This window comes from Abrus precatorius, unplaced genomic scaffold (assembly GCF_003935025.1).
Source record: "Abrus precatorius isolate BTA unplaced genomic scaffold, Abrus_2018 Scaffold11, whole genome shotgun sequence".
Taxonomy (NCBI): domain Eukaryota; kingdom Viridiplantae; phylum Streptophyta; class Magnoliopsida; order Fabales; family Fabaceae; genus Abrus; species Abrus precatorius.
Genome location: NW_020874303.1, coordinates 14,175,476 through 14,235,342, shown reverse-complemented (window position 1 = coordinate 14,235,342; position 59,867 = coordinate 14,175,476). Strand labels below are relative to the sequence as shown.

At 31.6% G+C, this 59,867-nt stretch overlaps 2 protein-coding genes across 14 annotated transcripts; both read right to left on the bottom strand.

The window, feature by feature from the left end:
* Nucleotides 1–969: 969 nt before the first annotated feature.
* On the bottom strand, nt 970–5,347 carry LOC113854012 (F-box protein SKIP5). The gene is made up of 5 exons (XM_027484795.1): nt 5,132–5,347; nt 3,379–3,523; nt 3,217–3,295; nt 2,120–2,178; nt 970–1,583 (listed from the first exon to the last, which is right to left on the bottom strand). Exons 1-5 carry the CDS (start codon nt 5,259–5,261, stop codon nt 1,199–1,201), a joined length of 798 nt encoding a protein of 265 aa, XP_027340596.1. The 5' UTR covers nt 5,262–5,347; the 3' UTR covers nt 970–1,198.
* Nucleotides 5,348–16,729: 11,382 nt separating this feature from the next.
* On the bottom strand, nt 16,730–44,011 carry LOC113856296 (protein LNK2). Of its 13 annotated transcripts, none has more exons than XM_027488064.1 (9): nt 43,680–43,966; nt 28,238–28,574; nt 27,927–28,056; nt 27,077–27,380; nt 24,322–25,026; nt 24,060–24,217; nt 17,686–17,860; nt 17,493–17,601; nt 16,730–16,989 (listed from the first exon to the last, which is right to left on the bottom strand). In XM_027488064.1, the coding sequence occupies exons 1-8, from the start codon at nt 43,701–43,703 to the stop codon at nt 17,518–17,520; spliced, it is 1,917 nt and encodes a 638-aa protein (XP_027343865.1). In that variant the 5' UTR covers nt 43,704–43,966; the 3' UTR covers nt 16,730–16,989; nt 17,493–17,517. The 13 variants fall into 13 exon arrangements, 10 of the variants coding, with proteins under 10 accessions (XP_027343865.1, XP_027343858.1, XP_027343859.1 ...); XR_003502883.1 differs by lacking the exon at nt 16,730–16,989 and adding exons at nt 17,002–17,393; nt 18,503–18,652 and having other exon boundaries at nt 17,493–17,860; XM_027488066.1 differs by lacking the exon at nt 16,730–16,989 and adding an exon at nt 17,002–17,393 and having other exon boundaries at nt 17,493–17,860; nt 24,322–24,380; nt 24,516–25,026; nt 28,241–28,574; nt 43,680–44,003.
* Nucleotides 44,012–59,867: the final 15,856 nt, after the last annotated feature.

Sequence of the window (59,867 nt, the reverse complement as noted above, 5' to 3'; positions counted from 1 at the left end):
GTTTAACTCCAATAAACAAATGGGAGGAAGAAAAGAAGATGAAGGTTATGGCAATGACAGGAATTGAGATGAGAAGGCAAAGTTTGTAACTAAAGAGAGTTAATAAAAAATGACTTATTTAGTTGACTTTAGAGGTTAAAGAATTAAAAAAAAAAAGACTAAACCAAAACCAAAAAAAAATGATAGAGGATTAAAAAAAAATAGAGAACAAAGTCGAATTAAAAAAAAAAAGGAAGTTAGAAGATTAAAGTACTAATTGTCCATAATATTTCAATCTTCATTGTTTAGAGATGATTTCTGTGCATATTTTCTTTCCTGGCATAAGGACATTATTTTTTTAATTGTGATAAATATAGCTTGTAAGTTTTATATCCATCAAACTAATGTTTTTAATTAGTTTTTCAATTAAAATATTTACTTAATTATATTCTTAATATTATGCATAGTGAAATAGTGGTAAATTATTATTACAATAATATTTGATTAATTAATAATATATGTAGTCAAAACTATACTTACAAGAGAATCAACAAGTAGAGTATATAAATTTTTAATAAAGATTGTGTTAAAAGATCTTTACTCACAGGTACGTAGTAGGTAGTACTTGCTACTTGAATTTGAGAATAATACTTCGTTTCTTGGCGTTGAAATCAATAACTCAACGAGTAGCTTTTACACTTGGAGCTGTATTTTGTGCAAAACCGAGTAAAAATGTTTAGGCAAAGGGTGTCATTTGTTGACGGCCACTAGATTGTCAAATCGGTAATTTGAGCGGAAATTTTTTTTTTTTCTATAATGGCAAAGTTCAAAACCTACCGAAAGGCCTTTTTTAAGTTTGTAATCTGAAGATTGCAGATATTAATGCACATAAATAACTTAATTAACAGTTAGCAATTATCGCATATGAATATATCAAAAATTAAAAAAAAATATTTATATAAGCAACTAAAAAGGAACTTACCAAAATAAACTAAAAGTTTTGTAATAATCAAATTTATTTTCACAGGTCTAAATAAGTTCAAATTATTACATTAAGTTTAGAGGCCTCGTTATAAAGATCATGATAAATTGGAATTTTAGTTACATTAGACATATCCAAATGGTACATAATAACAGAACAAAGAAAGCACAGTAAAAGAATCACAAATACCTTAATCACTCCACTAAAATAGATTACAGAGAAAAACAACAGAAGATATCAAAGTGGGTCGTCATGATCAATTTGATCACACACCTGCTCTACGTCAAACCAGAAAAGAAGTGAAGTTCGAGCATAAATCACTCTGACACGTTGCAAGGCAAGATCCCCACTTGTCAAAACAGCTTTAGCACCTCCTTCAATACGAGTTTGAGAAACAAACACACCATCGCCATTACCCTTTGTTTGAGAGGAAAGCACCTCACTGCTACTGGCTGTGCTTGTGCTCACAATGGGACATGAGAGATAATCAAGAGGATTAGATTCACATTGAAGTATGCATCCATCTATAGTTAGCCTTCCCTTTCTATGCAGCAAGCAGCAACCAAGCTCCGCCTTCACAGTTAAGTTTGCTAATTTGCAAGTAGAAAGGAACTCCAATGCACTGCTCAAACAAAACCAACAGCACATACCAAGTGTTGCAGAAGATGACATATCTAGTGATACTTCTGAGGTAGCAAACGTCTAAGCATTTGTCATTTTTTAATCCCTGACTTTACAAAATCTTCACTTTAATATTAACTTTACAAAACTTCATTTACTTTAATCCTTAATATTAATGGAAAAAGTAATGAAGAATGACTAAACTAAATGTCATTTTATACAAGTCAAATTAAAATGAAGGTTTCGTAAGGCCCGGGACTAAGGAAGCCGAGGCTTAAAATCTCAAGGATTAAAGTGAGAGTTTACTCCTTTTCCAAGAGTCCTTGTCATGCTACTGGATAATTGTTAAGATGACAACAGATGCCCTACTATGAACCTACATCTCCATTCATAGCATGAGGCTCAGAAGCATTTTATCTGATCATTTATCCTATCCTTTTAAATCAAGTAAACCCTCAGTTCAGTCCTTGAAATTGTAAGTGTTAGTCACTTTAGTTCACGACTTTACAAAATCATCAGTTCAGTCTAAATGCAAACCTGTCCGAGCCTCGAGAACAAAGGAGTGTTGTGTCATCTGGAAGTTCACCTGCACCAATCTGAACAAACAACATTGATTTTGGAAAAGAAAAAATGGAGGGATTTTCTATCATTAATACTTACTGTTTCCTCAAGAGCTAAACTAACGAGAAGGTAAAAACACTAATTATCGGCAGTGAAGAATCCATGTACAGCGCATTTGGCAGCGACATGAAACCAACAACAGTCTGTTTATTCTAGATCTTTTTAACATCCTCTAATAAAGTTTAGAAAACAATTATAGGATAATAGGAAACAAAAACACGTAAAAAAACTTGTTTGCAAACTCTAGTTCTTTTTTGGGCACCCAAGAAATGGAAGTTCAAGCATCATTTTCATGGAATGAACACTTTCAAACATGTGGCATCAGCCCCAAAATCACTTCAGGAGTGGCGACAGTCGAAAGGGAAGTAGCGCTGTTTATTCTCCATTTGCTGTTGTTCTATTGCGTTGGAGTCCGAACAGATTCTTCCAGTTAGCATTGGTGTCTGACCAGTTCTTGATGTGCTTATGCTCTGATTCCTTTTCTAATGCTTTGGCCGCTAATTTGGTCTTTTAATCATTCTCCTATTAGAGGGTCTTACCCATCATTTTGATGAAAGCAACGACTCATCTAGCATTAATTATAAAATCCAATTCACAACGTAAAATTTTTATGAAATTCATTTTTTGCAGCAGTGGGTTGAGCTGGGATAACCCTATTGTACAGAAAAACACACACTGTTCTTATCTTTTTCTTATGAAAGACAAAATTCATCAAGACAAATGGGAAAAAAATACAATGAGAATGAAGGATAAGGAATCCTCCATAGTCCTCAGCCAAACTACAAACATAAAACAACAAGGAAAATGAATGGAACAAAGCTGCCCAATCCAACAACATGAATAGGGAAACCCCATTTAAAAGGCCACATGCTTAACACCAGATAGAAGCCAGATGCCTAGTCTCATGAAGGGTTGTTGACTAAAATTTAATTAGATTCAAAAGTTTCACTGAATGCATAAATAATCTAATAACTCATTTTACACACACACACACATGCAGTCGGATAACTCACCAAGCAAATGGGTTTATTTATTTGAATGTTTGAGACACGATGACTTCCACCAGCTGCTATTAAAATGGTATCACCTGGTCTGTAAGAAAGGAAGTGAAAATTAGATTCCACAGCCTGAGGTAAAATCTAGAATCATATACAAATAGCATTAATTTTACATGCCTTGAAGCAGAAACTGCAGTTTCAATGTCTGGGAAAACACCAGGTTCCGATAAGTGTTTGACTGATCGATCTACCCGAAGCCAAAGGCGAGGATGACAGGCCAAGTAATTCCATCTGTGGCAAACGAGGGCGGTATTAAAGCGATCTGCAAACTCAATAGCAACTTTGTGACAGAAATGATTGATGCATGCATAATTTGCATAATATTCATACATAGACTAGCATCTAATTTACCTATATTCATCCATTTAGTACTCATTTTAGTATGCATTGTATTTGTTACTTGTTAGGAACATTTTATTGCTTTTTGTGTGTTTATCTTGTAGGCCAGTGAATTTCTAAAAGATATCTAGAATTTTAGAGGAAAATAAAAGCTTGAGAGAAAGAACAAATAATGAAAGACAAGGGCTAGAAGTGTTGAGGATCCAATTAGACCTTAAAGCTAGCATGGCTGTGGTTTGCACCCTAGTAACCACCATGGCTGTGGTTTGCACCCAGATTTCAAATTAACCTTTTTTACTTGTGTTTTCTCTTATGGGCCCACAGGCCCCACGGGAGTTTTAAGCCACATTTATTTAACTCTTTTAGAGTTCATTAGAAGGGAGATTAGACACATTGGCTAGAGATTCTCAAGAGAAGATCATAAAGCAAAAGCCATGATCATTGAAGATAGAACTTAAAGATTCAAGAACAAGGATTTCTAAAGGACAGAGATAGATTCTATTGTTCTTCCCTATTTCTTTATTTGTTCTTATAATACTTATGTCTAGATGGTCAACAATAGTTAGCAATTTGGATATGACTGAATAGTTTTCTATTCTAGCGATTAGGAATAACCAAACTAAGATTGATGACAATGTTTTGAATGTTTCCATGACTTTTAGCTAATTTTGACTTTCTTGATTCAATACTTAATGCTCTTAATGCTTGTGGATTGGATGGACCTCTTATTGGCAGGATACATTAAGGGAAGGACAGAAAAGAAAAGTTTGACGTTGAAAACCCTAAGGTTGAACCTGAGATTCTAGATCATAGAAGGAAGTTAAGTTTCTTGAGGAGTCATCGAATTGCCATAGATCTTAATGGGTTATATTTAACACGAAAGTAGAGATTAGTCCAATTAAAGACGTTATTGTGTTTTGAAAGGAAACGGTAATTAACTTAAGATAATTCGCCTTTAAGATAAGTCACTGTCCAAACAAGTTATTTGACTTAGGATTTGGATTTCTAAATGCGTTTGTCAAGGATTATTTAACTTACAAAGAAAGCTTCTAGGGGGCGATTATGCAAGGTATAGAGGCTATAGAGATGATAAGAAGACACTACTGGAGAAATTAATATATTGATACTTGCATGAGTTGTAGATATTGTTGGGTTGGCATGATAATGGGATCTAAACCATACCCCCAATAACTTAGTGCCAAAATGAAGGGGTAGCTATACATGACCATGGTTGTATAATCCATAAAAACCCATTCTTAGGCTCCAAAATTTGGCATAAATTTAGTTCAAGCCTCAAATTCTAAGCTTTTCATTTCACAAAACCCAACTAAATGCGAAAAAAATGCTAAGTAGTCACAACCCACACAACAGAAATTAAAAAACCTACTTCATGTACCTAAAGGCATGTGAAGGATGATCAATCCGAAAACAATCCATGAAAACAACAAAAATTGACAAAACAAAAATGTGGGTGTTGTTGAATTGAGCGAAAAGATAGAGATTTTGGAGAGAAAGAAGAAGAGGGCTATACCTGGAATAGGGGGAAGGAAGCTGAAGATGTGCATAAGACAACCATCATCGAGATTATTGATGAGAGAAGAAGAGGTTCTTTTCCTTTGTGACTTCTTCCAATTTTGTTGCTGTTGCTCTTCCTCTTCCATGAACCTCTCTGCGATGCTTCTGCCTCCTCCTCCTCACACTTTTGATTAAGGCACTGTTTGGCTCTTACGTATCAACCGCACCGGATATTTATTATTCTCGTTTTCGTTTATTTTATTTGCCTTTGGAGACCCGACACACGTGTAAAAATACCTTCACCTGCCGTGGGCGTACCACACTATTTTATGCATTAAAAAAAATGTTTTTGTTAAGAGTTGAGTCTAATTATTTATAAATAGAAATAATTTATCAAAAAAATCCATATTTATTTTATCGACATTATCTTCATCAAATTAAATTTAATCATTTTAAATATTTTTTTAATTTATAAAATAACTCAACTTTTAAAAATTTTGTGAAAATATTTACAACTTAATTTTTAAAATAACAAAAATTAATCTTTATCTTCTCAGCTACCATCAAATATTGAATTTCTATGTGTTTGAAACTTCTATCAATTTTTTTTAAATGTGTAATAGTAGACTTTGTTATAAAAAGTATTTTTTTCTTAGCTTGAGTTGCACAGCTGGTTGCTGTTATTAATTTTTATGTTTCATTCTTTTGAATAGAGTAAGTTTTTTTATTCATGACATTTCTCTAATGCATAATTAGCGTAATGTATAATTAGTATAGCGGTTTTTTAAATTTTAGATAGATGCTTTATCTTTAAAAAATATCAAAATAGAGATTTTGATTGTTTCTTGATAATAAAAATAAAAATTAACTTGTACTTAATAATACAATCTCCTTGTTCTTTATTTCTTTATTATCCTTTTAAACTCATCATATTGCACTTAAATTCTATGTGTTATTATCATGTTATGACTAAATAGTTTTTCTATTTCTAGGAATCAGGCTATAGGGTTAAAAGGATGTTTTATGTTTATAATACTTATCTCATTGCATTATACAATTGTGTGAATAGTTGCTTGAGGAAAAAAAAATCTTACCTTGTCTAAAATGTATATCATTTGTATGTTGTTTAAGCTATTTTTTCCTTCTTATCATACATTTTTCCTACTTTAAGTATTATTTTGTTGAAAAATAGCTTTGAAGTGGAAAAAAACACATGAAAAGAAGATCCTAGCATTCAGCTAACACCACCACATGGGGTGCGCACCAAGACTATGATTCATGGCATCAACACAATAATTTTCATCGAGTTTAATTTAGATTCAAGCTTATTTATTTTTTAATATTTTTATAAATAAATTTTTAAAATAATATTATTTTTAAACAATTTTTCTATTTAAAAATTATTTTGTCACATGTGAATACTATTTTTTTTCTTTCCCATGGTTGATCTCAAATTTTTATAGAATAAAATGTTGTTTATACAAAAAAAATATATAAAAACTTGGAAAATAATTTTGGTCCTAGAAATGAAAATTTTGCAATATACTGATTATATCCACCACCTATTTGTTGAAAAAGTAAAAATAAATAAGATAGAAATACTAATAAGTCGAATTATCCTTTCCTTTTTATTTTAATTTTATTTTATTAATTTAATAAATATGATTTGATTCAACGTAAGAGTTACTTTAAAACTGGAGTACAATATCCTTAGCATTGTGTTGTAGATCTGCCATTCTCGTACGTCAATCGAATCGGTCATTTCATGCTAACTCCTTTTCAATTGCACAATGGCTTTTGGATTTGTATATTAACTTTTCTGATTCGTAATTATACATTTTGCCAATTTCTTATGTGATCGTGTCCAGTGACCTTAGGTCGCTTAGTCCTTTTCCCTTTTTTTCTCTTTAGTTTTGTTATTTTAATTATTTTTACTATGTATATTATTTTCTATTTCAGTAACGTTTATAATTATAAATAAATAGAATGTCTTTTATGTTTCAATAGTTTCTTTGAATTTATTATTATTATTATTTATTTTACTTTTGCTAGCAAATTGTAATAATAATAATATTAAAAGTAGTAATAGTAATTTAAAATAAAAAGTAAATAAAATTTCTAATAATATTATTGTTATTAATAAGTAATAATGAATAAGTTAATTTATATTTTTGATGATGGTAGTGATGGAGTAAATAAAAAAGTAAAGTAAAAATATTCTCTCTCTAATAATATTCAATTTGTTATTATTATTGATATTATTGTCTTTGCTATTGTTTTATTATTACATGATATTACTATGAATCAATAGTTTTATTATTTTTTATTGATAAATTAATTTCATTCATAATAAACTTATAAACAAACACATAGAATAATTATAATAATTTATAATGCTAATGGGTAGTGACTCTAACTTTATGCATTATAAATTGTTAGAACCTATGTGTATTAATGTTACCTTAGGTTTTATACAACATAAATTTATCAAACAAATTTTTAATCTTTTTATTAAATATTTTTTCTAATCAATTCAAATATATTTATTTTTTTCATTAAATATAATTAATTTCATATTTTAAATTTTCTTACATTATATTTCTAATTTTGATAATTTAAATAATCAATCATTTCTTTATTTTATTATACAAATTTTTGTAATATTGATGTGTGATTTATATTACCTTCAATTATCCAATAAATTATAAGAGATTTATGTATAGTTTACGTTATTTAAAATTTTTTTCAACATTAATCATAATAGAAATTAAAATTCAAATACTTTATTTACGAATAAAATATTTTTAACGATTTGCAATATAGTTATGTGATCTAACATTATAATTTTATGAAAATAATTTTAATTTTAAAATAATTTTTTACTAAACTTAATTTTAATCAACTAACTTCATAATTTTTAGATAGAATTAAGTGACTTTGAGTTTCACATTGCACCTAGAGATATGTACGAGCGAGAATAGGATCCGTCAAGTCAAAATAATTTTTAAAATAATTTTTTTCTCTCTTTTAAAATACCGAGTTAACATTTCAATAAATATTTTTCTTTTTCTAGAATAAAATAATTTAAGATAACTATTTTTAGTCAGACGTTGTAGGGTGTTAATACTTTCTTTACACGTAAATGACTCCCAAACTCATTTTTGGTTTCAAAAATCATATTATTTTAAAAGTTTTTCCAAGGTTTTCTAAAAATAAATTTTGGTAACGACTCCTCTAATTTGTTAGAAAATGTTTTTATTCTTAAAAGATGTTTTTCTTAACACCTTTTTGTCGTACTGTTATGTCTGTCTAGTTGCAACAGATGGTAACTCCACTAGGGACATTTTTTAGAGAGTTAAGCCTTTGATAATTAATTGTGCAAATTTGTGTAATTTTGTTTCTATTTGCTTAATCCCTTTATCTTTTCTTATTTATTATTTGAATTAATTGTATTATGTTTCTTTTTATTCGTGTATTTATTTCGTGCATGTATTTTGTAATCTTATATATATTTTTATTAATATTGCTGTTAACCCTAGGATATATGACTATTGATAATTTTTTGTGGTATTTTTATGTTGTTTACAGCTTATATTTTTGTTGAGTTGATAAGGTTTGTATGCTCCCTCACACACCACTTACACATTCATCACACACTTTGAGCGGGGCCCTATACTCAGGTCTGAGTATGCTTAGGATTAGAGAGGTTATGTAGGGGTGTTATTTTGGATGCACATCCTATTTGACTATCATGAAAACCTTAGCTAGAGTTTGACCTTTGTTTGATGTCCCACATCTAGTAGACTCCCTACTGTTGTGGTCAACATCAGGAATTGGATCTTAACTGTAGTGACCTTTTAAGATTACAGCCACCTTTGGTGAGTTAATGAATCTATATTTTAATTAATTTTTACTTGCCTTTTTATTATCCTTTAATAGAAAAAGTAAACTTAGAAAGTATAAATAAGATGAAAATTTCATTTAGATCAAATATCATAGGTTTATTAATTTTTGGTTAATTTACATTGATTTACATAGATATAATTTATAATTTTGATCATTTGAATAATTGTGCAAGAATTTTCAGACTTATTCTAAAGATTTTTAGCCTTTGAGAAAATTTGAGGTGAAAGTGACCACTTTCAAAAGTGTAGTGGACACTACAACAAGCTAAGTCCAGAAGAAAGACTAAAGCGACCACTTTCATAAGCAATAGTGGACACTACAACAAGCTCAAGATACTGCAGACCTACGTGTAGCTACTATCAAAAGTGATAGTAGATACTACAATGAGTACATCCTGGTGCAGAGCGTGCGTAGCCACTATCACCTGCAATAGTGACAACTTCAGAGAGGAATGTAAAAGACTGGAAGTTGTGCATTATGATAGTAGCTACTATGGACGACACTCACTTCACTATAAATAGATTTTTAGAAATTAGGGTTATGATCTTTTCTTACACTTTTAGATTTTTGCTATTTTGGAAACATTGACAGAGCTTAGGTCAGTCTTGGGTGACAACCAATGATCCAACTTAGGGTTTTATTTTTACTTTCCCTTTAATTCTCTTTGATTTTTTTACATTCATGTCATTAAATTCTCTTTATTTTCATCTTGTATTTGTGAGACTCATCCTTGTGGAAGGCTAAACCTTTTGTAATCCATAGTGAGTTCACTTGGATTCTTGAATTCCTAGGTTATGAATGTTAATACAATTCCTTTTCCTTCATGAATTTCTTTTTTTCAATCCTTTGAATTGAATTAATGGTTAAATAAGGGGGACATTACGTAATTAACTCTAATTTGTTTTAATGAGATTCTAAACTTGATTTGCTTAATTTTGGGTTTATTTCTAAGGTTGCTTAATCTTGGGAAAAGGGATTGAAGTCCATTAAATTTGTTTAAATTTGTATGAAATTTTAAGGTTAATTCTCGCTTGTTGAATTAGCCTAATTCAAAGGAAGAGGAAGAGTGTTAAATGTTGAGAGGAATAATGATAGAATCATGTGAATGAAATAGGAGTTGCTCTGTGTTATTGATTGAATTTGATAATTTCGTTGACTTCTCTTTATATTGAATCTGGAAATCAACCAAATCCTCGCCCACTTAATTGCTTTCTTAGTAATGTTTACAACATGTTCAATGTGTATTTACAACCAAAGTTTGTGGAGACAACCTAGATTAACACCCTAGTATTACATTAATTTCTATTTATATTTTGATGAGGATTCGCGACAAATCTTTCGTTCATCATGAGTCTTTACACGTAAAAGAAAGTCATAGATCTTTAAGTTGGACCTTTTAGGTGACCCAAAATAGGACACAAAGGAAGTATTTTTTTTTTCCTTATCTACGCTTTTAGAAGTCATGTGAATCATTAGTACCTTAAAGTTGTTAAAGGCTAGTGATTCACATAATTCTCTAGGTTAATTTTTCTTACATCATTATCATTTCATATATCATTAGATATCATTTATTTGAGTATCACGCTTATTGTCATCCATGTAACATTAGTAATTTTAAAATTAATTTTGAAAATAAGGTTAAGGATAATAATTTGCATGGTTCTCTTGTCATTGTATTTTCAGATGAAACATTATCCTTCTAAATATCAATTTAGATTTATAGAAAATAAAGAAATCATTTTCAAAGAGATTTTAAAAGGGTAATGATTCATATTGTTCTTGCATTATCATGGTAATCACAAACTTGTCTCATTAATATAAAAGCCTAGTGGATTATTGTTGATTCTTATATGGACATTTATATGTTTAAAATCAATATTGATCCTTATCGCCACTGAGGTCCTATGTTAATGAAACAAATACAAGATTTGGAATAATTTCTCATTATTTTCTTTTTATTTATAGGTTGAGAATCACAAAGTTGTTTGAGTATTCAAGAAAATGAAAATTAATGTGGGATCGAGTAATAGTGAGGTGAGATCAGTTGAGCTAAGAAGAAAATTGTATCTGAAAGTTAAAAAGGCTAACGCTGCTAGTGTTAAGAAAGAAGCCGAAGACGGTCCAACAACTCATTTTAGTGAGGTTTGGAAATGTTATGAGGTTGATGGAAGTGAATGTGCAAGAAGATGCTATAACATATCTAACCCAGTATTATGATTCCCCATTGAGGTGCTTCACCTTTTAGGATTTTCAGTTGACTCCAACCCTAGAGGAATTTGAGCAAATTTTAGACCTACCTTTGGAGGGTCAACCGCCATATCATCCTCTATAACATTATGCATCTCTTCTAACTATAGCCAATGTCTTAAGGATTCACCCAGTAGAGTTGCATCAAGCTTATCAAGAGAGGAATCAGAATAGGGGATTCACAAGAGAATTTCTTGAGCGACACATGCATAATTTGACAGAAAAAGAAGATTGAGAGACTTTCATGAATGTACTAGCACTCACCATTTATGGCACTGTCCTCTTCCCTAAGCATGACAACTTTGTGGATTTAGTAGCAATAGATGTGTTTCTTGCATGCAAAAATCAATCAAGAATCCTGTCCCTGCAATACTAGTTGATGTTTATTGTACACTGAGCTTCTGCCATGAAAGGAAAGAAAAAAGAATTGTATGTTGTCTGCTTATGCTTTATATATGACTCACGGCTCATATCTTTAAAGGCCAAGTGAAATCAAGTGTCCGATTATTGATTTGTTGAGGTTTCAGGTTGGGCAGAAAAATGGTCAAGAGTGGGCTAATCACTTAGCTAGTTTGAATGAAAGACACATCAGTTGGCACACTCCATGGCAACAGTCAATGACCGTTGTTTATCACTGCAGCAATTATCCAAATGTTCCTCTTATGGATACTTGAGATTGTATAAATTACAATCCAATTATGGGACAATGTCAGCTCGCTTATCTTATGATGAGACCACCTACTAAGGAACTATTGACTCCTTTTATTGTATACTACGAAGATGGAAATTTCACTAAATTGATCCAAAAGGCAAGGAATGCTTGGGCAAAGGTTGTTTGAAAAGGAAAAGAGCTAGGCGTGAGAAGTTGTGCAGCGAAGGCAAGTTACCATCAATGGGTTAAAGAAAGAATCCAAGAGATTAAGTTACCATTCAAGGATCCAGGTACCTCTCAAGAAAGTAAACCATCTAATCTAGAACCCTTCGAGTATGAAGAAGTAAAAGAATTAAAGGCAAGACTAACTAAGATGATTGAGAAGAATGTGAGAGTAGAAAGGGAGCTTCGAGAGAGCCGCCAAACTTGCGCCATTTTGAAGAGAGAGAACTGTGAAAAATAACAAGCCTATAAAGAGGTTTGTAAGAAGCAGAAGTCTGTGTAAAGCCATGCAGCTTTTTATGAGAAAAGATAACTAAAAGGTGCATTATATAAGGCAAAAAAAGATCGAGAAGAAGCTTTGACTCAATCCAGTGAACTTCAAACATGAGTACAAAACATGGGAGAGAAGATAAGGAAAATTATCATGGCATGCGAGGCTAAAATTAATGCTAAAAAAGGGAAAGTATTCAGAATTATGAAAGAATATGAAGTTATTGTGAAAGGAAAAGATGGTCAGATAAAAGAAGGAGATAAGCTCATTGAGTATTGGATTAAGTACTTTATACAACTTGCATCATTAGCTAATACAACAATTGATGACGTCCCACATATATTGTCAAACGCCGAGATAGCTACATTCTTCTTCACGACACCTCAAGAAATTAAAGACTTCCTCGGCCATTACAATTAGTTGGTCTCAGAGATGAAAGGAATGATAGTTGGGGGTTAGGAAAGGGTGATGTAATGACTTAGGATATGGGTAGATCATGTCTAGGTAGGAAAAAGAAAGATGTATTTTGGATCAAACTGTGATGTACTTCAGTGTTTTGATTTAATTTGGGATTATATTTTGGTGTGTTTCATTTGATGAGCGTCTTACATTAATTTCCATCGAAGACCCGAAGACGTTCAACAACTATGATGATTTTTTAATATTTGGTTGTTATTTTTAAGTGCATTTTTTGTTTTGGTTAATTCTTTTTTGAATACAAACTCTTTCAAAAAATTAAACAAACATAACAGAGAAATGTTTTCTAAAACATCCTTATAGAACTCGCGCTCAAGTAAGGATCATGGATGAGTTAGAGGAGCACAATGAAGAACTGATGAACAATGTTAACTAGTTGAAAGAATAAATGGCACAAATCTTAGAGGCACTAAAATCTTTAGAGAGAAGAGCCAAGGGGACCCCTACTCAAGTACCTCTAGTTCAACCCACTCCTACCTATCCACCAAGTTTCACCCCTACACAAGGACCGTTTCAAAGTTTTCCTCCTCATGAAATAATGGTGCTTTTGATCCTCTATGTAGAAAGGCCTCGACAACAAGCTTTCAATCAACAAGATACTCAATATCCCCTATATGACCTTCTCCTTGGTTATACACCATCGATAGCTGAGAACCCACTAAACACTAGCAAACTATCAAATCAACCCAATTATGCACAACCTTCAGGCCCATAAATCCAACCAACTCAAACATCCATCCTGTCATATGCTTATCCTCAAAATGCCCATCCCTACGAAGCTTATATACCCCACACTATACTTACTCCAAACCAACCGATCCACCACCAACCACAAATCACTAATCCTAGCCTTGATGAAAACCCAGCCATATCACCATTCCATTCCCATAAGACCTTGAGAGAATCTCAACCAAATTATTTAGATGAACATTTATAATCTAGAGAAAAATTTCAAATATCGGAAGAAAGATGAAAGCTATTTAGGGGAGTAGATACCAAGTTAACATTTTAAAAAATAATTTTTCTTTTCCTAGGATAAAATAATTAATATTTAGGGGTTAAATAAATATTTTTTAAAATTAAAATGTATTTGCATAATTAATTTAAGGTAACCATTTTTAAATGGATGTTGTATGGTGCTAATACCTTCCTTACATATAAATGACTCTCGACCTCATTTTTTATTTTAAAGATCATATTATTTTAAAAAAAATTTCAAGGTTTTCTTAAAACAAACTTTGGTGGTGACTTCTCTGATTTGTTAGAAAATATTTTTGTTCCTAGAAAATATTTTTTTAAGAACATTTTTGCTGTACCGTTACGACATCACATTACTAATAGTTTCATACTTTAAAGGTGAGACACTAATTTTTTTAAAGAAGTTATAAACATTAGAGAGATCAATTTTTTTTCTTTTTAATTTTTTAAAAGAATTTTGTATACAAAATTTAAGAGCAAATGACACGTTTTAAAATTTTAAATAATTTTCTTTACTCACAAAACTAATTTGAAATAGTATATTCAAAACTGGGCCTAACAAATGGTGATATTGTGGGTACATTCTTGACACGCTGGTTTTAGCTTCATGAGAGAAAGCACACACTCAAAGTTGCTACACATTGATCAAATCAATGACTTATTGGTTGCACCTTCACATTTTTTTTCAAACAGTTGGTGTTCAAGGTATTACTACGCCTCTCTCTCTTTGGCTTATGAAAATGTGTGCCTTCAGATTGCTAGTTTTTCCCTCCTTCAATGCTCACTTCCTTGGTTAAGAAATAAGTGTTTATGAAATTTCACAAATCAAATGCAAAGACAAAAAGAGGTGAATGTTTAACTTTTAACTTAAGAACGATGATTTGACTTATGAAGACGTGAACCACCCTCAAAAATGTTTTTTTTTTCTTTTTCAAACTAATTTCATATATTAGGTGGACAAAACATTTCAAAATTTTGACGTGTCATGTTTTCTTGAATTTCATCATGTACAAAACTCCTTTAAAATATAAAAAAAGTTGTCTTTCTAACATACAATAATACTCTAAAAAAAAAAAAACAAAAACTTTCATCATTCTGAGGTGTGAAACTTTTAAAAAAAGTGACAACGTAACGAAAAAAGCCCAAACAAAAAAATATTTAAAAAATAATATTGTTTTAACAATAATTTTTTAAAAATATATAAAAAAAAAGCCTTGGATTCGATCACATCAAAAGTAGAGTTTGATTTTATTAAGTATTGAAAGCGAAAAGCCTTAAAAATATGAGATTTAATGAAACTAGCTCCTAGAAATGCTTTGATTCTTGATACGTACCTTGTTAGTGTCATTATTGATTACCTCTAGATTTTGTTTTATCTTTATAAATATCAAATTATTGATTTCAATTGTCTAAATAATAAAAATTGAAAGTAATTGGTATATAATAACACAATCCTATAAAACGATATTTTTACTATGTTTTTAACCGCGCACTTGCGTCTTATAAAGTTTCTGGCATTATTATCAAGGATTTTGATCCTGTTAATACCGGCGTTAATTGCAATTTAATTAGACTGGACAATCTTTTCTTTATTTTCCTTTTTTCTTTACACTTCACACTTTTATTTGATTCTATTCTCTACTTTGTCTCCGTTACTTGGTTTTTTTTATTTAAATAATATTTTTAAAAAAATAAATTCTCAAATCTGAGATAATTTTAGTCTCGTGTCACGAATTTCATTATAATTATTGACAAAATTTTTATTTTTAAATTTAAAAAAAATAAATTTTATCATTAAAAATGTAAAATTCATAATTTTTTTATTTTTTAAAATAAGTTTCATAAAAAAATAGAAACTTATAAAATTTGTATGCGTCAAACTATTATAAATTTTATAATTATAAAAAAATATTTATTTAAAAAATAACAAAAGTTTCGCCAGATGAATAGCAAAACTATTTGTAAAAGAAATTCTCCATTGCAGAGCGCTTTTACCAAAGACACCAAAGAAAAAAAATATTCACTGGACAATTTATTGGACACATGTAATGTGATTAGCGAGTCATTGGATAATCTAACAAGAACTTTGCAAGAGACTAGCAGATGAAGTTCTAGCGTAAGGGTTCAAGGGAGTACCAGATGGAGCTTCAACAAATGTAATCAATACAGCAACAAATCCGATGAATGAGAAAACTTTCTTTCATCTTCCAATCTCTGAATTTGAAAAGAGCAGACAAATCTGATGAATAAGACAGCTTTCTTTCATCTTCCAATCTCAGCTTTCTTTCACTTGGAAGGCAGACAAATCCTATGAATGAACAAGGTAGATGTAATGCTTCAACCGGTTTGAAAATTGACGAATTTTTTTTACGAAAAGTTTCGCCATCCATCTCGTGAATCTTTTTTTGTTTTTTAAATAAATATTTTTTTTATAATTATAAAATCTATAATAGTTTAACACGTCTAAAAATTTTACAAGTTTTGCATTTTTAGTAATAAAATTTATTTTTTAAAACTTAAAAATAAAAATTTCGCCCTGACATTTGACTAAAATTACTTCAAGTAGAGAAATAGTTTTAAAAAAATTATAATTTAATTTTTTTTTAAAAAAATATTATTTAAATAAAAAAGCCCCGTTACTTCTGTTTCACGCATGTAATTTCTCTTGTATTCAAAGAAATAACAGTTCTAACGATATTGAAGATCCAGATTCTGAAATTAAGCACACATTTCACATAGAACCTGAATATGATTCAAGGTCAGAGAACAGAAAAAGGGTGGGTGGTGCCAAATTCCTCCAAAATCTGAGACTATAAGGATTAAAATGTGATTTCATCAGCCTATAAAAGATAATATAGTCATCAGTCTATCAAGCACTCGGGCTCTGGGCGAGGATCAAAACACTACTGAAATAGGCAATTGAGATTCGACCAAAAAAAAAAAAAAAAAAACAGAAAAAGGTAATTGAGTTCAAGCAAATATTTACTGCATTGTCAGAAATCCATTAGCAACCATTTTTGTCTTCAAAAGCATGGCAAAAAAGGCATTGACATGAATGCCATTAATGTGAAATGAGGAGATAAACCGAGGCAACTGTCCCATCTAAGAATTGCCAGTCAACCTTAAAATTAAAATATTAAAATGAAGACAAATATTATGGCTTGTTATATCCGCACAATTTTTCGCCAAAACTGACAACACACTTAAATCGAAATTAATAATCGCAAGTTCATGTCTCAATCTCAAATAGTGACATAAAACGTAAATTATGATGAGGTAGGTATGACAAGTCATACATACAGAAATATGACATAGAATTTGACATCTGAGTGGCTTTGCTAGGCACTTTTGATTATTTATGATTAAAACTTAGCACTCACGACCTTAAGTATGGTCAGATACTGATATACATCTTGTCATGTTTTTAAACAGCAGAAACATTATTAATATTACTGATAACATGCATGCATGAACTGGTGCTCAGGATTCTACTGTGATACTTGCGCCAGATTATGATCCAAATGGCTGACAATAAAATAAAACATTTGCATTACCAGTAAATCCATATATAATTGAAAGAGGAAAGCATAACAATAAACATGGAAGTAATAAGGAAGGGTTTACCCTCAGATTTTTGGTGAACCTCTTTTCATTGTGAAGCTTCCAGCTCCTGTGTGTTGGATGCATTCTCTGATGTGTCTATGCAGGGACTGTTTTTAATTTGATCCATAGACTGGGCCTCAAACCAAGAATTCTTAAACCCAAGGCGGGAGAGTTGCTGATTACTTTTCAAGTCCTCATTTGGTAAGCAACTTACAGGAAAGTTCACCAGGTTAGCTGTTTTGCTTTCACGTTGCACCTTAGTAGAAATAGGTGACTCCAGTTTGTCAGAATAGTTTTGGGTTGACTCCATAGGCCTATGAAAAAGTAAACGAGCCACAGTTCTATCAATGGGATTCGTCTCTGTTTCAACATCAGGGATCCTGGCATATCTGTCATACAAATACGCGGTTCATACAGTGACAATAGTTAGCAACTTTAGCATCATCGCAGCATAATTGAGGTGATGACATTTACCAAAATGTTATATCCATCATTGTTTTTGCAAGATAAACATGCTTATAAATTAATTGGAAAAAAAATACTGTCATCACTAATAAGGAAACTAGGTAATAGAAGCCCTACTCTTGTGATTAATAGGTGTTCAGTTGAAAACAAAGGCACATGTTTATTCTGAGCAGCAAAAACCAGCTATTTACTTGAACTAGCTAACTAACGCCTAATCTGGTATCAGCGATCATCTTAACTGTTTTCTATTATTCCTAGCCAATGTGGGATATCTTAACTGTGTCCTATCTTAACATTGCACATTAGCCCTTACAAAGAGTATTTTGTCTTTATTCCTAGCCAATGTGGGATATCTTAGCGGTTTTCTCAGCCAGTTACTACTAAACTGACTAACATGAATTTCTTGACTTGGCAATAGCAAGTAGAAGTTGTAATCTGTGGCCACGATATTCAAAGGTTTGTGCATAACGTCCAAATTCCATCATGATATCAAACAAATGTACATTGGGATCAAGATCATGTCAATTCTGCATATTTGCAATGGGAACAGTAGGATTTTTTATTACTTTCCTGGTTCCTTTCATTGCTATCTGACTTGAATCTTGCTTGAGTATGATTCCTTCACCACAGTCATGTGCTGGAATGGCCTTCTTTCTATTCAAGATCTTGAATCCCTGCTTCTTGCTGAAGCAGCATGATTGAGAAAAGTAAATAATCTGCAAGATGAATGGAGGAAGAACACTTTGGTTCTTACAAGAACCAAGGGTGATATAAAAAATTGTGCAAACTATAGAGGGATTAAACTCATGAGTCATGCTATAAGGTTGTGGAAAAAGGTGATTGGAACATAGAACAGGGAGAAAACTAAGATTGCAGAAAATCAATTTGGTTTTATGCCAGGAAGGTCTACAACAGAAATTATATATATATATATATATATATATATATATATATATAACCAAGACAGAATTTGTAACTTGCTATCTTTTTGCCTAGCAGGCAAAGATTTACCTCCGTGGAAAAGATGATTCATTCAGATTGACATGAGATTCCAACCACATTGCATTGCTAGAACCCATGTTATATATTTGAAAAAGGTTGACTTGCTTCTTTCATGTTGCAATCCTTTTGCCGCTGAGCTCCCTTTCTCTTCGGTCCACAGAGACAAAATGTAAGACTGGTGCCAACAGTTCATCATGAAAGAAAGGACTTGCTGAACTGAGATCACTAACTAATGCTAACCTAATACTAATAAAAAATACTCTCCCCAGTTCCATTGCTACCGCGTGCTTTACGCAATCGATCGGATCATATAGATATCCCTTCAACACAACATAGGTCATCAAAAGGATCTCGAAGACCCACCAACGCACGAAAGCCGAGATTTTTTAGAAAAAAGATTCCTATTCGAAGGGTGCATAACCGCATGGATAAGGTCACACTAACCCGTCAATTTGGGATTTTCCTCGAGAGGTATCGGGAAGGAATTGAAATGTAATAATATCGATTCATACAGATACAGATACAGAAGAAAGGGTTCTCTATTGATTCAAACACTATACTTACGAGATAGGGATAAAGAAAAAAACAGAAAATTTCATTTCACATAGTACTTTTGATAAAAAATCAATATGATTTATTTCGTACTTTTTGCTCAATGATAAAATGGGTCAGATTCTACAGAATCAAACCTGAGACTTAAGGAAAAAAAAAAAGAAATCAAAAAAGAAAAATAAGTACATAAAAATGCAGTAGAAGAGTCCAGATTCCAAACAAACAAATTCAAACTTGATTGAAAAGAATCTTTCTGATTCTCAAAGAATGAGGGGGCAAAAGGATTGATCGAGAAAGATTTCTTGTTCTTATTATAAGATCATGATTGGATTCACATATGTTTGGTAAAAGGAATAATCTTCTCCTTTGAGAATAATAAAAAAGGAAAGTGTTCAATTGGAACATGAAAACATGACTGAATTGGTCCTAGTTACTCTTCGGAACAGAGTGGAAGAAGGGGGAAGATTCTCGAACGAGGAAACGGATCCAGTGACTTCAAAAGAATTGAACGAGGAGCCATATGATGTGAAAATCTCATGTACGGTTCTGTAGAGTTGCAGTAAGAGTGACTTATGTGTCAAATTTTCCACTATTACACCCAAAAAAACCAAACTCTCTCTCTCTCTCTCTCTATATATATATATATATATATAAAAGGACCTTCTCACACCAGTGTAAGCCTAGAAACTTACATTGAGCATTTCATTTAATTTACATCTAACGGTCAGTGAAGTAATAAATTATAGTCTGTTAGATGTAAGTTAAATGAAAGACTCAAATCAAGTATAAGAGTTTTTAGACTTACACTAGTGTAAAAAGATCTTGTTCCTATTATATATATATATATATATATATATATATATATTTTATGGAAGACAATAAAAAAATATCGCTACAAAGAAAAAGATTTACACATGATTTTTATTGACTTGGAGAAGGCATATGATCGGGTACCAAGAGAAGTGCTATGGAAGGATTTAGAAAAGAAAGGGGTCTATATAGCGTATATTTGGGTTATACAAGACATGTATGAGGAGTAATTACATGTGTGAGAACTTCTGGAGGCGTATCTAAGGACTTCCCAATTGGAATAGGTCTACATTAAGGCTCTTTTTTGAATCATTACTTGTTTAATCTAATTTTAGATGTGCTTACAAATGACAAACAAAAGATTACCCCTCAGTACATGCTTCTGTAAATGATATAGTGTTGGTCGAGTTTTCGAAAGAAGATGTTAATGTTAAACTTGAGTTACGATGGAATTATAGAATTTAAGGGTTTTTGCTTGAGTAGAAGCGAGACAGAGTATATGCATTGTAAGTTTAGCAAAAAACAAGATGAGAATAATGTGTTGAAAGTTAATCTTGAAAATGATATTATATCACAAGTTTCTAGTTTCAGGTACATGGAATCGACTATACAAAATGATGAGGAAATTAATGAATATGCTACTCACAAAATATAAGCTCAATGGTTAAAGTGGGAAAATACATTAGAAGTTATTTGTGACAGTAAAGTACCTCTCTAGTTGAAAAAAAGTTTTACCATACTACAATACGACTAGCTATCCTATATGATAGTGAATGTTAGGCCTTAAATGAACAACATGAAAAAAAAAAAGTGAGAGTGATAGAAAACAAAATGCTAAGGTGGATAAGTGAACACACAAGAAAGGATAGGATACAAATGATAGTGTACAAGAAAATATTGAAGTAGAAGCTATAGTGGAAAAGATGTCAGAAATTATCTAAGGTAGTTTGGTCATGTACGGAGAAGACCTTTGGAGGCGCTAGTAAGGATAATGGATTGCATGAATCTTAGTCCAATAAAGAGGCTCCAACAAGACAAAGTGGATAGTTTGGAGAGACAGGGTACCATTTGCTCTAACTTTCAAAGAGTGAAATGACTTAATTGAGTATGAACCAAGAGAGGAGAGTCTACCACAAAACCAATATGAGCAAAAGGATATAGTTTATAAAGTCCTTGTAACTCAAATCTAGTACCAATTATCTGTCCTGAACTGTGGTCCTGTAGAAAAACAGTCTTTTAGTAAAGGATACGATGCCATCTAAAAACCAATTAGACGATGGATAGATAACAAATTAAAGGGAGACATGGGAACCTAAAGATCATTATTAACAAATAGTGATGAAAGGGGATGAACAATACCAAGACCCTGAGATTGTGTGAGACCTATTGGTCATAATAACTTTTGGTAAATAATTAGAAGCAGAAAGAGAGGAGAAAAGAGACTTATTACTAGTGATGTGATAAGTAGCCCTAGAAGCAAGGACCATGGAGCAAGAGAGGTAGAGTGAGAGATACTAGTGAAGGAATTATTAGTGTGTGCAATAGAGGTAGCAGAACTTGAGGCTTGATGCTCCTTCTACCATTGAAGGAAGTCATTATAGGTGGGAGGAGAATCTGAAGTTGAAGGCACATTTAAAGCCATAAGCTCAAAAAGAGTAAATGAAGCTGCCTCGGCCATGGGGCAATGCAAAAGCAAGAGAAATTGAGGTAAAAAAGGGTGAAAAATGCCAAACAATGGCTACAGGAAGCAAAATCAAGCAAACCAATCACAGATCTAAAAGGGAATGGAGAAGCCATCAGTGTCAACAATAGTAGGGGAAATGGTATCACACGTCTCCACACACAGTAACAGTGGTGGCTATACAGGTTAGATCCTTTAATCGATGCGGGTCCAACTGCATTAGGTTGTGCACAAAGAGGCGGTTTAGATCATGTGGTCATCAGCTATTGGAACAGTGCACCCACAATAAACAGTAGCAGGGAAGATAAAAAACAACAGTGAGTAGTAGTGGAAATGACCGGAAAACAGAGATGAAGTTGGTTTCCGGTAGAAAAAATCACACCAAAGATGTTTGAATTAAAATTAGTCTCATAAAGCCAGATCTAAGGAGGAGTGCTACCCAAGCCTTATAGGGAATAAGTATGTTTGCCCTATTCCTAGCCGATGGGAGACATATTAACACACCCATCTCAAACTAGATTGCAGGATTGGACACCTGGCCTAATAGGACTGGACATGGTTTCAAAGCCTTTTTGGGTGGGCCCAAAATTCAAACCAAAAAGGCTTTGAAACCATGTTGAAAGAGAGAAAAGTGAGAGAACATGCAGATAAATCTGTGTCTTAACTACACAATAGAGCATATATTTATATTGAAAATAATAATAATTACAGAATATTCAGTTACCTAATTAATAATTACAAAGATAACCTTTCCTTATTACTATAATTACATCTATTTAACACTATCCTTATCTTAATTCTGTTATAGTAATAGAATAGTTATGCATCTTAACAACCACTGATTTTGAGCAAGTGCTGCCTATTTAATAGAAGATAAATGCTAGCAACACTCTTTAATACACTCTTTCAAATATATTTATTATTATTTGTTGAAATTTATTGAAAATCATTAAATTATGTGGGTCCCATGTCCCATTTAATGAATCCCATTCATAATTTGTTATTCCCAATAAATTTCAACCCAACAATAAAGAGTGTATTACAAATAGTGTGTTGCTAGCACTCCTCTTTATAGAAACATCAATATTTTGCCAATAGAAAGAAGTGTAGTTTTGGACAGACCTAGGTGGATTTTTGGGGCATAATATAACAAAGGATGGAGTAGCCATTTTATTCTGGTCAAGCATTCCCTTTTTTTACTCATTCTATTGCAGGAATATTTGTTAAGGAGATTATCAGGTTGCATAGCATGTGGCTGCTTCCATTGTTGGTCATTGAGACCCCATTTTGTAAAAGCACAATGCACTGGTAGTATATTTATGCAGCCTGTGTATCTGCCTAGAAACCACGGATAGTTCAAAATAGTAGCTATATCTATGTTATATCGTGTCATATACATATTTATGTCATACACTTCATAGACACTTCTACTTATATTTTGCAATTTTTTTATTTTAAATTTTAACCTTTTACATCAATAGAGATGAAAATACTATATTAATTAAATAAATGATATCATTTTATCATGTCTAAAATGACCATGGTAAAATTATAATTCTTTTTTGCTTTAGGATTTGTGTTTTCATATTATTTTTTACTATTTTTATGTATTGTATTATAGTCGTGCTGTGTCCTATAATTTTTTAAATTTGTTGTATTCCCGTGTACATGTATCCTTGCTTCCTAGGAATCTGCAACATGACATTGGTAGTAGTTTGATTACAAACTTTTGTCCTAATGATGGACTTAATCTTAGAGGAAGATTTGGACTTCCAAGAATATAAAAGCGAAAAACTCAAACACCAGATATTTTATTCATAAAGTGGTGCTAGGGACACATAAACCACAATGTATTCAGACTTTTTCCATTTTGAGTTTGTCCATTGGTGATGAAAAAGGAAATACACAGAACTCACAAGCACCAGGTATTTTCACATCCTATACTGTTTTCCTCCTTTTCTGCTTTTGATGTTCATCAGAGATGAAGGAATGATACTGAATTCATAATATTCAGTGCTTAACACATGCAATTAGTAATGGCATTTAAATTATTAGTGTATTATGGTAGCTTTCTTAACCTGTTTTGGACATTGCTTTCTTCCCTTGCAGCAACTTCAAGTTCTTCTCTGCTACTTTTGTTTGTACTGCTAGTATCACTAGCATAATGCCTTTGCATTGCACTCTGTGCCAACCGGAACAAGCTATCTCTGATGCAGAGTCTTATTTTGATGTCTAACTGTAGAAAAAGTTTGCCTCGGGATTGTAGCCATGTCCGGATTAGTATACAAGAAAACAGTTATACTGCATATAATACATTAGCAAGTATCAATTCAACCATACCTTTGATATAATATCCTGAAGCCTGTATAAAATGGCGTCTTCAACAAAATCATTATCAACTGCCACAGATATTGTATTAGAATCATCTTGTTCAATTGGGGGATCTAGAGCTGGAAGATTTCTTAGATCTTCATCAGTTCCATCACTATGATGACTTTGAATTTCTGGAGGACATTTTTGAGTGCTGGATTTACCAGTGCTACAAACTTGATGGCCCAATTGTTGCTGTTGTTTCTGAATTGCAAGCATTGCCTGCATTTGCTGCCGCCTCCTCAATTTTTCAATTTTCTCTTGAGGAGTCATGGTTTGGGGCCTGAGTGAGTCCACAGAATTCATCACAGGATTCACTATACCAGGAGACACTTCATACCCAGAAAGTGCTGGCTGATGCCGAAGATCTCTTGACTGAGTCTGTGATAACATTGGTACAGCAGGATATGTATTGGTAAGGTTCCCATACACAGAAGATGCCATGTATGGATTTATGATATTCTGATATAGGGTTTCAGGGCCTTGGATCTGCTTCTGTTGTCCAAGAATTGAAGAGGGAGAAGACTGTATGACAGAAGGTGCCAATTGATTCTCAAATTGTTTTTCTGGTGCTGCTGAAGGAGACCAATTACCATAAAAACCCTGCAAGGCATTCCCTTCTTGTTTTACCTGCAGTTTTTTCCGAGTTTTCAAAATATTCTTTTGCCTAAAAACCTGCACAATATATGAAATAACGTAGATCAAATACTTGATTGACTTTGGGAAGGAAACAGGTGAATATAAATTTTGTGCTAGAGCTGTCACATAATTATGTCAAGGGCGTTCTTCAACCGTGTATAAAAGGACATGCACATCTAATAAGACATATACACCCAAGGACATAAAAAATCAGTTTTGAATGCAAAAGAGGTGATTTCTAAAAATGCTAGATTACGTATTTCAAATTTCCTCAAACTAGCTATTAAGGGACATATAACGACTAGCCTCTAAACTCCTAAAGAACATTAAAAAATTGGATATAACATGTTAGTGTATGAGTGTAGTTCGGATCAAGTGTAGTTCATATCAGTTTCTTTAAGTGACAATTGTCTTTGTAACTGTTTTTTTGTTTCTGTTGTAATCGAATTAAGGATTAGCAGTTTGTATTTTTCTCTTATGTAAGCTTCTATAACTATTCATCATTGATCTGAATTGTATGTGTTTTGTTGTTATTCAATAAAATCAGAATTTCACTTTCTCCCAGTTCTCTCTCTGTCTCTTTTCTCTCTGTACATGGATTCTATCATGGTATCCAAAGCTTTTGATACCGAACCATAGTTCTGCTACTTTTAAAACTATAATTGCTTCCTGCCCTGTGGTCCTTCCAAAATTTTAAGCCATAGATTTAAATTTAAGGTACTGTTTGAGTTATGACGTGTTCATTTATTGTTTTACAATTTGAATCTTTAGTATATATTGAGCTCCTTCACCCAGTAATAGATGCTTATCACATTCCATGATTGATTTACATGCCCAGGACTACTTGCTTGGAGTGGTTGTGAAAACTCCTCCAAATAATAAGCTGTACATTGTTTTTGTGATTAAACCTGACATGCCATCCTCAGTAGAAAATTCCTCAATGGTTGTAACATGCAGAATAAAAGCGGTGCATTTGACCAAGGTTATTTTGTAATTCCAAAATCAAGACATGGTCTTGTAGATGAGTATACTACATCTGTTTCTGGTCACAAAGGAAGAGGTATCATTAACATCAAACTGCCCAATTGTGGTTCTGCCTGTGGAAGGGGCTATGAAGTCCAAGAAGTGGACAATAAAGAGTTTCTATGGATATGCAGTAGCAAAATTAAAGTTGACCAAGTTGGACGTAATAACTTATTGGGGTGTAATAACATTTTCTTTTATTTTAGCACTTATTTGGGGTTGGGATTGGGGTAGGTAGTAGGGAACGAGAAGGGGAAGGGGAAGAGGAGGGACTTATTTGCAAATATTTAAAATGTGTTTAGAGACTTAATTGCAAATATTAATTTTAAATAATAAAATATTATAAAATTAAATGATGTGATATGTCATGTGGTAGTGCTAAGCTAACTTTCTGTCAATCAGCTTAACATTTAACAGAAGGGAGTTAACATCAGGGATTAAATCCCAACTTTTTAATATTTTAGGGACTAAATTCTAATAAAATTTTTTATAAGGACTTGTCACAAAATGTGCTATATTTATAGGGACCAATCACATATTGAAGCCTAGCAATAATTACTGAATATTTACAAAATATTCAGTTAATTCCATTATAGATGGTGGCATTATATACTTTTATGCTTCTAAAATAATTTTGGATTTATTTTTAGTTTGTTCATTTTCTGTTGCAATATTTGCAGAATATAAACCAGAGGTCGCAGAAGTGGTCCTCCTCCCCTGTATCTTATCAGGAAGAAATAGGGATAAACCCTAATTACAAGATAAAACACAGCAGAACTTTGAGGCTCTGCACCTCCCAATGCCCAAAGGGCCTAGCTCTCAAATGGCAAGATACTCTTCTCTCCCAACCTCCTTTTATTTATACACAATCTTCCTTAATTCTTCTCTCTCAACCCAACAAATTAACAGATATCAACAACTAACTCTCTAAACAGTAAGCACTAACAGATATTGACAACAAACAGGTATGTTAACATATAGTTTGAAGGATAAAAGTGAAATTGTCTTGGTCCACCATAAAGATAGAGAGCAAAATAGTATAGATATTTGACAATTGACATACCTGCTGTGCTTTTCCAGTAGGCTTACTTCTAACTCCAGCACTTCCCATATCAGCTGGGATTTTGTGTGAATTTTGTATAACTTGAGATGCAGGACCACCAATCTTCTCGAAGCTGAGGTCCAATGATTCGTCATTACATTGAACATATTCTTCTTTGATTTCCAAAGGCTCAGTTCTATTCCTTAAAGCACCTGATGAACTTGTGTTCAAAGGTAAAGGTGCTGCATTGCTACTCTCATCTTTAGAGGACCAAAGCTCATCATAATTATTAAGACTTGCATGGCCAAATATAGGGTCATCATTGCTGCAAAATCATCACTTGTGAGAATATTCAGTCAGATAGATGCCATTGTAAGATACAAGACTAATAACTAAGAACAGATGTATATCTATAAACATTCACTGTTAATCAGGACTACAAAACTTCTTTCCAATGCTATCCATCTACATGCACTGTATAGTGATTAGTGAAAGCCAAGGGGATGTAAAACTACCTATTGATGATCATTCAAAGTTCAAATTTCAAAAAAATGGAGTAAAATTGTTCGAAAATTTCATTGTGTAATCACTCCCTTTTTTTTTCACTTTATGTTACTATATTATTGCAGCTACAAGTGTGCACAGCTACACATATTTTTCCATTTGATTTTGAAAGAAGGAACTTAAGAAGTTGTGAAAAGTAGTAAATGCAACAGTTCCCATAAATAGGATAACAGGAGAGAGAAGCTTTAGTCCATTTAAGACTTCAGTAATTCTGGAAAAAGAGTAATATGATATCAAATACACTTGTGATCATAATGCTACAAGAGACACATGCATTATACAGTATGATGGAGATAATCTACTTTACCTGAAAATTCGATCAAGGTCATCAAAACTTCCTATGTTGGCCCAGCCATAGTCAACAAAATCACCTTGTTCTTTACCTTCGTGAGCATTTTGGAAAATCTCAGCATCCTTTTCATGTTGTATAGTCTCTTCTGTCAAACATTAACAGAATTAAGAATGGAAAAATATAACAAAATTTAATGCATATTATTTTTTAATATAATGTTGGTTAGACAAGCAGAAAAAGTATCAACAGACAGAGGCCTGTGCATACACAAAAACGCATAGACAGACACGTTATCTAGTCATAATTCCAGCAATTAGCAATTTTACCACCTCTTGATGAACTGAATTTGCTATGTTCACTTAAATTTTTAGATACTTCAGTACCCAGGAAACCCTTGTCAATTTTAGCAGCACTTGATAAAGACAAGTCAGGCCATGAATTTGTTCCATATCCTGAGGCAGGTAGTTCTCCACTGTTATCAAGGTTGGAACTGCTTCCTAGCTTTCTTTCATGAAAATCACTTTTAGCCTCTGGTCTCTTCAGCTTAGTTGCAGCAACTTCCTGATTCCATTCTTTTTTGTCACTGAGATCTTCATTTACCTCTGGATAAGGCACAATATGATCATCACTCTCGACTCCCTCACCCCATATTATGTTAGCAAGCTGAAAACAATTAATTATTAAATATTAATATTATTGACGATATTGAAGTTAACAATAAAAGTACAATCTAGATGTTGACAGTTGTAACATTAATAGACACCAGGAAAAATAGAAATCCACAAAGCAAGAGGACAAGACATAAGAAAATTTACAGCAACTTTATTACCACGTATCAAATAGCCTTTGAAACTAATGAAGGATATGTCCATTTAATTATTCATTCTGATTATGACGGATAGATATTAGAGTGGTCCCTGGATCACTGCAGTACTCTACTGTTAAAATAATAGTTAAGCAGTTATTCTATCTTGTAAGTCAGTTAGTGTATACTGTTGTGTGCATCACGCAGAAACTGAATCACACACTAAATATACAAGGCTGAACTTTGTACAGAATAGTTAAGATTCACAAATCAGATTTTTAAAATTTTGAAACCTCATATCTTCTCTCTCTAAGCTTTCTCTAATTTCCCTCATTTTCTAGCATTTTCTATTATTCTCTCTAATTCTCAGTTCTTAATATGGTATCATAGTCTTCAATTTTGATCTGATTCCAAGGCTTCAGCAAATCTCATCAACTCTGCTGGATTCCATGACCAATCAATTCTCTCAATCTTAGTGAAGTTAGATGACAAAAATTACCTTCTTCAGAACAGCAAATTGAAGGAGTAATCAAGGGCACGTTGACTTCAAGATTTTATTGCAACAACAATTCCACCAAGACATCTCTATGAATATGATCGTGATGCAGATGTTGCTTCTGCGTACCTAGGATGGGAATGGCAAGATCAACTTGTTTACCTAGTTACTCTCATTAATATCAGATTTGAGCATTTTCATGATGTAGTTGGGTTACTTATTTGTTTTATAAATTACAGATTTGATTTTGCAAATATGGTTTAATTTAGGATTTGATTTTATAATTAGGTTTTAATTTTGAAATTATTTAGCTATTTAGGGATTTCATTTTATTTTAGATTTAATTTTGATGGGGCTTTCTATGGCCTTAGTTATAGAGGGAGACTTTAGAATATAAGAGTTTTCGCTTGAGTAGAAGTAAGATAAAGTATGTGCATTGCAATTTTTGCAAAAAAACAAGATGAGAGTTAAGCGTTGATAGTTAAATTAGAGATGATATTATGCCACAAGTCTCAAAGTCCAGATACTTGGAATCAATTCTAAAAAATGATGGAAAAATCAATGAAGATGTTACTCAAAAAATATAAGCTGAGTGGTTAAAGTGGGGAAAGATATAATGAGTTATTTGTACCCATAAAGTACCTATCAAGCTGAAAGGGAATAAGAGAATCCAAGAAAGGAAGAAAAGGAAGAGAGAAAAGGGAGATAGAAGAAAAGAAACTTCGTTAAGAGTTTTTCCAATATTATTCTAAAAGCTGAGTTTTGAATCAGTTACACAAATATATATAGTTAGAGTTTAGTTCTAACAATCATGACAAAATACAGTTGTCATAACAGATTTTGTAACTAACTAATAACTAATCTGTGACATTAGTTCTAGCTTAAAACAGAATGCCAGAAAAGAGAAAAACTAATACAACCGAAATCAAAACTACTACAACCGAATTGTATACTCTAATATCCCCCTGCAAGCTCAAGAGGGCTTGGCAGAAAGTTTGGCAACGACTCTGAACATGGATCTATAGACAGTGAAAGGGGAGGGTGAAAGAGATTTTGTAAGAATATCAGCCCTTTGATCAACAACAGGCACATGGACCACTTGAACTTGCTTGGAAATTACCTTCTCACAAACAAAGTACAAATCAAGTTCAACATGCTTCATCTTGGAGTGCAAAACAAGATTATGAGCAAGACTAATAGTACTTTGATTGTCACAAAATATGATAGGAGCGTGTGAGACTTGAAGTTCTGAGAGTAGTGACTGAATCCAAGAGAAGCGAGAGCCAACTACGTATTTTGCCACTGTACGGGAGCAAGCAACAACAAATTGCTTCTTAGACCACTAGGAAACTAAGTTTGGGCAAAAAAATATAGCAACACCAGAGGTGGAGCGTCTGTCATCTGGATCAGACACCCAGTCAGCAGCATCACAATAAGCATAAACGGAATAGTGGGAAGTCGAAAAATTCGGCTGTATGAACAAACCAAACTGAAGAGTGCTTTTAAGATAACACAGGACATTCTTGACGGCTTGCTAGTGTGGTTCCTTAGGAGCACTCATGAATTGACAGACTTTGTTAAGAGAAAAGCTAATTGCAGTCCTTGTAATAGTAGTATACTGCAGAGCACCAACAACTCAATGATACAGAGTAGGATCAGAGAAATCTTCAGTGCCAGTTTTGGACAATTTACAGCCACCAACCATAGGTGAAGAGATAGCATTAGCCTCAGCCATATTAGTCTTAGTCAACAAATCACGAATAAATTTGGATTGAGAGAGCAAAAGAGAATTATTGGAGTGACTATTGACCTCAATCCCAAAAAAATAGTCAAGATCACCCAAATCTTTTTGAGAGAAAACTTCCAATTCAACTTCACAACTAGAAATTGAATGAAATCAGGATTGTTACTAGTAACAATGATGTCATCTACATAAAGCAGCATGTAAATCACAGTAGATGCAACTTTATAGACAAAGAGAGAGGGATCACACTTGCTGGATTGAAAACTATAGGTGAGAAAAGTGCTTCTTAGTTTTTCAAACCAAGCTCTTGGAGCTTGTTTGAGGCCATAAAGAGCCTATTGGAGTTTACATACCAAAGTTTTATTTGAATGCTCAAAACCAAGTGGCTGAGTCATGTAGACTTCTTCAAGAATTTCATTTAGGAAGGCATTGTTGACAGCTAAGTGCTGAAGTTTCCAATGATTTGTTATAGTAACAGTGAGCAAAATGCGAACTGTGACCAAGGTTATCAATGGCAGATGGTAGGTATGACGGAAACCCAAAAAACTGCCATAAAATTATGGCAGCTGCCATAGTAGGTTATGGCAAATATAATAAAATAAATATAAAAAATATTATATAAGTCATAAGAAATGATAAAAAAGAATCAATTAAAAATATAAGTAGTGTAACCCACAGCTCAACACATAATTCAATATAAAATAAATATAATAAAATCAGTTTTGGGTTTTCTATTAGGTTGTCTTCTCTATTTTTTATTCATCTTTTCATCTTCTGCTACTCACTTATGGGTTCTGTCCCCCAGTGCAACAGTGGGTAAAAATGTCTACTTTTCCTGTCCCTGATGCAATAGTGGCAGCAAAGGGGTTCTGTCCCCAGTCCAACAATGGGTAAAAATGTCTAGTTTTCTTGTCCCACAGTTTTTGGGGTTTTTTAAGGATAAAAAAGACTTCTCTCTTTAAAAAAAATTAGCTTGCCCTTTTGCCCTCAAAAGGATCATGTTTTAAGTTTTTTTAAAGGATAAAATAATCTTATCAAACAATATCACAAACCCATTCTCTTCACTTTTGTTCAATGCTCCCTTCTCCAATATACATCTCTGTCTCTGTTTTTTTAGAGGGCACATCTCTCATCCTCTAATTTGAGGGTGGCTCCCTTCCCTAATTTGTCTCTGTTTTGCTTCCATCATTAGTCACCGGATTGGAGCAATCGTTGTTGGAGCTGTAGCAGCAAGAATCACCAAAATAATAGGGGTTGAAGAAGACCCAAAACCCCAACAGGAATGAAAAACAGAAGATGGAAGGTGAACCACGAGTGAAGAACACAAATCAAAGGAAAAAGAAATGAGAGACAAAGAATGGCAACAATTATTTTTACGGTTGGGCCTGTGGGTTTTTTCTCTAGACTGGGTTGGGTTTGTGACCCAACCCATTTTTTTCCTGCAAAAAACCCATTTTTCTACAAAACCGCCATTTTTCTGCCATGGCTGCTGTTACCGCTATGCATGTCACAGCCACCATCGGAAAACGCCATAAAATGTCATGCTTGTGACAGAGAGTATGAAAATCGCCACCGATTCCTGTTATAGTGCTGTCATAATGGTTATTTGATAACATTGACTGTGATAGACTTAATGACAATTAGGAAAACATACTCGTTGTTCTTTTACTAGTCGTGTCCATTGTCATTCTACTTCTCCCTTTTCTTTAATTCACACTGATGTGTGGGATCTAAGTCATACTTTATCTACTTTAGGTTCAAAATATTATTACTTCTATTAATGATTATTCTATATGTACTTGGTTATTTTTAATGAAAAATCGTTCTGAGTTATTTTCTATTTTTAAAACGTTCTTTTTTGAAATTAAAACTCAATTTGGTGTTCCAATTCGTACTTTACAAAGTGATAATGCTTGTGAGTACTTATCTAATCAATTTCAAAATTTTATGGCTTCTAATGGTATCCTTCATCAGACCTTTGCCTATACTCCACAACAAAATGAGGTTGTTGAACGAAAAAAAAAATAGATATCTTATTGAAACTGCTTGTATTCTATTTTGTCAAAGTCAAGTTCCTCATCGTTTTTGGAGTGATGTTCTTATTGCATGTTACTTTATTAATAAAATGTCATCCTCAGTTCTTCAAAATCAAGTGCCTCACTCTATCTTATACCATCACCAGTCCCTTCACCCTTTACCCTCCTCTGTCTTTGAGTCCACCTGCTTTATTCATGACCTTAATCCCAGACTTGATAAACTCTCACCATGTTGTCACAAATGTGTTTTTTTAGGTTATACTAGGTCTCAAAAAGGTCATAATTGTTACTCTCCAGCTCTTCGTTGCTATTTAGTTTCGGCTGATGTCACCTTCTTTAAATTTGCTCCTTTCTTTACACCCAGTCCTCCTATTTTTAGTCTCTAATTCGCACTCATAACTGTTCCATAACATTTCCTGCTGAATCTTTCTCTATACAGGAATGGAGTACGGGACAGACAATTGGAGTAGGATCTGAATCGGGTGGTCTTTATTATTTCCAACCCCCTTCCTCAGTTGTCTACATTGTTATAGATTCCCCTCTTCTCTTGTATCGTCACCTAGGACATCTAGGTCTAAATAAATTGAAGCACATGGTTCCTCACATCTCTCATTTACAGTCTTTGGAGTGTGAGTCATGTCAATTAGGTAAACACATTCGAGCCTCCTTTTCGAGTGCTGTCCATGGTCAAGCAAAATCTCCATTTGATCTTGTTCATTCAAACATGTGGGGTTCGAGTCGTGTTAATTCTATCTTAGGACATAGGTACTTTGTTATTGATGACTACTCAAGATGTACTTGGATTTTCTTAATGAAAGAGCGTTCAAAATTATTTACAATTTTTCAGAATTTTTGCAATGAAATTCAAACACAATTTGGTCACTCTATTCGTATCTTGCATAGTAATAATGCCAAAGAATATTTTTCTGCATCTTTTAATCATTTCATGACTTCTCATGGCATGTTACATCAATCCACTTCCACACACCCCTCAACAAAATGGCATTGCAGAAAGAAAACATCGTCATATTATTGAAACTACTTCAACTCTCTTGTTACATGCTAATGTACCTTTAAAATTTTGGGGTGATGCTGTCCTTATAGCAACTTTTTTAATAAATAGGATGTCATCCTCTACTTTAAATAACAAAGTACCTCATTCACTTTTATTCCCTAATGACTCTTGGTTTAAAGTCTCCCCACGTGTTTTTGGTTCCACTTGTTTTGTCCATGATCTCACTCTAAGGCTTGACAAATTATCTGCTCGTGCTGTTAAGTATCTCTTTTTGGGGTTACTCTCGGGTGCAGAAAGGATACAAGTGTTATTCTCCATCCACTCATTGCTTTTATACGTCAACTGATGTCACCTTTTTTGAAGATACACTATATTTCACCACATCAGTCTCTCCAAACTCAATTTCCCATATTCTTCCTGTTCCTTACTATATTCCCCTTGTCACTAATCCTTCAATCTCTGATGTGCCAGAGTCTCCTAATCCCTCTTGACCTGCTATTCCTCGTCCCCTGGCTACGTATCAGTGTAGACCTCGTCTTATTCTGCTAGAGGAAGTAGTTTCTGAGTATTCAGGCCACTCATCTCCTACGCTAGTTTCTCTATCTACTTCGGATCCATTTAAGACACCTGTTGATTTGCCAATAGCCCTTCAAAAAGGTACACATTCAACTCGAAATCCTCATCCCATTTATAATTTCTTGAGGTATCATTATTTATCCTCTTCCTATTTTGCCTCTGTGTTTGCTATTTCCTCTATTACTATTCCTAAAACAGTCCAAAAAGCACTTTCCCACCCAGGGTGGCAACAGGCTATGATTGACAAGATGCAGGCCTTAGAATCCAACCAGACTTGGACACTTGTTCCCTCTCTTCCTGAGAAATCTACAGTTGACTGTCGTTAGGTGTTTGCTATTAAGGTGGGTCCAGATGGACAGATTGATTGGCTAAAAGCTTGATTAGTTGCTAAAGGCTACACACAAACTTTCAGGCTTGATTATGGCAACACCTTCTCACCTGTTGCAAAAATGACTTCAGTTCGCCTCTTTTTATCCATGGTTGCCACACATTGTTGGCCCCTCTATCAACTAGATATCAAAAATGCATTTCTCCATAGTGATCTAAAGGAAGAGATTTATATGGAGAAACTCCCAGTTTTGTTGCTCAGGGGGATCACAAGGATTTGTTTGCAAGTTACGTAAGGCTTTATATGGCCTTAAACAAAGTCCTCAAGCATGGTTTGATAGATTTAGTACAGTTCTCCAACAATTTGGGATGACTCGCAGTGAAGCAAACCATTCTGTGTTTTATAAACATTCTTCTACTAATCAGTGCATTTATCTTGTTGTCTATGTAGATGACATTGTTATCACAGGCAATGATCATAATGGTATCACCTGACTCAAGCAGCATTTGTTTCAACATTTTTAAACCAAGGACTTGGGTTGATTGGGATATTTCCTTGGGATTGAAGTAGCTTAATCGAAAACTGGTGTTGCCATATCTTAGAGAAAGTATGCTCTTGATATTTTGAAGGAAATAGGAATGTTGGATTATTAGCCAGTTGATACCCCTATGGATCCAAATGTCAAACTTATGTCAGATCAGGAGGAGTTGTATTCAGATCCAAATCGATACCAAAGATTAGTCGAAAAGCTGAATTATCTTACTATGATTAGGCCAGACATATCCTTTCCCGTCAGCGTTGTGAGCCAATTTCTTAACTCCCCTCGTGATAGTCATTGGGATGCAGTGATTCGAATCTTGAGATACATCAAAGGTTCCTCTAGAAAAGGATTAGTCTATGAAAACAAAGGCCATATTGATATTGTTGCATACATAGATGCAGATTAAGCTGGTTGCCCAAGTGATAGACGATCAACTTCAGGATATTGTGTATTGATTGGAGGTAACCTTATTGCTTGGAAGAGTAAAAAGCAGAATGTTGTTGCTAGATCAAGTGCTGAAGCTGAATATTGAGCAATAGCCAACATCTCATGTGAACTTGTATGGCTAAAATAGCTTATTGCTGAGTTAAAGTTTTGTGAGGTAGGACCTATGAGACTTATTTGTGATAACCAGGCAGCCTTACACATTGCCTCTAACCCTGTCTTTCATGAACAGACCAAGCATATAGAGATTGACTACCATTTCATTCGTCAGAAGGTTCTTTCTGGTGAGATTGTTACATCATTTGTGAATTCTAATGATCAATTAGCTGACATGCTTACCAAGGCACTTCGAGGTCCAAGGATAACATACATTTGTAACAAGCTTGATGCATATGATATACATGCACCAGCTTGAGGGGGAGTGTTGAGAATATTCGTATTTCCATTATTAATATAGTTACCTTCTTTCCTTTTATATAAAAATCTGATTTGTTATGTAAATAATGTAATTAGGATTCTGCTATAATTACTTAGTAAATCCCTATAATCAAGGGATTTAGTTTGTACAGATTTATAATTATAAGTACCTATCAATGACAAGACTAGACTAAGTTTTTACCCTAATTATTTTTCTGTCTCAAGTGAATCCATCAGGCAAAGCTGCTAATATATTAATTTACTCACAATGCAATTGGAGTCATCATTTTTTAATTTCTAAGCAGGAAAGAGAATTACTTATCTAACAAAGAGAAGTAACCATGTCAAGTTTTCAAATGGTTGCAATTTGTAATAGTCATCTGTGATTCTCTATTTCTTGATTTTTTTTTTCTCTGTTTAAGCTTCTACTTTGATAAAAGTTTGAGGATTGGTTTCTCAAGATCATCATTTTTGTTTAATTTAGCTGTCATTGTTGTAAATGATTAACTCTACTGTAACCTATGTAGAACCTATAAATAACTAGCATATACTACATATGTTTCTTACGGGATTGTTTAATTAGATTTCCTTAGCTTCCGTAATTTGAAGTATTGAGCTTTGTAAAGTCATTATTCTGACCTTTCCTTTTGTCTCTTGTCACTTCACTTCTTAGGACTGTATTGGAAAGCCAGAATATTACTTCACTACATTTGTGTTCATCTATTCTTTTTAGTTCTACTTTTTGATTCGATTTTTTTATTTTATTTCTTGAGTAAAATGTTTTATATTGAATATTGAACCAGTTCTCAGGAGTATATTCAAGGCTTCCTTTGATTTTTCTGCTTCTGCAGGCTGGGGAGAAAAGGAGAGTAAAGAAGAATGGATTATTCTTTAACAAGTAGGGCAAACTCAGGTGCTTGGCAGTTTCTGCTGTAAGTAGAATGTGCCGACCAAGATGGTGACTGAGAGTTGTGTGTTTTGTGTGCTAACTAAATTTTTACTTCGTTCCATATTCTATAATAGGATAGAATTAGCTTGAGCTGTAAGTGTGAATTTATACAGTCATTTTTTCTTCTTCAATATTTAGTAAATTCTTTTTAGCTCCTTTCCGTGCCATGCAAGTCCATTGTTTTACTGCATACTCCTTCTGTGGCCGAGATCGATGAATCAAGCGGAGTCAGCATTGTTGTGCCTTTTGACTTCAAAGATGGAGAATGTTTTTGAGGAAGTGTTCATGAAGGGTGAGGAGACACTCTTTTTGAGGGTTGGATTAAAGTGTGATGATTTCTCAATCTGTTTTTCTTTGGCCATCCAGCCACCAGATTGGTTACCTGATTGTGGGGTGCTCAACTATATCCCAATCTCACCCTTGTGGGGCCTGCACACGTTTGTTTTCACTTTGATCAAGCAGTTGTTCATCATGCTCTGCGATAATTCATTATTTTTACAGGATCTATAATAATGTGACCCATCTTCATCAAATAGCTGTAATTGGTTAAGATGGGATGCCCAAAGGGGAGGGGAAGGGTGTGGAAGAAGAAACAAAGAAAGTTAGAGGGACTTTTATGTAATTATATAAAATATATTCAAAAACTTATTTATAAATATTAATTTTAAATAAAAATAATAAATGACATGGCATGCCATGAATTGCCATGTGGTGCCACGTGGAGTAATGAACTGAATCTCTGTTAGCCAGCTCAACACTTAACAAATAATGGAATAACGGCAGGGATTAAATCTTAATTTTTCAACTTTACAGGGACTAAATCCTAACAAAAACAGGGACTAAATCCTAACAAAAAATTTTGTAGGAACTTATCACAAAATAACCAACATTTATAAAGACTAAAAACATAATTAAACCTTTTATAAAATATGATATTCATTAATTTTTAAAAAATTAATTTTATACCATTTTACATAAAAGTAAGTTAATGTCTTATTACACTATTTTATTTTAATATATAATATATTATTAATAAAGTTGAAAATTAATTTTAATAAATTACTTTTAGGTAGTAACACTATTAAAGTGTTTATTTAAATTAACCTCACTCATAGATTTATATTGAAAGGTGTATTTATAACTAGACGTAAAAATTCATCTCTACTGCCAAATGTGAGACAAAACTGAAATAGTAGCCCACGATATATCTAGAGGATAGAAAACACCCAGAAAACGTGAACCACTAATTGAAACAGGCAAACAGCAGCTCAAGAAACACCAAAACAGATATCGCGAACCACCCGCGCAAAGAATATCCACACCCAAGGAACGCGAACACAATACCTAGAGAATGTAGACCACCCACGCAGAAGCATGCCCACAGAATGTGAACCACCCACGTAGAAGAACCCATTACAAAGCCACCCACACGAAGTACAAACACAAAGAAGATGCAGACACAAAGTTTGGTCACCACATGCGATAGGGTTCTAGTAGTATAAGTGGGTCAAAAATTAATGAGAAACAGGTAGTTTTATCCGGGTCATTATATCTTACTTCACCACCAGGATCAAATCGGATTGACGATCCCACGATCTTATAGGAAAAGATCGCAATCTCCAGCGATCTTGGCTGATTCCAATCTTGTTTGCGATCCAGATCGTGGAGGTTGAGCAAGATCGTGCGATCTCACGATTAAGATCGCGATCTTGACAACATTGGTTGGAATTGAGTTCTAACGACCATGTCAGAATACAATTGTCATAACAGATTTTGTAACTAATACAGATTAGTTATAGCTTAAAACATAATGCTAGAAAAGAGAAAAACTAATACAAAACTAATACAACCGAGTTGTATACTCTAATAGGGAAGTTTTATCATATTCCAATACACCAACTATACTATATGGTAGTAAATGTTGAGTCTTAAAGGAAGAACACAAAAATGAGAATATAAGGTAGATAGGTATTCACACGAGAAATGACAAGATAAGAAATTATCACATTCATGAAAATGTTGAAATAGCACCTATAACGAAAAAGATAACAAAATTGTCTAAAATGATTTGGTCTCGTGTAAAGAAGACCTTTAGAAGTACTAGTAAAGAGAGAGAATGACACAACTTTCAGCCTCATAAAAAGGAGTAGATGGAGACCCAAAAGAACCTTAGAGAAAGTTATTAAAAGAGATCTTTTAATTAATAATATTTTTTGAAATTTTGGTTTTGATCAAACTCAATAGTATCATGTGATCTATGTAAAGAACCTCACCTAGTAGACTAGCGGGATAAGGTTTGATTGTTGTTGTTTCTATTTCAGGCCTATTTAGGGATTAGGGTTTGTTTGGCATATAAATAGGCTTTATAAACAGTTGACAGCTTTTGAATAATAATTTACTTCTATTCTTATTTTCTGTGAGTCGGGAAGTGCTTGCCCTAGAGAATTATTCGAAGTATATTAAAGTAAAAACGTTAAAATTGCATATGGTTCTTGTTGAAGTCTCACATCAACTATAAATATGGCTAAATAAGAGCTTATAAAGGCTAAAACAATTCTCACCTTAAAAGCTAGTTTTTGGGGTTGAATTAGGCTTAAAGCCCAAATTAAACATGGTATCAGAGCCTATTATAGATCTAATACTGGGTCACCCTAGATTGAAAAAAAATTCTAACCCTAAAAATTTTCTCAATGCAATTAACTTGGCTCCATGGATTTCCCAGTGCAACTTATCTGGCCCTGCGACCTTCTCAGTGGTACCTACTTGATCTCACAGCTTACAATGCTATATTAAAAAAAACAAAGTTTTACAATTTCCACACTCTAAATCTCTAATCTTGTTGAAGTCCCACATCAACTATAGATATGGCTAAATAAGAGCTTATAGAGGACAAAGCAATCCTCACCTTACACACTAACTTTTGGGGTTGAGTTAGACTTAAAGTCCAAATTTAACAATTCTTTTACTGCAATAGTTGGTGTTGATTCTGAATCCATTTTGAGTTAACTAACTCTCCATTATGTCCTACATGTCCTTAACTTATGTGCAACCTTTTGTACAATTGCAATAGTTGTGGTTTTTGACTCTTGTAAATTTCAATATTTGAAATCACGAAATGATTGGCAGTGCTAAAGAAGTAGATGGCATCTAAATCTTCAAAGATGGAACTGTTTCTGGGATGAAGAAATAATGTGAGTGGCATTGTAGATTAGGTCATCCAAGTTTCTTGTATCTAAAACACTTATTTCCTAAACTTCAAGAATAAATCCTTCTTCAATTAATTGCAAAACTTAAATTAACTAAGCTTCATCACTCTACTTATTCCCTTCAATCTTACAAAAAGTCTAGTCCATTTACTCTAATTCATAGTAATGTGAGGGGGGCCAGTCAAGATGCTACACCCCTAGGAAAGAAGGGGCTTCTCACTTTCATAGATTATCAAACTAGACTGACTTGGGTGTACTCAATGAAAGAGAATTCAGAAGTAGAGGGAATCTTCCAAAGGTTTCCTAATTGATAAAAACCCAATTTCAGTAACAAATAATAATCTTTGGTAGTGGCAAAGGGAGAAAATATTTCAACAATGTTTAAATAATTTCTTCTGACGAGAAAGGATCATCCATCAAAGTTCTTGTGTTGATACCCCACAGCTAAATGGGGTGACCAAGAGATAAAAAAAAATAAACTTGGAAGTTGCTCAAGCATTGTTATTTCAAACCAATATACCTAAATATCTTTTGAGGTGATGCAATCTAGATTGCAACTTAATTAATCAATAGAATACCAAAAAAAGTGTCAAATCTAAAACCCTTTTGGATATTTTCATAAGAATTTTTCCAACAAATAGACTATCCACTTTCTTGCCCATAAAGATATTTGGTTGTACAGTTTGTGTTCACCTCATGAACCAAATCAAAATAAACTTGATCCTATAGCAAAAGAGTGTGTTTATTGGTTATGCATCCAATCAAACACTACAAGTGCTTTGATCCTATTTCTAAAAAGAATTTTAAAACCATGGATGTTACCTTGATTTTGAAAACACCTTGTATTTTTGTACGCATCTTCAGGGGGGAGAAGAGTTGAAAACTCACAGCAATACATTCAGACCTTAGGGATAGAATTTTTACAGTCAGATTTTTCAATCTTGGAAAAAAAAATCTGATGTTCAAAATAGTTATTTCCAAACTTTAGGGATAGGATTTTTAGGATAAGATTTCTTAACTCCTGAAAAAAATCTGAAGAGAAAAATAATAAGTCAAATAAGAAAAGTGTCAAACATTGAAGCTGCAAATAAAGATCCGCAGGCTATATCATGTTCTGAAAGCCTTGAAACAGAGGAGATGAAACAATCAATGACCAGGGGCCAAATGATACTAATATTTTCTCTCTCAACAGATACTATAAAGATGAATGAACCTCAACAGCGCCAAGAGCATGAAAGCCCACACCAGGTAATGTGCTTTTTAAAATTGTACAGACTGTCCAGCTGACTTCTAATCCATATATTGAGTATGTCAACTTGGAGTAAAATCAGTCTAACCTTTCCATAGCATTCCATAAAGGTGTAAGGTCTTGCACTAAATATCCCATTTCTAACTTTGTGTCATATGATAGCTATAATTTCTCGTTCAATCCCTATAATCAAGGGATTTGGTTTGTACAGTAATTATAAATATCACGGCTTCTGAATGCTAATTCACACATTCAGACTTGCCTTCATTGTTTGTGCTATTCTGTCTCAAGATGGTATCAAAGCTCACACTCCATGGGCCTGATAACAACAACAAAAATTGCTACACTTCAAGAACTGTCAACCCCAGTTGTCCTCACCCGGCCACCATTCAGCCTGAGACTTCAGCCCTAGTCCCAAAAGCCTTTGATCGGCTGTCCTACCAATCGCTGTCACCTTCCGGTTGTCCACACACTGTCACATCAACGGCATGTGTATGCCACGCGCCACCCTTCACACTGCCGTTCATCTCACTATTGATGCCATTCTCCATGTCAGCACACCGTGTCTCTTTTGGCCCTGGGTGTCAGTTCCCAAGTTGGTGAATTTTTAGTATCTTCCTCATCTCACCTTGTTAGATATCACAATGGTTTCAGGTGTGACAGAGTCAACTGCTACCTCTGACAGATGTGGTCTTCAAGCAAAACCTCAGTATCCTTTGTTTTCTCTAGAAATCCATCAGAAACTTCAAAGAAATTTAATGGGAAAAATCATATCAATTGGCAAGCTGCTGCGGGAATCTGGTTATAGAGTCAACGCCACTAGTGAGAAGTCAGATATACATATACAATCTAACCGCACAACATACCTAGTTACAAAGATCTGTGCTTAAAATATGTGAACACTCTACATCAACCAAGCGAAACTAACTAAATTTTAAACCTATAACACTGTTCAAGTTAGCTAGAGATTCCTAGATTCCTTTAAAACAATGAACTACTGAGAATATGCTGTCCTTCATTCAATTCAATTGAATCTCATAATTTCCTGACAGCAATGCTTGTTTCCATGAACAATGATAAGATGAAAGTGTCCAAGAACATGGAAATCAGATAAAGGGATGTGCAATAAAAATCCACCAAGTACTTGCTATTGTTTCACTCAAATCCATGTTTAGTGCAGGAATTGATTCCAGCCTCTTTATTCTGCGCAATCAATGAACACTGTGAATCAAAAAGTAGCCCATTTACAGAAGATATCAACAAATCATCCCATACTCTTGATTTTTCATGTCTTTCCCTGGATTGCCTGATAATTATGTTAGCCTTCCATCTTGCCAATAATGCACAAGTAAATTTAAGGCATCTGAATATCTGATAGTGAGTAATGACCACAGTCATAGGATATTGACCATCTACACTACCATTTCCAAATTGTGGCAGGGCCAAAAGAATACCATAAACCTTCACTCAGAAATCTACTGAAACCAATTCCTAACTTGCCTTTACTATTCCATTTCATGCAATATGTAGATATTGGAACATCAATTTCAAATTACTGTCTGGAGGGTCTAGTCCACAGTCCATAGTCCATAGTCCATAATCTCTCTGTGTCTCTCTTTCTCTCTCTAGCTGAGAGATAGGCCCCAAAAGACATAACAAACATAAACAGATATTTGTTACAGTTCCCAATATTTGACGACACAAAAAATTATAAACATTTCACCAATAAGAAAACCAAGACGAAAAAAAAGAAAGAAAGAAATTCTTAACAGCTGCACAAACTACATCTTCACCTCAATCTTCTAATAAGAAAAATCATCAAATTCATTGCAACAATTAGTGTTTAATCACATCTTATAATACCCAAAAAAACTACCAAAATAAAAACAACAAGAGTCGTTGACTCTGACCAAAAATTCAACTAAACAATAAAAGAAAATTAAAAAAATAAAATTCACTCACCTCTTCGTCGTTCCAATCAAACATTTCTTATAATTCGAGCAACACAATCCACAACGCCAAAACCAGAATCAAACACCAGGCATCGGGTTAGCTCACTCATCGCCGAATTCACCCCAAGATCACAGAGAAACGCACACCATTAAATCGAGTCCAGAACGAAACGGCGTCGTCTCACACTTCGCGCTTCGCAGATAGATAAAAGTGTTACAGAAAGGAAAGAGAGCCGAAGCTTTCAGTTGCAATCTTCACAGAGCAAAACGGTACCCGAGAGTTCCAGAGAGCGAGGGAAAGAGGAAACAGAAGAGAGACAGTGTATGGGGTCGGGTGCACGTGACGTCACGTGGGTGGGTGAATGGTTTAGAATCGGAGTGTGGGGCCCACACGCTAGACACGTGTGAAAGGAAAAGTATCTAAAGTAGTGGCCAGTAATCGCCCTATCAAATGCTCTAACCTCATTGGTTCGTTTTTCTTCTCTTTTTATTTCTTTCATTTTGTGTTTCGGGTTTTGGGGCTGTCGTTTTTAGCTCGTTCGATGGGTTTCCTGTGAGCTGGGTGGGCCCCGCGCTGGACCCGTTTGTGGCTAAGGTCGCATTGGGAGTCGCTTTCTTATGGGCCTGGAGTGGGCCCGGGACCTTTTAGGTTGTGTCCATATTTATTATACAATTGAAAGAAAAATCAATTCAATGCTTTACATTCAAATTTCCAATTATGCTCAAACATTTATCAATATCTTCACCAAAAAACACATATATCAAAATAAAATAAAAAACCATAAAGGTTTTCGCGTTTATAATTTTTTGGTTTTGTTGTGCTGTGTAATCCCCAAAAGTAGCTAATATGGTTCCCTGATTTGGTTTCCATTCATTAAATTCAATAAATATTTTTTTCACAGAAAAAATATTATTTGAATATGTTAATTTTCAAATAAATTATACTCTTTTTCATCAACAATGAATGGGTTGGGTAAGTAAAGTATGCATCTTTTCTAAAAGAAAACAAAATGTTTGAAGAGGGAGAAAACTTTTTGTAAATTTGAATTTGCAAGTTTGTGTGTCTACTTTAATAGGGTAACAATTGTACGAAATGCAACCTCTTGAATGTGATAAAAATGTTTCAAAAAATGTCATTTGTATTTATCAAGACGTATCATATTTAGTATGAAAATATTATGGAATATTTTTTTAAAATAATAAATTGCAACTAAAAAAGAATCGAATCATGTATAATACTCTGCTGAAGAGATATTTATTGTACAAAATATTTTTAAATTTTTTAGAATTATTTTTTTTATAAATTATGTTTCTTGTGAATTCAAAAAATATATTTGATATGTCTAAAATATTATTTGTAATGTTAAAAAATAATTTTTAAAAATATTTCTACCTCGTATTTGATTTATTATTTTTTAAGAAATATTCTTGAAATGTTAAATAATATTCTTTTTAAGAATATCTCTATCTTGTGTCTTATTTAAATATTAGTTTTAAGAAATATTAATGTTTCTTCTAAAAATATTTTTTTTAAATATTCTTTTCCTCTCTTATTTTCTTTCTAATCAAGGGGGTAAAAGCCCATTCTTTTACTCTCTTTTGTATATTTGAAAACAAATAATATTATATAACATTGTCATCTAGGTGGGCACATGTAAAAGTTTCCTAAGAATGTGACGAGTTAGAAATTATCAGAGTAAGATAAGTTATTTTGTTTCCTTCATATTTTTTAATATTTTTAAAAAATATTTTCAAAATTAATTTAATAATTTTTATAAGAAAAATATATGAACATTGTTTTTAAGAAAAAATTGTTTTTAGAAATACATTTTTCATAAAAACATATTTATGAAAACATAATTTTGTAAAAAAAAATTTACTCATTTTATAAAATATAATTTTAATTTTTATGATTATAATTTATTAAAAAATAAATTTAAAATTTTAATTTTCAACAAAATTATTATAATTTAATATTAAATTTTTAATATTATTTATATTCTTAATTTTTAATACTTTTCAAAATATATATACATATATATATTGTATTGAAAAATTAAAAGCTAATTTTAAAAAATTATTAAATTTAGTAAAAAGATTATTTTTCATCTAAATATAATGTATATATTATTTTCTATATTTTAATCTATGTCAAATGCTAGATAAAATAATATAACGTTATCTACATTACACTATTTTATATTTTTTTGAAGCGGTTACTTACAAAATAAAATAATATAATTGTTCTCTGAAATGTCACTATAGACAGCGGTTACATACTAATCTTTCTTCAAAGTCATTTTTGAAAAGCAGTTGTATGTCTTTCACTCTCATAAATTAAAATTTAAAAAAATTCTAACAACTTATAGTTTATAAACCCACGTAAGGAGCATTGCTCAACTTACAGCAATTCCATGAATCTCTCTTTTATTTTTTTTAACTCTAATAAAGTTAATCTCTTTTACAACTATAAGCACATTTTTCACATATCTCTCTTTTTTTCTTTTTCTCTCTATTAAAATGAAATTTCTTATCATTTTAATCTTTTTTTTTTAGTTTACCAATATTTCGTTCATTTAGGTATGGACTGTTTGATAAATACAACATATAAACTGGAGTTTCAACAAAACAAAAAATTAGTTTTAGTTTTGTGATAAAAAAAAACTCAAATGAAAAAAGTTTGAATTTCAGACATACAAACTAAAGTTTGAATGTAATAAAAAATTTCAAATTTTAGATTTGCTCTTTATTTGAAGAGCAGTTTTTATACATACCATCTCTAGGTAACATTTGGAGAGTGATTATAAACTGCTTTCCAAATATATCTACTTTGGATATCAATGCATTTTAGAACATTTTTAACTACTCTCTAAAAATATGCAAAATCACTCTAATATTTTTTTGTTGTTGTAGTATTACTTTCACATCTTAACATGCTTTTAAACATGTTTTTTATTTAAAAAAAACTTTAAAAGCGTCACCTTTTTCATAAAGAAATTAAATATGTCCTAAATGAACTTAAAGCATAAATCGTACAAAGTTTGAACATTTTACAAATTAAACATAAGTTACACTAGACTTAGACAACTTGCATATAAACACATCCCATGCTAACATTAAGCATGGTCTGTGCTCAACCACAAGTCGCTTAAGTCTGGTGTGACTTATGCTTAGAACATAAATTGTATGAATAAGGTGTAACTTATCAATTAGCATAAGACGTGCTATCACTGAGAATAGAGTGTGCTCAATTAAAAACAAGAATATAAATTATGTTAACTTAGTGTGACTTATAATATAACTTTAATCGTCTAAACTTTACGTGTCTTATTATCCACTATTATATAAATATTCGTTAAGTCTTTGTTGGTATAACATATTGGACTCAAATCCTAAAACAGACAAATTTGGTAGAAATGACATAAACTTGTTATATACTTGTTCATTGCAGTGACGAAGTTACAAATACCATAGAGGGGGTTATTTTCAATTGTGAAAGACCGATTTACATTATTGTTAGTCCAACTATAAATTTTTTGTAGTTACAAAGCAACATATTTCAGCAGTTAGACTAAGCAAATAATAGACAAATTACTCAATTTACAATGATAATGCTATGAGTAGGATGTTTAATTTTCAAGCTCGATTTACACAGATTTTCACTATGGAAATATTCATAATTATGAAAGAAAGTCAATTTTGTTCTAGAGGTTTTAATCATGTTGAATTAGTTGTTAAGGGCATCCTACTCCCTAAATGATCATGAACAACCAAGAGAAAATGTTAATAATGTTGTGGCAAATCTAATTTTTTTGACCTTGTTGGTAGTTTTAATTTGTCAAATTTTTTTTAGCACAAAGAAGATGTTGAAGAAGAGAAATTTTATATGCCTATACATAATGAGTGATGATGGGCCTAATAAAGGATATTAGTCAGACGCAACACTTGATGTCATAGTCTTTGTCAAAGTCATAGTGTTAATGACAATGTAATCACTAGTCAACATTGAATTTGAATGGAATGAATTTAAATAGTGTTGATTGATTATTATGCAAAGTTAATGAGGACACTAGAAATTTTTCTTTGGACATACAAATAGAGCCCAAAGTGAAACAATTGTTTAAGGACAAAGAAGTTGTGTTATTTGTAATAGAGTTACAATATTGAAAGAAGGGTGACAGAAGTCCAGACATCTTTATCATCATACATAAAACTCAAGCATAATCCATCTCACAGCTGAGTGATAATATGACCTCCACCTAAACTATGATCACAAATAACATAATATTAACACCATATTAAAATGATGATGATAATACTACAAAATCATATTATTTTGCATACCGCTTCAAGACTAATTGTGTTAACTTTTATCCTAGTTGCCACCAACCATCCATTATGTGTATTAGAAGAACATTTAAAACCCAACCACATGAATATAATTGTCAGTCATTACAATATTTGCATAACAAATTACATTATGTTTTACATGATCCATGAATTCTTGTCTAATCATATGTGCATCTACTAATAGTTCGTTCGTCTACTTGCAACCCTAATTGGAATGTCTCATCTTCAAATGTGATAGTTCACTCCCCTAAATGGAAAACAAAATGTGAGTTTCTAACCATCATTGCTCAATAAGTGCACTAATAAATGTCTTGTCATAATAGTAACATTCAACTTATGATAAGATCCAAAATCTAGCTATTTCATGATAAGGTTCATGTGATTTAATTATTGTCAGTTTACGCCTAGTATTGAGGACAAACATAGATTAAATTAAATAAATTAACTGAGGTTAAACAACCAATCAATATTACAACCACTAAACTAACTAAATTAAAGAAATATAAGTCAAAATTAAATTTAGTCTAAGTAAACAAAAAAAATTAATAAAATGTATTTTTCAAAATTTATTTTTAACTACTTGATATGAATCAATTACCAACTCTTGTAACATTACACATACGTGTCTATCATCATTATAATAGTTGAGATTTTCTGAATTCATAAATTTTGGTCAATTTTTTCCTTTCAATTAAATACAAGTCGTGCTCACTAGTAGTATATCTACTTGAATACAAGTCATGCTTACTAGTAGTATATCCTATGCTAATTCGTAAATCACACTTCTTTCAAATGATTTATGTAATAAGCACAAGTCGCATCGACTTGGAGTTGAGCACATTATAATATCATTTGACCAAAAGGATTAAAATGTTTGATGACTCTTAATTTCAAGAATTAATGTTTAAAAGTATAAATACAAGGAACTAATTTATATAAAATAGCAAATCTCAAGAATTAAAATGAATGTTTAATAAAAAAAAATCTTATCTACTTTTATTATATAAATAATAATAAAATATTTACTTTAGTTCCTCAATTATGTAGTGTCGTTCATATTAATCCTTTAAGTCAATCATATTAGTTTTTACCGTTAAAAGACATTAAAATTGAGTAATAGAGTGATATTTATCACGTTAAATGACACATAACAGTCTATTCTCGATACAAAACAACGTCATTTAAGAATTTTTAAGAAATAATTCATTTTGATCCCTGACTTTTAATATTTTCAGGTAATAAGGTCTTTTCTCATCCTCTACTTCACCTTCTTCCATAACATCTTCTCTCTTCCTTTAACCATCACTATAATGACATTCATGCTACAAACATCCTTCGTCTTAAGTTTTTTAAGTTGCATTACCAGATCCAAGTCTTCAATCTATGAGTGGAAAACCAATTGTGATCAATTTAGTAAAAGAGGTCTCGTATGCAGGATAATGAGTACCCTTATCCCCTTACAATAATTTCTTTGCAGTTCAAAACCTCTTTGAGACTAGGAGAGATTACTGCATTTTTTCCTCAAACATGTTGGAAATGTTGGTGTCAAGCCATCAATGCCAAAGACTGAAAATGCTAGGAAATTTATGGCAAAGGTAAAAGAATATGCACAATTGGACATTACTGACAAGTCCATTTCAAGTACCCTATTGACTGAGCTGACTACTAAGAAGTTTCATTGGTCACAACCTATTCATAACTATGTGACTGATATGATCAATCAAGCGACAAAGTTGAAATCAATGGACATGGAGGTAAAAGAATTCTTTCTAGTAAAGTTCATTTTGAAATCTCTCTCTCTTGAGTTTTGTCAGTTCTAAGTGAATTACAACACCATTAAGGATAAATGGAACATATAGGAAATTAAGGCTATGCTGGTTCAGGAGGAAGTGAGGCTAAAGAAGTTGAAAGAACACTCTGTCCATCTCATATTTCATGAAAGGGCTAGTAGTAGCAAGGCTAAGTCAAGTAAGAAGGATAATAAGGACAAGAAAGATAAAGCCTTATTAAATGTTAGTGAAGGCCGAATCCAGAAGGGTCAGAGGTGCTTCTTATGTAAGAAGACTGATCACTTCAAGAAAGATTGTCGAAAGAGAATGGTTTGGTTCGAAAGGAAAGGTATATATTATGTTTAAGTATGGTTTGAATCAAATCTTATTGAGGTACCTAAAAACACTTGGTGGTTAGATTCTAGTGCAATTACTCATGTGTCACACGTAATGCAGGAATTTCTTTCAATCCAGCCCATAAGCGGAACTAACAAGTTCTTGTACATGGAGAACAGAATGAAGGCACAGATAGAAGAAATAGGGACTTACAAATTGATCTTGCATACTGGTTGCTGCATAGATCTAGAAAAGTGTCTTTATGTTCCTGAATGTGCTAGAAATTTGATTTCTGTTGCAAAATTAGACGAATTTGGTTTTAATTTTAAGATTGGAAACGATACTTTTTCTTTGTATCTATTAATTGATGGTTTATATCGTTTCAATCTTAATGTTAAATTTGTTGAATCTCTATTTTATGTTAAAAATGCTATTAGTAGTAATTTGAAATTTAGGGTTTTCAATTATTGAATCCAAAACAATTATTTAACATCAAAATTATGTCAATCAATCATATAAAATACCTAGGGTTCATGCAATTTGGAGAAAACTTTAATGGAGAACCAATCTTTTATGGAGAATCAACGAAATTCATAACCTTTCTCTAATACCAACTGTTAAAATTTTTTTATTCCATTAAGTAATTTCCATTTGATTCAGCTATTATGAAATTACCATTTTTCTTTAGGATCTTGAATTACGATGTTCTCACTATACAATACATGATTCTCACACAATTAAGGGTTTAGAAAGTACTAACCTGAATCTATTGTTTCTTGATGTTACCTCTCTCTTTGATGTCGTTGATCCCTTTGTATTTTTTTCAACTCATCCTTCCTCTTTTAGCTCCTCTCGGATGGTTGAGAGAAAATTTATTTCTTGTGTTTATCGTGAGCACACTTAGAGACGGTGAAAGTGATAGAGAATAACGAATTTTGTAACCTTTATTTGGTAACCGTTATTTTATTTATCTGAAGGGAGAGAGGATGATTTCATTATAATTGTATTTACAATTATACCTTCAATGACTTTATATTTTATATTTAACCACTATCACATTAAATCATTAATTAGAGTCATGCTATAAGTTACGTAAATTACTATAATAAGATTATTAAAATAATCTAACAGTGTCATCATTCCTGCACTTAGTGATTCATTGCAACAGTGGTTAGAGGAAAGAAAAAAATATAATGGAGCAAAACAAAACAAAAGACGATGAGAAACTTTATTACTCAAAAATGTTAAAAATTAGGACAAAAATGAACTATTTTTTAAAGATTTTAAAATGACAATGTTTTGTCTCTAGAATGACCTGTCATGTGTTATTCAATGACAAGAATTAATGTGATTGACGATAATTAATTTTACGACTAAAATTTCAATTTTTGAAGGCTAAATTTAATCTAGTTAAATATTTCAAGGATTAGAATGGAGGTTTACTTATAATCAATTTTTTTGGAAAGTAAAAAAATTTAAAAAATAACGTTTCAGTGTCACTCCAAATGAAAATTCAATCACAAAAGTAATCAGCGGCTACCGACGAGAAACAACAGCTATCTTACTAATCTGAACTAATTTTAGCAACCAAAAAATGTAATTAGTCACAAAATTTTAAAATTAATAACTAAAAATATTGATAACAAGTTAATTTTACAATTAAACTAACGACTAAAGTCATATTTTTTTTGAACTAATTACTTTAATCATTAATTCAATCAGTAATTTTACTTATTATATTTAGCGACTGGTTTTATTTTTTATTTTCACGACTGATATATACATATTTATAAATATTATAAGTATCAGCCGCTAAATCGATCACAATTTATCAGCAATTTTATTCGTCACTAATAAGTATTTGATAGTAGTGAGTTATGGACTATACTCTTACAAATTTATCCACGTCGCTCTCTTTAATCTTCGGGCTCACAATTTTCCTTATAAACAAATTGCCTCATTTTAAGATGGCATCTTTTGTTAATCAACTTTGTAAATGCTATATGTAAAAAATTGTACTAGATTAGTGACAGTAGAGATTAGATCATGTACCTCCTTAGTTGAAACACTATTAGGTATATAATGCATGAATATCAGTGATGCATAGTCAGTGAAACATGATAGACAATAAGTTAACAAAAAAGATAATAGATTGATTGAGGTAACCATGGTTAGACTATTTACCAATAAAATAAAAATTTGATAGTCGGCTTCTAGAAAAAGTTTTCCCTATCTTTGATTGTGATAAGATGACATTTTTTGAAGATAGTAACTAAAAGATATGTTACATATAAATGAAGTTTGAAGGGGTTAGGTTGTTTGGTGGACAACACAACATTGTATGGCAAAATGATGAAAGTGACAGAGATATCAGCATGCTTTTGTGTGGTGCTGAGTTAGGGCACATGCGTTCTAACAAAGGTTTAAGTTATGGCAAAACTCTTATGTTCCACACATATTTTTTATTAAACATAATGAATATTAATTTCATAAAATCTAAAAAATGTCTTGTAATACAATTATCAACACTTTGTACATAATATCTTATAAAAAATGTTGAATATTTTAACCAATTATTAGGATTAGGATGGGAGTGGAGAGGTGTTGAGAATTATTGGGAGCATAAATAACAATTGAGATTTGTTATATCTGCCACAGCATCAACCGACTTCTACTGAGTTGATGGTGATGGTGATGCTGAGATTGTGACTGAAGACAACTAGTATCAAGGATTTGGGATCTAATTTAGTCCAAATTAGTTAATATACTCAATATATAATTACTTAATAACTTTATTACAATTCTTTAATTTGAATTATGCTTGGTTTATAATCTCAATTTTAATAAATTAAATAGTTCTAATTTTAAAATTCAGTCCATTTTATTTCATGTAAATGTGTTTTCTATCTAAAATTAACATTTTTTATTTTTATAAATTAAATTTATTAGAGTGTATCTATTGTAAAATTACTAATAAAAAATTAAATTATATCTAAAATAAAACTATAAAATAATTTCATCTTAAACTATAATTTTATGTTGAAAAACCTATAATTTTATATTAACCTTAATATATTAAATTTGAATTAATAAACGAAGTATTTTAAAAGTTATATTAAATGGCAGTGTTTTTAAAAGTTATTTTCTTTTTCTCATTATACCACGAACCTTCTTTTGTATTAAATATTTTTTTAGTTTCATTTAAATCTAAATACTTTCATAATTTTTAAATTTATATTTTTTATTTTAAATCATTATCGCTTACTATAGTAAAACATTTATTATTAATAAGAATATTTGTTTCTTAATATATAAAATTTATTAAGTTTAAATATACTTATTCGATACAAATTTAATATTTTATTTACAAAAAATTATTTTAAATTAATAATACTTGTGAAATATAAAAAAACTTTTGAAGTCATTTAATATATCAAATCCATCATACATTTTTAAATATTTAGATAAAAATAATAATTTGAGAATTTTAAATATAAAAACCTTATTTTAAAACTATAAAATATCAATCAATTCAAATTTTACAAAATTGAAATTATATGTAGCGTAAAAGCTAAAAATGTCATTATATCCAATTATTTTCAGTTTGTATTGGCTTCATCTATGCTTAGTTTTCTGCACTGTTTTTTTTTTTAACATTTTTTTTACCATTTACACGACGTTTAATGTAGCTGCTGTAATTATATATTACAGTTTCATTTAAAAATGTTGAAGAGATAGCACACATATAATAGTTAATGAATAAAGTTTCTTTCATTAAATTTCTCTCATTAATTATATATAATTTATCTTCTTAAATTTTAGAGAAATTAAACGAGAGAATTGATAAAAATAGAGAAATATAAGCTATTTCTAATTTATGAAATAAATTTTGATCAATTTTATACTGAAATTTTTTCCTCCATAAAGTTCACTCAAACTAAGCCCAAATGGAGGTTTAAGTTCAACCAAGATGGACCAAAATATAAGTTTACTTTTTTTTTAATTAAAAAGTTAAAACTCTAATTTGACTTAAATATGAATTTTACACTTAAACATATCAAATTGGCTATAAAAAAAAATTAATTTGAGTTTAAAATTTAAATATTTAATTTTAGCTAGCTTAATTGGGTGAACCTAACTCTTGCCAACTTAATGCAGTTTGTAATTGCCATTGTGGAGGAAAGTAGCCAGAACATCTCACCACCTATTGATTAAATATTCTTGGGCCGATGCACTTTGGTTTTCCTTCCCCCTTCTTGGAGTTAAGTTTCCTATTGATCAAATTTCAATGAAAAAATGGATTTATGATATTCTGAAAGGTGATGTCTACACCACCCAACTAATTTGGTCCTTAATTATATATATTGAGGACTAGAAATAATGTCATTTTTAATAGTAAGTCTCTTTATACTATGGTCTGTGGTTAGCTCTACGTGATTTGGTTGGAGCACAATCTGAGTTTACTAATCATGATACTCTTGTTGTGGATCCATTCTAGCTGGCCAGAAGCCTCAAAACGAAGAATATCAATATTAAAAATGCTAATGCAGGTTGGTTAGTAGGCTTAATGGTTTCGGGTTGAGCCTTAATAGCAAGGAATCACGATGGAGGCTTTTTGGTTATTGTAAAAGTCAGTTCAATTGGAACTGTATGGATCCTGCTCTTGCTGAACTTGTAGCATTTCGAGGGTGCCTTCTTACCTACCAATGCTATATATTCTCTTCAATGCAATGAATGGACATAAATGAAGTTTTGTGTGGGAGAAAACCATCCAGAACTGCATGCTATGCGTCTGCTTTCTACTCTATTTCCTTATCTCTTGTTGTCTGTTCAATTATGGTGTTGCTCATTTCTTGGCATCTCAAGTGGTTTTAACATTGTATCTGGTGGAATGATTCTCTAGGGCATATCATGTTCATTTTGGAGATGTAGTTTCCAAATAATGTAAATATATTCTTTTTCCTTTTAATAATGAAAAGTGTTCACATAAGTTTTTAAGGTTTGAGTTTGATAAACTAACAATTATTTCACCTCACGAATTGTTACTCTTAACTATATATTGATATTTTTGTTTGTAAATAATAATTATTGAAAATATTATATCTAAACGATTTTTTTAGATATTATTTATTATCACTACAAGATAATATTTCATTTGAATGATGTTATCATATCAAATGCCCCAACCCATATTTTACGTTATAACTGAATTCACTTTGGTGATCATTTAAGATGTAGTGTGATATATATTGGATGATATTTACAACTTTTCACTTATTAACAAAAAATATATATACCATTTTCATATATTGTCAAAAGTACCATTGAATACAAGACAAAATAGATAAAATACAAAATATAATTATAATGACTAAAATATCTTTTTTTATGATAAATGGGGTAAAAAAATCCAAACAACAAGAACAAAATTAATCAGCCCTTCTAAGAAACCAGAAAGCTAAAGCATTCCTAATGAGAAAAGGTCACAAAAAGGGAAAAGGGAGGGGGAGGGGGATTATCAAAAAATGAAAAGGGTAAACAGTCCTCTAGACCAGCTTTGACTAATCTATCAGCACTTTAGTTAGCCTCTCTAAGGAAGAAATTAATCCTAATACAATTGCTACTTTTTAGTAATGACCTAATATTATTAATCAATAGGAATAAGAAATAATTATAATCATGTGCATTCAAAATACGAGACATAGTTTCTTTACAATTATTTTTTTATCTAGATTAACTCAAGACCTTGCCGGAAAACAAGCTTGATCCTAAAAAAAACTCCATAACTTAGCAATTAAAGGAGAACAATGTTCTAAACTACTTTGAAATCCAGCTACAAAATCTCTTTTAGCATGATTAAGCCTCCACGTCCAGCAGCAAGCTCATATTTTGAGATTGATCCATCCACATTCAGCTTAAATTACCCTGCAAGGGAAGGAGACTACCTAATCTGATTATAAGGATTCAGAAAATTATAATCAGCTTTGCATTTTAGCCTTACCACAAAAAAAAAATTACTAAAATCACATAGAATCTTATTGATTAACACATCAGGTGTGAAAGTAGAATTCTGAAAAATCTCATAATTTCTATTATTCTAAAGATGCCATATAATAACCCCAAAAAACATATTCTAGTGGACAAAATTATTGTGGTCAGATTTAGAAAAATTAGACTTTGGTCAATTAGAAAGCCCTAAACTGAAGAAACAAGCCCAATTAGTAGGTAAAATAAAATATTTTCAAACCTGTTCAATAAACCAACAATCTCTTAAGACATGAGGACAGATAAATATTTTCTATCTTTCTTTTAATAACTAATATATTTTGATTAGACTCTAACTTTTTAACAATATTTAAACTAAGTAAATATTTCTATAATAAAGGAGTTAAAAATAAAAGAAAGGGTTTAATCTATTTTTAAAAGATCTTTCTAAACTTTAAAAAAAAAAAAAAGAATGCGTAAGAAAGCAAAGTTAGAAACATAAATATATAAAGTTTATATATATCAGTTAACTTTTAAAATAATGAGTTATATTTAGTCCTTAACCTTAGTTAAAATTCTGCTCAAGTAATTTTGTACAAAACCTCTAAACTCAAATAAATTTACACACTACCTCTTTAAACAAACAAATACCGCTAAAGTACTATTACTCGGTCTCTTCACACTAACATCATTTATATACAGGAAGAAAAAAATTAAACACAGAAAAAATGTTGAATGAATGATTTTGCTACTCATATGTTCTTGCACTTGTACACTACTTTTTGCATGGAATTGTCTTTAATTTTTAATCAACTTACCCAAAATTTACAATAGACATTATCATATATTTGTTAGACTTAACGAACTTTTGCCAAAGGTTACTTGATGTGTATAAAGATTTTTTTTGAGTTTAGAACACTTTCTATTCTTTATCTTTGTGTCTTTTTTTCATTTTGGTGTAAGATGCAATGACAAGAAGAAACTGCATTTTTTTAATAAATAAATATAGTGTTGTCATTCTTGATGAATATATATTTTGAATTCATAGTCAACTCTTTATGCATCTTTGATTTAAAAATTTTTGAGCTTTGCATTTGCAATTTTCTGCTTGAATAGCATTGCTATTAAAGCAATTTTTGTACTTGGACTATTTTATGAGAGTATATTGACGTTGGTATTGTCTTCTATACTGTCTTAGACAAATTGATCTAATCTTAAATCATCTTATAGACAGTACAGCCTTTACTAGTTGTTTGATCATAAGCACTGATATATACAATCACTTATGTAAGCAATTGCATCACAAGGTAAAAAGAAAAAAAAAATCTGCTTATGTATACATAGAAAGTTCCATAAAATGCTTTAGCATCCAAAAAGCATGACACAATAGAGGGTGAGAGTAATACTTTCTTAAACACTATAGTATTTGATTATATTTTTATATTGTAATCTTAATTATTAATGTGCATTTTTTTTAAGGTTTCTATGGTTTAATTATATATTTAAGTTATCAAAATTTTGTTTAATTCATGTGTGAGAATGGTAATTTTTCTTAATGACTATATCATACTTTAATTTATCAATGTATATACCAATTGAAATAAATGAAAGATGTAACGTGTATGTTGTGATTTTTTCTAATAATATTTAATAATATATATTACTCTTTGATATTTCATGTTCAAGACTATTGTATTATATCATATTACAATGATAATGATGATGTGTGTACTATGAGTATGTATGTTATAAACATATCTTTTAATGTTTTAATAAATGAGATATTTTAAATCATGTTTTTTCTATAAGAACATGATGTCTTTAGTAAATATAAATTTGGATGATATCAAGTAAAAAACTTGACTGTGAGATCTTATTTAATACTAGACAATATATGCATTGAGACTAGTGTGTGAATGAATTGATAGTCAAGTCTCATAGATTATTAATATAAGATATAGAATCCTCACACAAATACACATTAGCAATATTGATATATTAACATATCATGGATTGTTATATGAGTGTCACAAATGGTTCTCGATGTGATAATGGTATATGAGGTCCTTTGACTTGAAGTAATTACAACTTTTACAAGACAAGTACTATGTTTTAATTTCATCAAATGTCGATGTAATAATATTATCATAAAATTTGAAGTTAAACATAAAATAAATTATGTAGATGAATGTGAGTGATTGAGATTTGTTCTTCCTATGTAACAAAGTAGGTATCTATAAGTTCTTTTGATAAAGTTAGATTATGAAATGCATAATCTCTCCCTAGTTCTTAGTAACTCTAATCGTCCTTCCTGAGACAAGATCTAGTCATGATAAGAGAGCAACTATCCCAAAGATTTACTCAAGCAAGGGTTGATGACAGTTTGCAAGCATTCTAATTTTGTCTTAGTAAAAGCAAGAATCTCTTCTTTCTTAAAGAAAATTGTCTCTGAATTTATGGTTGTCTGTTTTGTATGTCTACGTTGAACTCCTTTAAATTTACTTTTATAATAAACTTGTTTTATGTGAATAAGTATTTTTTATATTTAATTATAATATTAAATATAAATATTAAAATTCTTAGTTCATATATCAACCGGAAAATGATATGCATTAAAGGTTACTCTACCAATTACATTTGTTTGTTGCTTCAACTAAACAAAAAGAGTGATCCAAAAAAGAAAAAGTTAGCTTATCCAAAATGACGAGAAACTCACTGCTACACTAGAACTTTTCATCTCTTTGTCATCTTCTAGTAATTATAATTGAACTAATATTGTGGATGGAAAAGAAAATATGTTAGATTTTAGTTTTTTTTTTAAATGCTAATTTTTAAGCTTTTTTTTTTAAAATAATATGAAGTTTATGTATATTAAATTTTTTGATAGATAATAACACAATTATTTTTAATTTTGTAACTTTAAATTTGTTATATATATATATATGTAGAAGAAATTAAATTAAATCAATATAAGTTATATTCACTCTTACATTGTTTATATCTTAATATAAAAATAATTTTAATCAATTTAATTATTAAATTATAATTACATAGATCGTTGGTGTCAAATTTTATCAAAATTAAATATTTATAATATTTTTTTATTAAATAGCCTTTATTTTTATATATTTCAAATGTATCTATTTACATTAATTTGATATATATGAATAAAATATTAAATCATTTTAAATTAATCTCAAATTTTGTATATATAACATCTGTGATTGAAAATTTTAATCTCCTGGTTGAATTATGATTAAACGATATAAGAGTGAATATGCACGCACGTGATTGTACTTGTATATGATTCATTATTAAATAAAAAATATTAATATCATCAATTTTACGGTTTAAATATGTTTCTGGCTCAAACAGAAGCATTTCTTTTTATAGTTTGTCTATTTATATATTTTTCTTCATAATCTTTTTAGTTCAAAAAAAATATTTATTTTAATTACTTTATTGTATTTTTTAGGACTAGAATTAAATATTTTATATTTTATTAAAAAAACCATTAGAATTAATAATTTGAAAGAAAAAATTAATTTATATACAAAAATTAAATACAAAAACAATTGAAGAATACTTTTTTATATTTAGTATATTATCACTCAGGTTAAACATTTTTTCAATTCTTTCATTTCTTATAAGAAATTATTTTTTTATTTATTTGTTTATATTTTTAAAGCAATAATAAATTTAGAATTGTTTTATATAAAAATATTTTAAAATGTTAAAATTTAAATCAATTTAGAATT

Excerpts from the sequence above, each read along its gene's own strand:
- LOC113854012 (XM_027484795.1), bottom strand. The coding sequence starts at position 5,261 with ATGGAAGAGGAAGAGCAACAGCAACAAAATTGGAAGAAGTCACAAAGG. Across the intron at positions 3,296-3,378 it reads ACTGCAGTTTCTGCTTCAAG|ACCAGGTGATACCATTTTAA; the intron begins GCATGTAAAATT and ends CCTTTCTTACAG. Across the intron at positions 1,584-2,119 it reads TGTTCTCGAGGCTCGGACAG|TGCATTGGAGTTCCTTTCTA; the intron begins GTTTGCATTTAG and ends TTGTTTGAGCAG.
- LOC113856296 (XM_027488057.1), bottom strand. The coding sequence starts at position 43,703 with ATGTTTGATTGGAACGACGAAGAG. Across the intron at positions 28,057-28,237 it reads ATTCAGTTCATCAAGAGGTG|AAGAGACTATACAACATGAA; the intron begins GTAAAATTGCTA and ends AATGTTTGACAG. Across the intron at positions 17,861-24,059 it reads GAAAGCAATGTCCAAAACAG|ATATGCCAGGATCCCTGATG; the intron begins GTTAAGAAAGCT and ends TTTGTATGACAG.